We start from the raw sequence: 71,805 nt of genomic DNA, 5'->3' as shown, positions 1-71,805 counted from the left end.
CGAACATACTTAAAAAGAAAAGGTTTATAATATTCTATCACTTGATGGCAATACACTTTATTGGGTAATCTACACGAGAATAAAATTCTATTGAGTTGTGGTTGTAAGTTTTGGTAGATACTCTATGGCGGTTGAAGCCAACACGTTGGAAACTTTTTACGTAAAATATTGTGTTTTAATTTGCACTTCCACTAATTGGGACGACTCTGCGTGCTTCTATTGGTTTCATCTGCCCGACCTACCAAAGACACATTGAGACAAAAATGAACAAAACATAATGTCCAAATCAAAATAAACTTTTATCAGAATCTATACAAGTTTACATGCATGTTTCGTTTCACGATCAGACTAATACCATTCTTTTTCGCTAATAGCTGTTTTACCTTTTTGTTTGGTGGAGTAGACATCACTCCACATAGTCACTTTTACATTTTAATGTGCAAGATACCAGATAGATAGAAGGGTAGATAAAGTCTGACAACAAAAATAGTATGTCATGTGTATTCAATAATTCAATACAAAATAACATATTTTTAATAAAAATATATGATTTAGATTAATTTATCTACTTATTTCCATCATATTTAATGATTAAAAATTAATAATTTTACTCAACTTTAAATAAAAGGAGAACAAAATTCTTCATCTCTCCAAAATGTGTCTGTTTGTCAAACCTTACCTAGGGCCGTGCTATCATGTCTTTTGCGTTAAACCAAAACTTAAACAAACAAAGCTTAAGTCCCTGACAAGTAACAATTAGTTTTTTGTTTTTATTTCGGTTGGAGCAACTAGCATTTGTGTATAAAGTAAAAGAACCTGTTCTTCAATCACTAAAACAAAGATAAGATACTCTAGTTAAAAAAAAAAAACCACACTTAAGACCAATTAATGAAATTAATTGTGGGTGCAAGAGAAAAAAGTACTGACATGACTTTGTTTATTTTATTTTATTTACCCTCTTGCCAACACTACTTTGCTGTGTTGAGATACTACCTTTCTTTTGTGTTGCATTTGTAGGAAGCCATGTAAATGGTCCCCATAAACATAGTGGTTGGCACTTTTACTTTGGTTGATGTAAACTCTTCTCTTGGAACTACTCAAAGTCTTTGATGAATGGGTTGAGCATGATAATATTTCAAATTGTCTACTTTGGACCACGGCCACCTGTCCTATTCATGCTAACACCAATCATTATTTTATTATGTAAAGGACAATGATTAATTAATTTATTTCTTGTATCATTGGCTTTTGGGGTTCATAACTACCAATTGAAAACGAATTCACAAGGTTCTCTCATTCTTTGGAGTACTTTCACACTATTTATATCCTCATTGTCTTATAAACTTCTTATCTCAAATGAAGAGTTATCAAATTTTCTCCCTTCTTTTTCTTTCTTTCTTTTGGTTGCAAAATGTGAAAGAAAGATCGTGGATCAAAAACAGTTGAAGCTGCCAGCATGATCTATACTTTCCTCTAATTTAAATAAGAAAGGATTAGATCATGTGACAGCTTCACCTCTTTTTGAAATCATGAAAGGAAATTACTTTGCATGACATATACTAGCTTTTATTACTCCAGTTTATAGCCCCAGTTGAGGATTCCATGAAGATAAGCAAAATGAAGTACGTGATTCTGCATTCTGATTCAAAACTTAATTACATGAGTAAGATTAATTAGTGTCATTTTCCCTCCATATTGTTTGCAAAAGTGTACCAATTCACATCTTCTACTCGTACAATTTTTACAAGGAAACAGAAACGTATATTTTTTCAATTGGGTTTGAGAATTTTACTGATTTTACGTATTCAAAAATAAATATGAGTGCTCCTGGTCCTTTCACTACATTTAACACCATGTTATCTTCTCGATGTCCAAATTTTTCCTTCGTCTATTAGGACTTGGAGACCTTTGTTAGATGAGGAAACAAACTTGATCTTGATCATAATCCAACAATTATAATAATAATTACGTAAAGCATATTTGAATTTTCCATTTTGTGTGTCAAATTATGTTGTGGAATCTTGACTGCATAGTATAAGATATCACTGTTAGGATTTTGAGTGACAAGATCTCCCACGTCCAAATAATGTTGGTGCTTTTGAGATATATATACATGTCATCTTGCATCCACGTGAGAAGTCTCTCTTTATCACTACAATAATATTCTGGCGTTGGGTTAGCATCTTTGCATTACTATTTATCTAAAGAAAAATTAAATTTATATTATAAGTCTACTATGACAATCATAAAATGAAATACAATTTTAATAATATAAAAATTATATGTACTTACTTTCTCTATTACTTGACATTATTATATTATTAATATTAGAAAAAAATTATTTTACCTTTTATATATTTTTTAGACTTTAATTTTTAAAAGTATGTAAGGCAATGTTTTATATTTTTCTCAAAGTGTGCGAACAAACATTTTAGTTATTTTAACATCTAAGTTTTTCGGTTTTTTTGGATAAAAATACTTCAAAAATTTCTATCACCTTTGGAGACAGAAGATATTAGGAATTTAGAATATTTTTGTTAAAAAAAATGAAAAAATTAAACGCTTGAATTAAACGCTTCAAAAGTCAATCTTCTTTCTTAATATAACTAGTTAGTAACTTGTGTAATACAAAAATATTTTAGAAATATATTAATAATTAAAAATAAAATACTATATTTTTATATTTAAAGGGATTAAAAAGCTCAAACAATATAAACAAAATCAAGGTCCCAATCTAGAAAACCAAAAACTTAAAAAATCCATGCAAAAGAAAGGAAAAGGGAGAGGAGGGAGAGAGAGTGACCATATAAAAAGAAAACAAAAAACTTTTTAAGACTTAATTTAGCTAAGTGATTAGCACCTTGGTTGACTTTTTTATACACATGCTCAAATTTAACAAACTGGAAATGTTTAAACATATTCCTAATCTTAGTAATCAGATCAGAAAGTGAGTGAATAGGATTTTGCACATTAAGGACAGGAGATAAATTTTCTCTAAAGTCATTTCTAATCCAAATAATAGTTAGCCACTTCTGAATCGGAAGCTCTTACTCAAAGAAAATATTCCAAAACTCGGCAGATAAAGGAGAATAAGGAGTAATATATATATAAAGAAATTATTTTAAACAATAAAATTATTTTAAAAAATTTAACTTATTTATATTATTATAAATAATATGCATAAAATTTATTGATGTAAATCATAAAATTAAGATTGCATTGAAAAAATGGAATATTGAGGTATTTGAAAATGTTGATAAGGTGATCTCTGATTTGACAACTGAGTTGAGCTTGATTGATGATAAAAATTCTATGATAGAACTTTTCGATGTGGAGAAGAAGCGTCAACAAATGTTGGTGGGTGATATTTGGAAGGCTAGGAAGAATAGAGAGAGTCTCATAGCCCAAAAAGCTCGGGTGAGATGGGGGAAAGAGGGTGATTTAAATACAAAGTTCTTTCATTTATGTGTTAATGGGAGGCGGCAACGAAATAATATACATGCGCTCCAAATTGGAGAGAGATGTGTCGAAGAAGTTAATGAGATTAAAACAGGTGTGATGTCCTATTTTGCGGCTCATTTTAGTAGTAGAAGTTGGCTTCGACCTACTATTAATATTAATAATTTACCAAGAGTCTCTGTTCTACAGAATGAGGAGCTTGTTAATGCTTTTTCGGAGGAGGAAGTGGGAAAGATGATTTTGGAGTGTGAGGGTGATAAAAGTCCAGGGCCTGATAGTTTCAATTTTGTGTTCCTTAAGAGGTTTTAGGGAGTGATCAAGGAAGAAGTGATGGGTATGCTTACTGAATTTTGTAGAAATGGGAAGCTACCTAGGTCTTTATTATCTTATTTTGTAGCACTTGTGCCAAAAGTGTCTTGCCCACAACAGATATCTGATTTTCGGCCTATCTCATTATTAGGTTGTCTTTATAAGATTGTTTCCAAGCTTTTGGCAAATAGGTTGAAAGGAGTTTTGAATTCAATAATTTTATAAGAACAATCAGCCTTTATCCCGGGAAGGAACATGTTAGATAGTGTACTTGTGGCTAATGAAGCAGTTGATTATGTGCGGAGGTATAATAAGAGGTGTTTTGTGTTAAAGCTTGATTATGAGAAGGCGTATGATTCGATAAAGTGGGGATATCTTTTGTTTATGTTACGTAGCTTTAGATTTTCAGACAAATGGGTCAGTTGGATGGAAGCTTGTGTGTGTGGGGAAAGCCTATCAGCTTTGATTAATGGTTGTCCTACATTGGAGGTTCATATTGAGCGGGGCCTAAAACAGGAGAATCCTCTTGCCCCTTTTCTTTTTCTTGTGGCAGCGGAAGGGTTAGGAGTTCTTATGCGGAAGGCAGTGACTTGTGGGTTGTTCTCTGGTGTGACGATTGGGGAAGAGGGACCAGATATTTCTTTGCTGCAGTTTGCAGATAACACATTGATTATGGGAGAGGCTTCGGTGCAGAATTTGTGGACTTTGAAAGCAGTATTGCGTAGCTTTGAATTAATGTCAGGTATGAAAATTAACTTCCATAAATCTTTTGTATTAGGGATTAACACTGGTGATGACTTTGAAAACTTGGCTGCGGAGTTCCTACATTGTAAGATTGGTAGTTTCCAATTAAAGTATCTCGGGTTACAGTTAGGTGTTAACCCGAGAAAGTCTAGTGCATGGAAGGGTGTGTTAGAGGCTCTTAAAAAGCGGTTAGCGTCATGGAAGCATAGGTATTTATCAATTGGAGGTAGGGTGACTTTGATTAATGCCGTTCTTAATTCTATGTCATTGCACTCGTTATCCTTTTTTAAGGTGCCGAAGTCGGTAATAAAGGAAATTGTCACTATCCAATGGAATTTTTTATGGAAGGGTGTTAAGGATGGATCTAAAATTCCCTGGGTGAAATGGAAAACTGTATGTAGACCGCAGAAGAATGGTGGCTTGGGCATTAGGAATGTGCAGTGGTTTAATTGGGCGCTTCTTGGTAAATAGTTGTGGCGAGGTGTTAACTGTTCTAGTTCATTGTGGGTACGGGTGTTGGAATCTAGATATGGAAGATTAGCTTCTTCTCTTCAGTATTCATCAGTTCACAACAGATGTTCTTTGTGGTGGCGTGATTTGCTGGAGGTTATTCATCAAGGGAATTCATGGCTGGATGAGAAGTTTGATAGAAGTGTGGGTGCAGGTTTACACACCTTTTTTTGGAGAGATAAGTGGGTAGGAGAGGTGCGATTGTGTGAAGCATTTCTGCGATTATTTGCAGTGGCGAGAAATGCTGAATCACGTGTATTGGAGAATGATTTTCATGATGGCACTAGATGAGTTTGGAATGTTAGTTGGCGAAGAGGACTCTTTCAACATGAGATCTCGAGCTTTAATCTTTTGTTAGAGCTTGTGGATGGAGTTTCTATTAAGTTACTACAAGAAGATAAATGGGTATGTAGGGCAGATTCTTCAGGTTGTTATTCAGTGCAATCTGCGTATTCATGGCTATTTGAACTTTTTGATGGTCCTAATAGTGTAGATCAGTGTACGGCAGATGCCTTGTAAAGGCTATGGAGAGGGAAGGTCCCTTTTAAGTATCTGGTTTTTTCTTGGCAATTGTTATTGAATGCACTTCCTTGTAAAGGTTTATTGATTGACTGTGGTGTTCAAATTGATGATATAACTTGTTGTTTCTGTCATGGTTTGGAGGAACTTCCAACTCATTTATTTTTAACTTGCTCAGTTTCATCTCAAATCTGGTACTTTACTGCGCGTTGGCTTGGATTCTCACTGGTTTTACCTTCAGATTTATCGACTCACTTGCTTTCTTGGGTTGGTGTTGGCTGTAGTAAAAGAGAAGGAATATGCTTATTAATTATTTGGGTAAGTAAAATGTGGTCTTTGTGGTTGCATAGAAATAGAATTATATTTTTCAATGGTGTTTTGGATGAGAGGGAAGTCCTAGATTCTATTATTCTGAGATCCTGGAAATGGTTATCACTTGTTAGTAAGGGAGAAGCTATTATGTTAGCTGATTGATATTTAAACCCATGAAATTGCATCTGTCTTAATTTTGCATAAGTATATTTTTGCTTTTTATTTCTCTGAGTAAATAATTTTTTGTGTATATGAGTTTTGAGTTCTCCTTAAACTTTTTTTAATAAGATTTATTTTGCCTATAAAAAAATAATATAAATTTTGTTTTGTATATTTTGTTAAATATATTAATATATTTAAACTAAAACCTGAATTAGGTTGTAAATTATGATCAGATTCAATATTTCTGATTATCTTTTTATAATTAGTATATATTTGAGTTTTTATTTAAAAATATTGTCTTTTGAATAAAAAAATAGTTGTTAAAACAAATTATTTAATTAATGTTTCATTCATACTTTAATTAACAAAATTTTGTTTATTTATTAATGAAAATGTTTAAAAAAATTTTAAAATAAAAAACTAACCAACCAAATATATGGATCCACTATCATTCTATCTTAATATGTGGTATTAGCTTCCAGTTAATCTTAATTAAAAAAATATTCCCTCTAATAAATGATACATATAATCAAAATAAAAAAATAATAACAAAAATTAAAAAAATCCAAGCCAAATGTAAAATATTGATTTGACTCTGTTCGAATTTGATTTTATTCTTATATCAATCTATAACTTTTATCTATAATCAAATTAAATGATTTTTTAATCTCAAAATATTCCAAATCCAATTGTTTATTGAATACTCCTAATTTGAGTCACATGGATTGAGTTTAAACATCCCAAATTAATGAGGTGTTATTGAAAATAATTTTTTCAAATTTTTTATCCTATAAAATAATAATTACTTTCTTTTTTTAATAAAAATAATAATTTTAATTGTTTAAACTTAATTCTAATAAAATTTAAAATAGGGAATAGGGAATAAAAATAAATTTTAACTTTAATTTGTAAATTTGGCATTACCGGTGAATTTTGTTTCTAACATTAAAAGGAAATGATAAAAACATATTCGAAGTGAAAACGACGTGTTATAGCTTAGATAGTGATGTCATTTAATGAAAGTGTAAATCGATGAAACTTGTTTTCCTTTTAAGCATATTATTCCAACTATAAAACGCCATTTATCCATTTACACGTGTTTCATCAGCTTTGCATATTGGTAATATTCTTGTTTGCAACTTTAATATGAGTAAAATAATAATAAAATAACGAAGTGATTTGGAAAAAAATCACATCTAAAAAATAATATTTTTTATATATAAAACTTAAAAACATTGAATTAGTAAAAAAGGACCAGATCACACGCCCCAAATTCTGTATTTGTTTTTTTTTTTCAAAAGTATTCATTTCATTCCTTTTCAAGAACAAATGACTGTACGATAATGGACTATAATCCAATTAATCAAAATATAATAGGAATATTTTTTTATATATGAAATTTAAAAAATAGATATTAAAATATAGTATTTTTAAAAATATTTAAACCGACGCACCGCCATTCAAAATTCAAACAAATAAAAAAAAGCATATTTGTGCTAAATATTTATTAGTTAGAGCACAGCATGTTTTGAAGAGCGACGATTATCACATTATTATGAGCATAAATAAATATTTATTAATTAACGGTTGTGGTGCACAAAATAAAAAATTTGCGTTTACTCTGCTTCTCCATCATCGTTTCTGGGTGTTTGTGGTTCTCTATTTTGGTCATTTCCTGAATAACATCTTCGTATGATTCAGAGAGATCTTGAGATGCAAGTTGACGGTACTCCACAAGCTCTTGGAAATACTAAAGTAATAAATAAGAGAAAAAATAATTTGTAAATGAGATAAAATAAAATACATATTTTTGTTTAAGGTGCACCATTTTCTGATTAGGCTTCCTAATTAAATAATCATACTCTCCTCACTACTCTGGATTGCTTTATTATATTATTATAATAATAAACCACGAGAGCCAAGATGTTTTGCACGGGTCCAGTACGTCCTTATGCTATATTTTCTCAGAAAATTAGAGAGAAAAGAAAGATAAGCAAAACGAGTTTTCTGATAACTTCTGTCACGTTGACCTGCCAATTCATGCTAATAAGATTGTGTATTTGTGTATTTTATTCTGGAGAGAAAGAAAGCCATCGTCAGCGTTAGTTAGAGGGGTATAGAATACGTTGACATAAAAGGGTAAGAATAATTTTCCAAGTCATGTCTACTTGCATGGAGATCTAATATATAGTAATTGGATAACCAAGCAACACTTAGTGATTTCATACAGCTTATTTAGTAAGACAATGCTACATATAGATTTAATCACATGAAATTTGATCTTTAGCTCGGACCAGGTCTTCAATATCAACGAAGTGCCCATAAGAAACCTGTTTCTTCTTAGTTTGCCTTGACTCTGGAAGTTTGGGTAATGAGGTTCAGCATCCCATAGTGTAATTTCTTTCTAGTTCTAGCATATGTAACAAGCTAACAGACAAATTAAATGACAGTCTTCCTTCAGAGGCTTGTGAACACTGCTTGCAACTTTGCTGATATCAATTTTAAGGTCTCATAATCCAAACAGTTTTAATACTTTTTTGGGTATCCCAAGGAATCGTTAACATTAATTTATCACCTGTGTCCTAATACCCACCGGCCTCATTTTCACATGTTAGAGGAGGGGATGTTACTGTTATTATTATTCTTTGAAGAAATTTTTCAACTGCTGCTCCTACCATGATCCCTAACACTAAATAAAGGTGTTCGCTAAAATTCCAAACATCTTGGACACCTAAATATATGACATTTAAGTATAAGACATAAGGAAATTCAAGATCCCGTGTTTTAAACATAAAGGATCATGAATTTCCGTACATAGTATACACGAATATATATTTAAGTTTTCAAGATGCTTGGAATTCATGATACTTTGTATGTGTGAGTAGGTAAAATTAAAAAGCGTGCTTAATCTTTAAGGCCAATAATTTTACCCACTTAGTGTGGCTGAAAAACGGTCTATCTGAAACAGGTATGAGCTTTATAAACAATGCAATTGGCCATGACACAGCTGCAATTCCAACACAAATTCCCCATTGCTCCCATGTTAATCTCTCTGTATCAGCAAACTTCCTTAGGAGTTCCACCATCACAACTTGAAGAACAACAGTTATCCCCACAATTCCAAGAAACAAGTGGTTTTTGTGAATACCTTGGAATACATTAAGTTTCTCCATACTTCTTGAGTTGAACTCGTTGAAAACTTGGCAGAGAACAAAAATATTAAATATTAGAGTATCCTTTACCTTCTCATTTACATGGAAGATTGACTTGCCATTGAATTGTAAAACCAACAGAATAGCAATCTGATATAAAGCTTGAGCTAAAAGGTTTCTCCACATAATACTAGTAATAAGAGGTTCAGTTCTACCTACTGGCTGTTTCTGCATTAACTCCTTTGTAGGCCGTTCTGTAGCCAATGCAAGAGCTCCTAGAGTATCCATAATGAGATTTACCCATAATAGTTGAACTGTTGTAAGGGGAACATCTCCTGAAGAAACTGCTGCTATAAAGTTTATCACTAAAGCTGCAACATTCACGGTTAGTTGAAACTGGATAAATTTCTGGATGTTGTTATAAACACATCTTCCCCACCTCAAAACAGTGGCAACAGAACTGAAGTTGTCATCTAAGATAACAATGTCAGAGCTTTCCTTGGCAACTTCAGTTCCTTGGATCCCCATTGAAAGTCCAATATCAGCTTCTTTTAGGGCGGGTGCATCATTTGTGCCATCTCCTGTAACTGCAACTACATGGCCTTTCTTCTTCAAGCATTGCACCATCAAATGTTTGTCCAAAGGGGATGATCTGGCCATCACACGGATCTTGTCAACTTTCTCCATTCTATCTTCCTCTGTATAGTTTCTGAACTCCACACCTTCCACAACTTCTCCTGCATTTACATGGCCATCAAGATCTAATATTCCACATTCTGTTGCAATTGCTCTTGCAGTGAATATGTTATCTCCAGTGATCATCTTGATATGAACTCCCGCATGTTTGCAAGTTTCCACAGCCTTCTTGACATCAGGACGGCATGGATCCTTGAGGCCAACAATGCCTAGCAAGGTCAAGCCATCTTTTCTTAGGACCTGATGTGCATCCTTATCGTTGTAATCAATATCTTCTGAAATCTCAATGTGAGCAAAAGCAATACATCGTAGGCTACTAGCTGCCATACCTTGAATTATCTTCTCAAGTTTACTTCGCTCTTCATCAAGGGACTTCTCTATGCCGTTACAATCAATATAATTAGAACACATTGCAAGTATAATCTCTGCAGCGCCTTTCCAATGCACGTGAACTGTGTTGTTGGTCTGTTTCCTTATTGCAATTCCACTTCGTTTCTTCTCTGAGTTAAATGTTTCAACATGAAGAACTTTGTGTGTGCGCTTCAGTTCATCCATGTCCATTCCTAAATCTGATACAGCCCAAAGGAGTATAGCTTTCTCTGTTGGGCTACCAGAAATTTCAGGTTCAGACTCTGATGAAGGTTTATAGACACTGCCAGTTGTATTGAGGCCAACTCCTTGGTGGAATAACTCGAGAACATTAGGGGCCATTGCATTGGAAAAGTTTTCAATAACATTTTCTAGGCCTAGCCAAAACTTTGTCACTCTCATCTGGTTCAAAGTTAAGGTGCCGGTTTTATCGGTGCATATAACTGTTGCTGACCCCATGGTTTCACAAGCAGAGAGTTTCCTCACCATTGCTTGGTCTGCCATCATTCTTTTCATGGAGTAAGCTAGTGTGAGAGTGACAGCCAATGGCAGACCCTCAGGGATTGCCACAACCACAATAGTGACTGCAGCAGCAACAATACGCACAACCGCATTGAAAATGTCATTCACATCGGTTTTACCACCCTGGAACTCCTTATTACCATTATCATCTTCTGTATTTCCAGTGAAATAACGAATGAACAAGACTATGAGTACAAGAAAAGCGACCGTAAGGCCTACCTTTCCAATAGAAGAGGTTAACTTGTCAAGGCGAGCTTGTAATGGTGTTCTCTCCTTGGTGTCTCGGGATATAGAGCTCATCATTTGGCCCCACGCAGTGTTAGTTCCCACAGACGTGACAAGCATTTGAGCATAGCCCTCCACCACCTTTGCACCAGACAACAAGAAGGGGCTCTTCAAAAGCTCAATTTCTACATGATCGCTCTCACCTGTCATACTTGATTCATCCACTTGCAAAGAATGGCCAGTTAGGAACAGTCCATCAGCTGGAATTTGGTCACCAATCTTAAGGGAAACAATATCTCCCACAACAACTTCAAAGATGGATATCTGCTGTGGCCTTCCATTTCTCACAACTACAACTTTGATGTTGTTGCTTATCTTAGACAACTTGTAAAATTGTCTCTCTTGTCTAAAGTTGCTGAGTGCAGTGACAACCACTACCAGAAACACTGCTACAAATATACTCCCTCCTTCATACCAGCCTTGCCCAGGTCCATGTTCTTTTATGCCAAAACCAAGGGAAAGGCCAGCACAAACAAGAAGGATCAGGATAGTAGTGTCATTCAAAGCTTCCAGTACAAAGTGTACGAAGACTTTGGGTGGTGGCCTTTGGTAAGTGTTGGAACCAAACAATCCACTTCGTTTGGAAATATCATCATCACTGCCAAGGATTCCCTTAGCTGGAAGGGTTCCAAGAATATTTGCAACACCTTCAACTCCTCCAAACTCAGTAAGGGCTAACAAGTTTTTGTCTTTAACCATACTAACAAGTTTGGCTTTGTCAACATCAGGAACCAAACAATAATGATCGGCTCCACTGTTCACATGAAGGGGAACTAAGGGCTCAACTATATTAAGAGTGCTGCTGGAAGTGGAAGACTGTGTTTGGAAGATTTTTGTGTAGGGATGGGTGTTTCTGTTTCTTTTTGATATGACCTCCTTGGCAAGGGAAAGCATGACCCGTCTAGAATAAATTGCTGTATAAGCAAAACGCCACCTTTTCTTGGCTTTGTTAATGGTGTAATTGACAGTGAAATCGGTAAGGACACTGGTTATGTCAATGAGAAATGAGTTACCCTCATATTTCAGATTTTGGCTACTAGACATGGTGGACTTCAAGACAAAAATGAAAAGTGCTATAATTATTCTAAAGAAGAGATGAGTAGGAAAGAACTTCTTTCCAAACACTCAATGGTTGTTACCTATATAGGGATATTTCGTGCGGGAGGGTTCATAGGCATGATTTCCTGGTAACTTCCGAACAACTATGCACCCAAATGTCTTTAATATTTTAGTTCAATTTGGTCAAAGATTTTTAAAGACACGCTTTATACACTGTTCTTGCCGCACTATTCAAGTGAGTTATAAGACAAAAAAAAGTTACTTTTTTTTATACCAGTTCACGTTTAGATGGCAGTCTAGTACTCTAGTAAGATAAAATTCAGAATTTTTAAAATAAAAATTGCAAAGCTGGCGAATGCAATGGTTTTTTCTGTAATACTAGCAAAGATAATTCATGAAGCCGGCATAGAGATGAGTAGTGTCTGACCATAATCTATGTTGCCATTCAACAAATTCCAAAATAGATGGGAACATTTCTCCCAGTTACAAATGTGCACTTGGTTAAGGTACAAAAGTAGCTTTGCGTGTAAGTTAGATGACCTAATTAATCCTACCAACAGACTAAAGGAAAATTGTGATAAAATGAAACAAGGTTCAGTGTAATATCTTCTTGACTTTGTCTGGTGGATTTATGAAATAATTGTCATTTTTGCTGATCCGTTTATTTCTGTCTTTTTCCCGATTAATAGAAAGTTTCTCAAAATCTCCGGGCAACGGCATGCCGACTTAGCCGGACATCAATTTTGCGTGGAATTTGCATGCATACGAGTACAAACTTACAAAGACAATTTTAGCTACTCTAATAATTTTTTGTTCTCAAATTACAGAGAAAATTAGAGAAAAATGAACTGGGTTCAGTTTTTAGTTAATATTTCTAATTTAAATTTCCCTTTTCTACAAGACATCCCTTCAATTATAAAAGCATACAAAATCCATCAAATGAAAATCTCTATCATTATTCTGTCTTATGTAATAATTACATGGATAGATTTATTCATTTATTCTTTGTTTAAATAAAATGCTAAATAGTTGAGCACGAAAGCGATCAATATATCAGATGAATGAATTATTAAAATGCTAAACACAACACTTGATCACAAAACATACATGAACTAACAACTTAATTAACAAACATTTCTCTAAAGATATTTTAAATATTGTAGCTAACCACATTAAGAAGTTAAAAGTGAAAAAAAAATTCTTTAAAAAAACGTTTGACTTCATTAAAAAATTATAGGAAGATATTTATTAATTCAATTATTTTAACATTTTTTTTTTACTTTTCATTCTTTAACCAGTGTCTTGATTAGTATTTTCCTGTTTTAAAACTAATAATTTTTACAAATAGTCCAAAGAAATCAGAACACGATAAATATAAAAGACAAAGGGAAGGGAAGGATTTACTCATATTACCGTACTCCCTAACATTTTCCAACTTAGAAGCAGATTAACTAATCGTCTAATCCTAATAACTAGCGACAAGTATCCTTCAGAATTTTACTTAACGAATTTATTATTTAAATATTACAAAATAACACCATATAATCATTTTTATCTTTCACTTATTTCTTTATTTATTTTCTTTCTTATATTCATCTTAAAAATACACTTAAAAATTAAAAATGTTTTTCAAAAGTTATTCAATAAACATTTTTCTTTGCTTACGGCATCAAATATACGACTAGGGAAAGAGAAATTGTTGAATTCACGACGACGTAAACAATGGACATCAAAATTTGCGGCCTGTTTCACACCATCGACACCGAATGACAATGTTCTTACATCCAGACAGGCGTGTCCACTCCGCCCAGATGCTCCACGGCAGCAAATTTATTTATGAACTGCTACTTCCATCCTATTTAGTTAAAATTATATATTTTTTTAATTTTTTTCTTTTATCTATTAATTTTAAAAAAATTTAAAATCCTCTTTAAACGTGATTTAGATAAATAAATTCTTTTCTGTTAATTATGTTAACTCAATTTATTTTTGTGTCTTTTTGGCTTAAGCATTTCACTGTTTTCTTTATTTTACTTCCTTCCTTTTTAAGCCTCCTTCTCTTCTTACTATCATCCAATAATACAATGATGTGTGACATAGAATATTAAGTAAAAAGTCTTACAATGAGTAAAACATTATAATACAATTTCATGGGTTATTCTCTTTATAAACTCCTAATTTATTTATATCTCATTCCATGAAAAACTCAATTCACACTTAATTTCAACGAGATGATAATTTAAATTTGCTACGACCCTATTATATCAGTGATGACAGAGGTATGAGCGCTTATGACATTATGTGTAATGGTGGCGTGTAATTGGCTCTCAATCGGGCATGATTGACGACTGGCGAATGATAACAGTGCAAAGGGTGATAGTTTGAATTGTATGAAGTAATATTATCAGGTGTATGTGTGCTCACAGACTGCATAGTGAAGGTTAACATGTGATCTTTTGGCGATGGTGGATGAGATGTGAGTGAGGTGTGTGTGATATGTGTTTACAGAGGCATTTAAATAAGTGAGCATTATGTGCTTATTTTGCAAGTGAGGTGCAGAGTGTGGGATGGTCATTAATGTGTGAGTGACATATTAAGTGAACTTGGACCATGCAAGGAAGAGAAAGACGAAAAAGTGGAGGAGGCTTCAGAAGAAGAAAAATGAAAACCATAAACAATGTAATTAAAAAAAACGAACAAATTAAATGGAATTAATGTAATCAACGGATAAAGACCTATTTAAATTTTGTTTATCTCCTGAAACAAATACCTAATTTATTAAATTTAATAAAATTATATATATATATATATATATATATATATATATATATATAGACTAAATACCCAAGATTGGCATTTTGAGTACGATTTTTATATATATCAAATTTGAAATTTTGTTAAAGAAAATTAAATATTACTACATGAATTAACTATTCATAATAATGTTATATGACATCTTAATCATAAAATATAATAAACAAAATATATAACTTAGATCAAACATAAAAAAAATTAATCTGCTAGCCTAAAAGTCAAGTATTTACACTCAGGTGCTTACAATAATCAGCATTCGTAAAAAAAATCATATAACGACATATATTTAGTGATTTTTAAAGTAGAAATAACGCAAACAACTTATTATTATACGTATAGTGACTTGAGTAATAATTATAAATATTCTATACAATGATATAGATAATATTATTTAAAGCAAAACAATTAGTTATAAATAAGAATTTGTATAACACTACTTTTTTGTTTTAAAGTTAGTATATTCAATAACCTGTAGGTAAATAATTATCCTCGTCATGGATACTTTTTACGGATATCTATTGAATATAAGTCTATTTGTCATCTCTAATTAAAATATCTATGTACATGCTATATATATCTTCTATTTCATATCCTATTAGTCCAAATAAAGTTTCAAAGAAAAATTTATTCTCATTCTTATTGTAAAACGTTAACAAAATAGATCTCACTCGTATTCTAATAAACTTCACTCGTAATTTTTTTTAATAAATTTTAACCAATATCTTTAAAATTCCCTTCCAACATCTCCTATACAACTTAATTAAACGCTTAATTATTTGATAAACTTTTAAAATAATAACTTATGCTATGAATTTAATCGTAAATTAATTAAGATAACTTAAAAATAAATTAATTAAATAAATTATATCAAGAAAGTTCATCGTTTTCCACCTTTACTGATTTTCACCGTTCCTACGAACTTGGCCTATCTTCACACGAGCAGTGGTTTAATTGCAACTAGCACCACCCAACTTTATCAGCGACCACTCAGCCTTAGTCACCACAACCAAGTCGACGCTTTGTTCCAACAACACTCCACCATCCAATCCAACTCTTCAATTTTTTTGAACATATTGTCTATTTTATTTTTATTTTTATTATTTTAAAGCCTTTCCTTTAATTTTGATGAACTAACTTGTTTAACCTAGCACCTATGGTAATTATAGTTGAATTTAATAAATTTTGATGAATTTTCCTCCCCAACTTGTGGAGGTGAGACTACCATCTAAATTAAATTGACTCACTTTGACAAAGTCTAGTCATCAGCTGTTGCTCATTTCTGATTGATCAATAATAGTCATTAGATGACTGGGTTATTTCAGGCCGCAAAAAAAAAATATGACTAGGATATTATTGAATTTGATTATCATTTAGCTTTATGTGGTCCACCATAGCCTTAATTTTTATTTTAAAGAATAGTTATTAAATAAAATAAAATAATCCACAATGGAAGACCAAGAAATAACCTGACCAGGTACATATGTAACAGTCACAATAGTATTGTTAAAACTAGCTTGAACATGAATAACTCCAGTATTTTATGAGCATACTTACGTGAACCAATACATTCACCCATTTTTGGTATAAGTTTTGCCATATTTGATTATTTCATAAAAATAAGTCCGAGATATATGGATATATCCATTTCATTCAAAAATGGATCCTTTACTTTTTTCTAACTAATTTCTAACTAGAATTCATATTCAATTTATATATATCAATTGTATTTTTATATTAATCAACATCAAATATAAATTTTTGAAATAAAATTTTAAATTAGAAATACCAATAATAAAAAATTTCTTCTACTATTTTATAGAATATATATTCTAATATTTTTATATTCTATTTTTATAAAAAATCCTCTTTTGTAAAAATATTATCCTTGTCTTTGTTTATGTTTTGGATTGGAACAAATTACTATAATTCACCCTTGCCTGCGAATTAATCAACATTTTTCACAAATTTTACGGACGGAGGCTCCTATTTTCATATTTGTAATTCCTTAATAAGTTAATACCAAATCTATTTATTGGAAGAAAATAAGGTTTCCTTAAATTTTAAACTTGTACCTCAAAAAAAAAAAGATTGTTGAAATTAAAAAACAGTCTAATTAAATTGAATTTTGTATGCTTCCTTCTTTTTTTCTATGGGCGTATACATATAAACATATAAAAAGTATGTCAAATCTTTTGAAAAACATAACTTATAATTCAATTATGATTATATAAAGGAATCTGAAACATACCCCTCAGAATTTATTCATTCATTAATTAAATCCTCTTGAATCTTTTTTATTTTATTTTTTTTGTTTTCAATTCCAGTTTCAGTTAAACCCCCTTCACACATTCACTAGTACATGAGAGGTGGATGATATTTTAAATCTGTGTTTTCTCTCTCTCTTTTTGACAAAAATGATAAAAAAATTTCATCTAATTCGTATTTCAGAAATATTACCATATATAACATAAAATTTTTCTGCCTATTTTTTCTAATAAAGCCTCTCGATATGTCATTATACCTGTAGAAGTTAAAAAAATTACAATCCCCATGCCTCCTAAAATTTTAGGTCGGTAATTAAACTGAGTTACTCTTATAGTAATTTTAACTTTTTCCCCCTCTTTGATTAATATTATTTATTGGTCCTATTGGCAATATCCAATATCAACAATTAGCCATTTCAACTTCGAAAAATGGCCGATAAGGTAGTGGAGTATACTATATAGCAAGGTGTAAACTAAAACGACGAGAGTTCAACGAAGCAGAAAAGATGCCCTGCAGAAATAGGATTTCCTGCGACAAAGAAAGCAACAGTGACTAAACTCTGTCAATCTCTAAGCTTTGTTTTGGAGCCTGGGAGGTAAAGGACACGAGAAGAAGGGAAAGAAAAAAAATTTAAAAAAATGTTCCATTTCAAAAAACTTTTAAATATAAATTTATAAAAACTTTCCATTAATAATTACTATTAAGCAAATCTTTCCCATCCCTTACTTTCCCCTTATAAATAACTCCCAAACAGCAGGATTTAGAGAAGAGGAGAAACAACATTTTTTTTATTTTAAATTTAATAAATTAAAATTATTTATGATCACCTTAGTTTTTTTAGAACGAGTATTTTAACAAGTTACACTTAAAGTGTATTTCAAGAAAATAAAAGTTATAACTTGCATTAATATAAGTAAATGTATGTTAGCAATTATGAAGGCGTTAATATACCAACTTATTTTTCAATTAAAGTGTATTAGCAAGCTCCACCTTAAGTATATTTAAAAAAATCATACTTATAACTTACCAAAATACTCTTCAAAAATTTATGGATATATATCTTTAATTACAAAAAAAAAATCAAATTAAAAAATATAATAAATAATAATTGAAGAGCAAGGATCATATATTATTCCAGTATTCTTATTTTCTTTTCTTTTTTTAAAAATCACAGGTACCTTTCAAGATCATTTCAATATTATTTCAAAATTGACTAGCTTTTACGCTAATCTAGTGCCCCCAAAGTCAGGCTACATTTTCTACATCCCACTACCCAAAGTCGCCAAGGTGTTTACTCGTTAGGTATATTTTAAAAATGTGTATATAAAAAAGATTAAATAAAAATAAATTGCATACAATATTTTATATATGCCATTAACTTTCAGTAATTCAAATAGCTTAACTGAAAAAAAAAAAAAAAAAAAACTTAACTGAATGTAGGTACAGAAAACTTAAAAAATAAAAGAAAACAAAACCCACTTCTAAAACTTCAATAAATTGGTTTTCAGACTCTCATGTTTATTATCACTAAATACTAATGCACAAGTATAATAAAATGATTAATTAGAATAGTTACTATAGTAAAAAAATAATTTCACTAATCTCAAAGTTATTTTAATTGTTAATTGATAAAAATTTTCTTTGATGAATAAAAGTATTATTGAAAAAAGTAATAAATACTTTTTTAATATTTCATAATAATAAATATTTTAAAATAAATAAAAATTGTTTAACTGACAGGTAATATAAAGCGGAAAAAGTACACAGGAACGATGGAGGAAAAAACCTTGGCACAAAATTAATTATAGCAGAAGTTAGTCATATCACACGTTTTTTCCTTTCTCTCTCCCTTCTAGCCAACAGCAGTCTGGTTGGTAAAAAAGATTGGAGAGAAAGTGGAGCAAGGGAAAAAATGGTGTGATCCACCCAAACCAACATTCTCTAGAAGTGGAAGGTAATCGATTTTATATAAAAACTTATAGAAAAATATGAAAAAATATTTTTATATTAAATTATTATTATTATTATTATTATAATTATATTTCTTTTCAATTATTCAAATGAATGACAAATATTAAATTCCTTTTATTTTCTCCCCTTCAAACAACATATTTTGTTCACATTACTTCTGCTTTATTTTTTCAATTTTCTTTTTCTTTATTTCTTTTCTTATTATCTCCCATCCAAACAAAATAAGAGTGTGTTTGGAAAATATTTCAACTGAGTAATTTATTTTTTAAAAGAATTTACAATTACATGGGTTAAAATTTTGTTTAGATAAAAGATTTAAAAGAATTTAAAATTATTTTTTATTTATTGCATGTTTTATTCATATTTTTATTTAATTATGGTTAGTTTAATAATTTGAATTTAATATTTTTAATTAATCTTATCAAATATAATGATAATTTAATTATTCTATCCAAACATGAAAAAAATTCAATTATTTATCCAAACAAAATATTGTGAAAGAATAAAAATTTAAATTAAATTAAAATTATGTAATTTAAATTTCTAAAAATTTTAAAATACCTAAAAAGTAAATTAAAGAAAAAATATGACAACAAATTTAATTTTTTTTAAACTAACTTTTCTCTTATTTTGTTTTTCTTCAATCAAACAAAAAAACATCATTATTAAAAAATTATTATTTTGGTTATCTAAGTTTCTTTTTAAATTTTAATTTGGTTCCTTTATTTAGTTTCATTTTAAACTTATTTATCAGCTATAACAGTAAAAAAAAATAACACCTATTCAATTTGTAGCAATAACAGATATTCAAAATTGATAAACAAAATCACATTGAAATCAAAGAAAAAGATGAACGATAAAAAAAAATTTGAAAATTAAGCTGAAAATAAAAAAGTTAATTTTGGCCACCATTATCTTTTTTTTTTTTTTTTCATTCAAAGAAACCATGACAGTTGCTTCTTCCAAGAATAGGTCACTGTTGACTAATCGAAACTTCCTAGTAACTTCGGAACTCAAAAGTTGCTTACTTTTCCCAGGCTTAGCTCAATGCTAAATTGCTAATTAATAATTAATGCACCGACTGGCAAAGGGAAGCAACCAAGAAACTTCCTGAAAATGACAGATAAACAAATACTAGATCCTGACAAGCAATCACATATCCTTCGCTGGGTATCAGCATGACAACTACACAGTACCTAGCGATGTCGACAGCCGAAGAAATATAAAGGCCGTAGATCCCTTCTCTTGACCCATTCTTCGCTTCCTAATCGTAATTTTGATTTTAAAGCTATGCTTTGTTTGGGACAGAGTTGAAACAGTGAAGAAATAGAGTATAAATTATATATTATTTGGATAAACAAAAATTGAAAAAAAAAATAAAAGAGATAAAAATACTTTTGTATAATTATTTAAAAATATTTTTAACATAAAATATCTAAATTTTTTAATATGTATTTTTATCCTAATATAATAGTATTATTATTGTTTAGTAATAAAATCATTTTTTAAAATTTTTTAACAAACAAATAAATAAAACTGCAACAAGTTGCATTTCTCGCCTTAGAAGCGAGGAAATTTTCTGACGTAGGAACCACTAAATTGTAAATTCATACAATTTCAGTCTTGTATTTCACTCCAACCAAACCAAGGAAATGCACCATTGCATCCCTTACAAATTAAATCGTTCCTATTTCTTTAAAACAAACACACCGTTAAACAATATTAATATCTATTTAACATTATTTTTCTCTATCCTTTTCTTTCCATCAATCCTATCACACCACATCATTTATAACATTTATCAGCCTTTTTTCCCGATTACTCTGTTTTATCTCACACGATTCTTCTAGGAAGAAATTTTTTTTTCATAAATCCTTAAAGATTGATACATAGTACTAACGGTATCACATGGCTTCAGATTAATCCGTAATTTTCTAAGTGAGAGTACATATTTTTTAATTTTAAATTAAAAAATTATATACTATTAACAATGTTAAATATATTAAATTTATATAAATGTTTTAATTTATATTTTTATTCAAAAATATTAATTTTAAATATATTAATTTAAAATATAATTTGTTTTCTTTTTCTTCTCCAAAATTCTCCTCTCAAACAACCAGTAACTACTTAATATTTTCTTAATAACAATTATTATCAGACAAATCATCCTGATCATTGGGTTGTTATTTTTAGCAAGCAACTATTTTGATTAACAGAAGCAGGAAAAAGTAGTATAAGCAATACAGATTAATTAATTCCTTTAAAATGTGAAGACATATAACTTATCTACCATTTTTAAAATTTAAGTATTTTATGAAAATAAAAAATTTTAAATTAATAATAGATAAACTCTCACCTTTTTAATTTATACATTTTATCACTTCTAAAAAAAATCAACTTCCTGGGCATACATTCTAAAGAGATATAAGTCGTGTTCGAGATTAACTTCTCAACAAATACATATAAAAATAAAAATTAAATAATAAAATAAACCAAACTCCTCTTATAAGTTAAAATCAACTTATACTTCTTTATTCTTTAAAAAAAAGTTCTTAACTTGTATAAAAATTTAAAGAGTATAATTTATTTTAAACTTATAAAAAAATTATTCATCATTTATATTAATTTTCCATATTCTATAAAGACTTATTTAAAAAATATTTAACTTATCAATATCTCTTATTCTATCGAAATTGGGTCATAATTGTTTCCTTAAAAATAAGTTGAAGCCAACATTCACGGCATGCACACTCACTTAGTCCTCATCATGTGCTAGAATTTCGAAAATATTTAGACCACGTGCTACCCACTCAGCCCACTTAGGAAGGGCCCGGTTAGGACGGAAAGGGATGGGAATGGTCCCAGTGAACTATGAGCGTGAATGCTGGGTAAGAAAATTTGAGAACTGAAATGAAGAGATCAAGAACGACAAAAGGAAAATGTAACGACCATAATTTGCACTCTGCCCTTCATCTCTGTCAATTTATAATCCTCGCGTATATTTTTACTAGTCTGCACAGTCGTACAGTCGGAACAGGATGCATCAAAGTGAGAAGAAAATGCCAAGAAAAAAAAGGACTAAATACAAATAGCAAAACAATAAACTTTAGAAACTGGACTACGTTACTCACGAATTACGGAATTTTTTATCATTATTAACATAAACATGAGTTGTTACTAGCCAAAACACAGTTTATGGCTAGTGATTTTGTTGTTAGACTAATGGTTTCAATGTCATAAGATCAATTCCTAGTTTGATATTCATTGACGAGACAGGATCAAGTAACACCTTTATTAAATTTTTTATTAAATATGAAATTTACAAATCCATCCATTAAATTTAAATTTCTCATAAAAGTAAATCAAATTTATAAAATTTTACAAAGTCAAAATTTAATTAATACTTATTGTCTCACTTTATTTAACATATAGAATTTATTAAAATTATAAACAACTTAATACTATTAAATTATATATTTATAAACATTTAAATTTTATATACTTAATAATCGTGACAATATCTCATTAATCAATGGTTAAATTGATAAAATTCACCTTTAGTAAAAGTTTATTAAAAGTAACATTTATTAAGTTTGATATCTAGTATCATTTGTTCGTGTATTTTAAGCTATGTCTTTATTGTGTCTATAAATTTTATAATTTATTTTGATTTACTCTCTACGATTTTAAAACTTTTTTTTTGGGTCAAATTATGATTTTAAAACTAAGTCTCACGATTTATCAACCAAGCATACCCTAGGTGACCAAAACTCTACCAACTTTTCAAAGTTCTTCGCATAGTCCAATGTGAAGTAATAATATTATTAAAACCATATTTTTTTAACATGCTTTAAAGAAACAGATTTTTATCCATCCGATTAGGTAGTAAAGTCTACGGTAAAATGTTATTGTAAGAACAGATATCTTACCTAAAATCTGGAAGGGGGTGAAAGATATCTAATATATAAAGTTACACCTAAACACATACGTGTATGTATTAAAAGATAACATGGATGAAGAGAAATTAAATTGAAATGATATAGATCAGAACCAAGGCCCAAGCCTTAGTCCAAGGCCCAAGCCTTAGTCCAAGGCCCATAAAACTTCAAAAGTACTTGCACAATAAATAACGTAGATCGGTAGACCCAAAAAAAAAGACACACGAACGCTTGCAAAGATAAAGGCAGAGAAAGTACACAGAAGATGGAGGTAGAGACAGATGGAAGCTTCAAACCTAGAAGCTCTGAAGGCATTAGACAGGATGACGGCGCGAGAGATTAGGGTAGAGATAGGCCGCATAAGTGAGGGCTTTAGGTTTTGATTAACCTACAACAGGAATCAAGTGGTTTTTTGCTAATCGGGTCATGAAACCCAACCCAAAAGCTCGGTTGCAGCAACTGGGTTCAACTTGCAGAAGCTTGATACTGCAAGGAAGATTAGTGATTCCAGTCTGATCCTACTGTCTTTCACTCTTACATGTGGTCCAGTATGGAGGAGACCAACCCAAAAATCAAGTACTCGTGCAAACACACAATCTAGATGGCAATTTTAACAACAATGATCTATACCAAAGGTTTACCTTTAGCAACTCTTACCTAATTCCTTGATTCATCTTTTGGGTTAATCCTAGAGAGTAGAGAAAATCAGAAAACTGTTTGTTTAATGGACCCTTGTGAGTTACCAAGCAATTACTGCATATAATATCGACAACCAATGCAGCAATAAGCAATACATAACAAAATTTTAGTTTGATGCCTAACAAAAAATTTAATCAATACAACATAAAATGATGTTTCATGCCGAATCTATGTTTGGAAGTTTTTGAGTAAGTGCTACTTCCTTTTCTTTGGATGTTTGAGTGAACAAAGGAGGGGAACTTTTCCGTCCCCTTGTTCGAGAGCCAAAGGATAAGGTACAATGAAGGAATAAGATAATTAAGCTAAAGATGAAGTATCAAGAAGAAATAAGTTATAAAACTCAAAATCCCAATATACTCCCCTTTGTTGCAATCTTATTCGTAAGACTAATAGTACATAAGTAATTTAATAAATCATTATTTGGGATCACTTTTTACATGCAAATTTATTTTGGAATGATGTGGCAAACATGGGAATACGTCATTCCAATATAACAATTCCCAAAAATTATAAAACACTTCACAAACCAAATGACCCAAAAATATACATATATAAAAAAGAATACAAATACATAGAGGTCAGGCTCTTGTATAGCAAAGTAAGAAGTAGGCAAACAGAAAAATAATAAAGCATGGTAAAAAGGAATTACTTAGTGGATAATTTTGAGATTCAATTCAATTAGACTCCAGCACAACTTGTGTGTACTTTTTACCTTATGTAATGTTTAAATAGATGAGACTATAGTGCATTTTTTAAGTTATGATGCCCCTAAACAAACAGAGACCTTATGTAACTTACTAATAAAAAGATAGTCAGATCATAATTCAAAAATTAGAGTAAGTAAAACCTGGATACTTGATTCAGCAAGCTCAATGAGATGACAATTCTGATAACTTCTGCACCAACCAAAGAAGAAGTAAGTTACAGCAAAGCCATGGATTCTCAAAATAATCTGTTCGGACCAAAAACTTATAAGTAATGCTCAAACAACATTATGTCAGTACACTAGGTGAGACATCAAAAAACTCTACAGTCTCCACCATCACAATTGACATTTCAGGTATAACATAACATGCCAGGATTGATGAATAGTGTCAGTCAATAAAGTTGCCAAATATTATTTCTATTTTCTTGTAGTCAATTCAAGGCCCAATCATGAAAACAAACAATTGTCTATGACTAAGAAGGATAATACCACTCATTGTGTGACATAATTTATACAAATCTTAATGAAGGGTGATTGGTGCACAGGTACTTTCTAAGAGAATGACCCGATTGGACAGTAATTCCTGAGATTTCAAATACCAAGTTTAATTATACAATAAAAATGGTTCAACCATAACAGAATGCCAAGTGTAGAAATCTTAGATTCCTCTATTTCCAATTTTCCATGAGGTTAGCACCCGAAACTTAAGCATCCAAGATTCCAGCATATCTCATAGAATAGTGTGAAAATACCAGCATACAACTGATGCGCTTGGCTCATAGTCATAGGCAAAAGGGTTTTTCCTGATTTCTTTTAGAACAAGTCACAACTAGTTTCATCTTGCAGCCACTCCATTCAACACGCATGGCACAACAACTTGCTAAGACAATAAACATATAGACAAGTGTTGAGATTTTGAAATGCTACCTCCGGTAATAGGTGACAAAACTATGGTTGATTTTTTCTGCATTGTTGCCGTTCCCCTAAAATGCATTGCACACACTCATCAGAACCCAGCAATTCACTAGCCCGGCAATTGGTCCCTCCGAAATTCCAACCATTCAGACACATAGAACCCATTTGACTCATCAACCACAAGTTCCTCTCACTGTCAGGCACCAATGCCCAACCAATCAATCTCACAGCATCCTTGGAATTCAAATTCAAAACCCCTTTCCAAACCTTAATCCGCGCATCCCTAAAGGGAAGCAAACACTTATCCCTGGCGAAGCCAACACACTTCTCCTTCGCCGCGGCGAAACACTCCGCCATCTCACGCGCTTCACAAAGTTCTCTCTCCTTCAGATCGGAGAGTTTGGGACCCACCACAGCCTTCCACCAAGGAGGCTTACACTTTCTGGAAGCGCTAACAGCGCAACCGATCCTCGCACCATCCTCACACTGTGCAACGATTTTGCGCTCGCAGACTATGAATGAAGAAGCCCAAGCTCGCGAATCTCTGAAGGCCAGAACGTAGGGACCCGCCGATGGGTCGTCGGAAGGACCCGCCGGTAACGGTCCTCGGAGTAAGGAAATGGGGCGGTCGAATTTGATTACGGTGGAAGAAGGTGAGTAGTCGTCGAGATTGTTCGGTGCGGATGCATCCATCGCCATTGCTAGGGTTAGGGTTTTGGTTGATGTAAAAACTCGAAAATGAAATGAGTGCTGAGCAGAGAAGCATAATTGAAAAAGTGAAAATGAACCGGTAGAAAATTTAGCGATTGATCAGGAAGTTCAATGGGTTCAACCGTGATAACGCCTTCGCACGGTGGCCGCCGCTGCTGATAACTCTTGATTCTCGGAACCGTCGTGGCGTCAACAGAAAAAAAAAAAAAAGATAAAAGCGGCGCCAAGCAGAGAGTAAAAACTAAAATCGAAGTTTATCATAAAAATATGTAATTTAAAATATTGAATGAAATTAATATATTTTTAGCCTTAATTATATTTTTTTATTTCTATTGAAATAGCATATTTTAGAATTATTCATAAAAAATTTATTAGAATTTGACCAAAAATATTTTTAAAATATTTAAAATATGTTTTTCCGTTAAATTTTTGGTTAAATAATAAACGTATTCATTATTTTATCATATTATTTTTAATATTTTTAAAAAATTTGTTATTAATAATTAATAATTAATTTAAATATTTTTTAAGTCTCTATTTTTTTTATCTTTTCTTTTATATATAAAATAAAATAAAAAAGTTATCAAAAAATAATATTTTGAAAGGTGGAAATTTTTCAAAATTTGTTAGTAATAGTTTTTGGCCAAATTTTTTTTTATTTTTTAAAAACTGCTGATGGTGATTTTTTATTTTTATAATTTTTAAAAAAATTTGCTAATGACAATTTTTAAAATTAGATAATTTTTATTGTTAAAGAATTACTATCTTTTTAACCGGCTGTTCTTTTTTGTCAACGTTACTAAAGACCTATGAGTTAGTCTACCCTACTAATGTATTGTATAGTAGAGTATAGTATAGTAGACAGCGAGTTAGCTAAGACGCTTAGGCTAATAGATAAGAGAGCGTTAATGCATAGGTTACAAAGTCACTTAGCTCGATGTTAGGAGAGTCAAGGGGAAGGCCATACCTACATAGAAGAACCACTATTCACTTACTTTCTAAAGTCTAACCTTTAGCTTTCCTACTGAAAAACGGTGGGAAGCATTTTATTCTCCTCTTTTATACTTCTTCTCAAGAGTGTCTCTACCAACATAGATTGGGTTAGGTACATAAAAAAATTATCTACGTTAATTTTTAAATTTTATATTTTCATAATTTTTTCAAAAATATTATATATATATATATATTTCAAATTTTATATTTAAAAAATTAATCCATTTCTTTCTTTTTTTTCACTCTAAATAACAATTTCAATCCATTTGTTATTGAGGCCATTAGGGCCATATAAAAAATTCAGATAATTAATATAACTAAATATTTAATTTTAAAATTCAGGTAATTAATACAACTGAATATTTAATATCCATTTAACCTTTTATCAAGTTTGTATTATAATGCAAAAGTAATGGAATTTCAATTAAAGTTATGAGATTTCAGTTATGCATAACACAACAAATATTTCTACTTTCTTCTCCCTTTCTTTTAATTTCAAATTCTTACATTTGTTCTTCTTTAAAAAAAATGTCATATTTAAAATTAATTTTAACACAAACTAAATTTAAACCAAAAAATTTAAAACATTTAAAATTAAATCTATATAATTAATTTTAAAATAAATTTTGATTAATTTTATGACAAGACGGTTCACAAGGAAACTTAAGCTTTCCATTTTCAAATTTCTTCCTCGTTTACTCTCTTTTTTTTTTAAAAAAATATATCTATAATGTGAAGGGGCTTGACCTTTATGTCACTTTGGATGGTAGAAGGGCTTAATCTTCACTATTTCTCCTTTTCAAAACATTCATTCCTCTTTCTCTTTCTCTTACAAAGCCTTCATACGCTCTCCTCCACCATCCTCCCCCACCACAAGCAAGTAAGCATCTTTGCCACCAAGGGTTATGCTCGGTCCTCTAGCCTCTCTAGCATCTGCACCACCACTCCCAACTCCAATGCCACCACATCAGTGGCCTTGCTGATGCTATGCTTGATAGCGTTCCACTCGTGGCTATCACTAGCCAAGTCCCTTCATTCTCAATCTCATACCAATTCCAAATTCTTTTCTTCACCTCATTGCATAGCTTTTTCAAAAAAAAAAAAAAAAAAACTCACCTAAAGGTTTAGGTAGCTCATTTCCTTCTAAGAAGTCAGATATCCTTCCTATATTCTAATTAAATAGAGTTTTAAACATAGTCGACCAGTTTGAATTGGGTGGGTGGAGCCTCTCCTCTCAGCCTCTCCCTTCCCTCCTACTCTTCCTTTTTAGTCCCCCTCCTGCTTCCCACTCCCAGCTCCCCTCCCTCACCTCCCTCTCACTCTTCCCACAATCTCAGCCCCCTTCCTCCCACTATGAATCCTTCTACAAATGAAGAAAATTGCACGTAGAAATGCATGTGCATGTATTATCTTTTATAGCTTCCTTAGAAGTTGGGAAAGGAGATTGTGAGGCCAAAGGTGGGGGCAGGTGAGGGATGGGGCTAGGAGTGGGGCATGGGAGGGAAGGGATAGGCTGAGAAGGAGGGAGCTGGAGAGTTGGGAATGGGAGGGACGGCTTAAGAGAGAAGAGTTAGGAACTGAGTTGGAAAGAGACATTTGCTTAAGCAATTTTATCATTTGAACGAAAATGAAACTGGATGTCTATTTTTTTGCTACGAGGAGATTTGAATCCCTAACCTTTGATTGTTCCATCATACAGGATCGAGGCCACCAGCAGCAATACAAAAAAATAACCAAGCTAATAAAGTCCAAAAAATATTTTGGATTAATCATTAATTCTTTAAATTAATATAAATATTTGTTTAAGGACTTGAACATTAATTTTAGAAAAAAAAACATAAAAAATAATTACATGCTAATGATGAATTATACTTTTATTATTCAGCTCATCACTTATTAATGATAATTGATGATAGATGACAAAAACTAATTCTAAATATTTTGAAAATATGAAATATTAGATTCTAACATTTTTTAAGTTCTAAATTCAGAAGTGACTACTTTTATGGGATTAAAAATATAATTATATATTAAATATTTTTTGTCTCTGTAAATATTAAATATTTTGTAATAAGTTCTTATAATATTTTTTTAGGATTTAGTCACTGAAAACTTAAGAAGTTAGGATTTAATCCATACTATTAACTTTCTTTTGTTAAATATGCTGGTTGATGGAAAGTTAACTCACGAATCTCACATGACATGATATGTCATTTAATTTTATAATATTATATTATTTAAGATTAATATTTATAAATAAGTCTTTAAACATATTTTTAATATTTGAAAAAAAGTTCTTAAACTAAAATCCTTTTCCCTCCCCTTCTAGTGCCTCACTTTTTAAGCCCTTGACTCACTCACACCCCTCCCCTTCCCTTTCTCCTTCCTCTTTCTCACTCTACATTCTCACATATACTAAACTTTATAATACCAACTATTCTCAAATCACTTGTACAAACTTCTTTTACTATTTTTCGTCAATCAAAATCTAGAGACATATAAACATGCAGACATAACAATTAACAGAAAATTCATATCAAAGCTTAAGTGTGGGGTTGGGGGTAAGGGAGTGAGGTGGGGTTGGGAGAAAGAAATGGAGAATAGGGTGGGAGAGGGGGAAGGAATGTGATTAGGGGTGTGAGGCAAGGGAACAGGAAAGGTTATGATTAAGGGAGAGGAGTTACAAGAAGGAGTAAGGTAGAGGACTTTTTTTACAAATATAAAAGATGTAGTGGATCGAGGTATGTTCATTCTTACAAACATTTTCAAATAAAGAAGATTGACTTATTTATGTGGATAAGGTTAGAAATTTATTTTTATGATAATATAAATATATAATTTTCATTGTTTCAGATTCTTATATACATGAAAATTATTTTTAAATTATTTATTTTTCATTGACTTTAATTACATTGTTTTGATATTTGTATATTTAAAAAAGAAAATTATTTAAATAAAAAAAGAATGTTACACCTACTAACAATGTAATTAATTACTTGTAAATTTTGAACACTTAATACTAATTTATGTAAAATGTAATGTGTGTTTGACATTTAGGCCTATGGTTAGAGTTATTTATGGTTAATAAATACTCTAACTAAACCTTTTTTATTATTTTAAAAATATATTCTATTACTCTATAAGTTTGTACCATTAAAAACTTAAAATCAGAAGATTATAATTAAATATAAAGAAGACTTCTTTTCGTGGCTCATATTTAGCTTCTCATACACAAAATTTCACATTTCATAATGATTAAACTTGATACAATCCATTATATCTACAACAAACAAGTGAATATTACTGTTTATTTAAATATGATATATATTAATATTTTAAATTTATATATAATTTGTGTTTACAGTACATATTCATCGCATACTCTATGAATAAAAATTCGCCGGCACCTACCTCAGCATTTACATGGATATTTTGCATAACTGATATATGTTAGTTTAATAGATACTTGCGAGTTTTTATGCTTTTTTGTTAAAAACATAAAATTATAAAAAAAAAATATCTAAACTATTCACGTAACACTAAATTAGAAATTAAACGTAATACTATAAGTACAATTAAAATTACTAAGATTAGAGTTAAGTTAATTTTTATTTATATATAATGAATAATTTTATAATTTCATACATAAATAAATACTTATGAGCATAAGTATTTCACTACCCAAAATTTATCCGTTTAATTAATAAGTACTATAAAATTTGTTTACTATACATGTTAATGCCCCGTTTAAAAATTCAAACTCAATCTAATACATGTGTCATCTGCCGTTACCCTTAAGTGCAGATTTTTTCATCGTTTTAAAACATTGAGGGTTTAAATCTAATAAAGAAAAAGATAGAACATTAACCACGAGTGATTTATTCACTTAAAAAAAAATTAAAATTAACTAGTACATGGTTTTAGAGTGTGTGGATTAGATTACTTTAGTGCATTATATTAAAAAACTTAAAAATATTATTTATTTTTGTTTGATGAAATTTTAAAAATTACTTTATAACTTTGATTTTTTTATAAAAATAATTATTTAAGATAACTAAATTTTTAAAATTTGTGACTAAAAGTTATTAACTTGTTTTTTTAATTAATTTTTATTTTTTTATCTGTTGAAATTAATTATTCAAAATATAAAATTAACTATTGTATATAATTTTATGTATTTTTTAAATTTTATTATAAAAACATTATTTTATTAATTGAAACATAACAAATTATTTTATAATAATATTTTACCTAACATATTCAAACATAACATTTTTTATATAATTAATTATCAATCTAACAATCAATTGTCAAAGTAACATGCATTTTTCTGCTCAACTAATTACAATTGAATACAAAAAATCATAGGAATTAAAATATACTTTAATATTTTATCTTTTCTCTCCATGATAATAATGTGCAAGTACTTCATCAAGCAAATTTAATTTGCCAAATTTGAACCATTAAATCGTATTGAATAACATTTTAATAAGGCGAAAAACAAAACAAAAATGTGTCTGCGTAAAGCTCCACTTTAAGTTTAAAATAATGATTTTAATTTAATTAAAATGGCTAAATCATAGAGGGCCGTTGCCAAGTTTGTATAAGAAATTAACTTATTAACAACATTCGTTATACAAAGAAATACAAGTAATTACAGCAAATGTTAATGCCCCCATTTTGTCTGGTTTCAAATGATATAATTATTTTTATCAACAAATGATATCATTTCAAAATCATTATCCTTGTAAATTCTTCATAGCTAACTTGACCATCCCCATCCAAATCTGCTTCTCTGATCATTTGTTCAGCCTCTTCATCTGTTATCCTTTCCCCCAAATTCATCATCACTTGTCTTAGCTGTAAAACAACAAAAAGCAACTCTTTGTAATAAATGATTGAATGGAAGACTGAAATTAAGAATTAATTTATTTTTAATAAAAAAGTATTGAATAAATGTTTAAATAAATTGATTATCCAAACACATCTTTAGTCATTTAATATTTTTAAGTTAATTTATCAAATAATTCTAATTCAATCACTTGCTTATAAGATTACAAGTATTCAATCATAAATATAATCGTTCAACTAATGGGCCATGGAAAATTACAATGCTCTTCACACAGGCAATTGACTGAAACAAAACAAGGTTTTTCCTATGCAAGAATTCCAATACATGTAAACTGAAAAGTACAGAAATGACGATTAATCTAAACAACGTGTTTACCTCAACGGCTGATATGTATCCATTTTGATCTCTGTCAAATACTTTGAATGCTTCTTTCAGTTCCTCAGCTAGATTTTCCTATCAATTTTTACAATAATATTATTAATATCAAACAGCTAAAACCTTTAACTATCTGCTGTATGCTATGATCAGTTATGTATCTTACCTTCATTTTTAAAGCCATAATATTCAAGAACTCTTCAAAATCTATACTCCCATTCCCATCAATGTCGACTTCACTAATCATATTTTGGATTTCTTCTTTAGTTGGATTCCCATCTAATGATCGGATAATAGTTGCTATTTCGTCCACAGTAATGAATCCTAGACATCACCAACAAGTCAAAAACCAGTTTAAAAAACACTTTTTTACGTAAAATGAAAGTGAAAAAAATGAAGGAGCCAAAACACACTCACCATCAGAGTCCTTGTCGATGAGGCAAAAAGCTTCCTGAAATTCAGCAATTTGATATTCTGGGAATGTATTTGCCATTTGGTGTTATGCTCTGTCAAATGAAATGGGTAGCAGAAATTTTCTGAAAATTGCTTGTTGCCCAATGAAGCGGTGAAAGAGAAAAATTGATGAGGCAATGAGCAATGTGTTACAGTACAATATTCATTTTAGCTGGCTTCATTTCGCTTATATAGATGTGTCATGTGATATTTGCCCAATCTTTGTTCAAATAGTCAAAGACGATCGAGGGAGAAAAACCCAATTCAAAACAAGAACGGTTCCAAAATTGCGTCACATCTATTAATTACGAGAATTTTCAACTCAGACCTTACATTTGGTCCCAATCATTCATTCTCAAAGTCAATGAAAACGCGACTGGTTTTTTTCCAAGCAAATGTTAATGGACAACATAGAAAAAGTGGCCAAGGAAGGAACTGTGCACGCGGTAGCCTCGTAATGAAGTTAACAAATTCTAATTATTCTATATTGAAAATTCTGATTATTATTAGCTTTTAATGTAAACTGTACTAAGCGTGTTGAATGTCAAATGAATTTGTTAAGCTTGATTCGGCTCCCTAATTTCCATAACAACGCCTTGTAATTACTCTTAGTTGTTATTATATTAAATTAAACAAGCTTGTGGTCATTAACAATAATAAACGAAAAAGCTTTTCGTCCTTATAAAAATTTTATATTTAAAAACATTTTTTATAAAATATTTTCATTTTTTTTAAATTCCCGTCCTTATAAAAAAACATAAAAAAATTATTAAGATTTAGTTTGTAATAAATTAAGTGATTTATTATTATCTGTCTATTAAGTATAGGAGTAGTTAATAAAATTTTAATTCAATGCTACTTGTGTTAGATATGTTATGTAGATCTTTTATTCTGGTCAATACACACGTTTAAAATAATTTTAAATGAAAACTTTAATAAAAGTTATTGTGCTTGAAATTTCTCCCTAAAATTGTTATAGATTAGTCCATATCATTAACCTAAAAAAATTAGAATGTAGGTATTAGTTCCCTTTCTCTTTTAAAAAATTTAAATTACTTTTTTAATTTTAAAAAAATATTTCTTAAACTTAGTTTTATTTAACACAATAAGATTAATAATTAAAAATTTATTTATTTTAAATTGCTTAAATTTAAAAATATTTGTAGATGTATTTCAAATTTTATATGAATTTAATAATAACTGTACAATGAAGAAAAAATGCACTAGTTAATATGAAAGGTACATAGTTATTCTACTTTGCGATGAATAATGGGATAAAATTATAGAAAATGCTAGGATAAATAGTTAAATAATTAAAAATAAAAACATTCTATTCAAAATATTAAAAATTTCTATTTTTGTGTTTTTTAATGTATTTTAACATGATTTCTAATAAAAATTTATTATTTTTGATTTTGTTACTCAAGTTGAATTTAAACATCTATAAATAATTATGCTTTTATTAAAAGAATATATATATATATATATAATATTTATTAAATAGTTATTTTTAGTTGTTTATCTTGAATCTTAAAGGTTAAAATTACTATTTTATATAATTTATTAATTCATTAATCAATAACCAAATAAGACCAAAATTATACTATATTTCGTGTGAAATTTAATTTTGGCATTAGTTTCAGCCATTAATATTTGGATTGCATCTCCCTGAAGATGCACGAGAGCCACAGCCTTTTTATTGGCCCGAAGACAAACAGGATAAGAGAGAGAGAGAAAGATACAGAATAGAGAGCAGACAAATTGGGCCGGTGTGGACAGCCCAAACGTTGTTTGACTTAGCCCAAGAAGATTGTGCTTCCTCTAACTTTCTCCCAAGCGCTCGAAGTATACCATCCTTCGTTATTGTTAGTGTGGCAGAGCTGTCGCCTCCATTCATAACTGCATGGTGAGATTCTCTCTCTCTCTCTCTCTCACACATTCTCGGTCTCTATCTCTGTCTTTTTTATTTAGGTTTTTGTATATTGCATTGCCAGGAACTTGAGTTTAATTACACATTGAATGGATACTTAGGGTTTAGGGTTTTGTAGCATTGCATCTGCCAAAACTGATATTGGGAAGCTCTCTAGCTCCGTGTATCATAGTGGAGTGATTTTGCTGGATATGTAGTAATGATAGTAAACAATTGGTTATTGGGACAACAGTTTCTACTTTGTGTTTATACACTTGAAACTGTTCTGATAATTCCTTGCGTTTGATGCACGACAATGGCTCTCTGTTTTTATAGAGGAACACTGGTATGGAATGAGCTTCGTGACTCGCCTTGGAACGTTGCTGCTGATTCTTGATTGTTTTCTTACTCTAATTTACATCTGAACTTTCTTCTGAGCGAAGTGATGGGTCTGGAAAAGGATCCTCGTATATTTTTAGATGTCTCAATTGATGGGGACCCTGTGGAAAGGATTTTTATTCAGGTAAGAAGCAAAGAAGAAAAATTCTGATTTAGTTTTGAAATGATATTTGAAGTTTTCCTCAGCATCCTATGTTGGTATGAATGTGCTCTTTTGAAATGGTGCAGCTTTTTGCCAGTATAGTTCCTAAAACAGCAGAAAATTTTCGGGCACTTTGTACAGGTACTTTAGATTGTTCAAATAACTGTCTGCTACCATAATTCTCATTTTTTAATAGTTTGGTTGTTGCTTGGGGAGCATGCACTTACTATGTGTATTGGGTAATGTGAGACTGTGGAGCTTCGTGTTGACCAAGAATATTTAGTTCATCAGTAAGGTAGAGACTAGGTTTATTGAGGGTTAGGAGGTTGTCTGCCTCGTGGATCAATTACCCTGTCTTGCTCAACTTATGGATATGTGGGAAGTGGGAGAGAATACTCAAACTTAAATATTTATGTGAACATGAGATACGTTTTTTGGTTGAATTATTGTCCCTCGAATTCAATTTATAGTCCTTTTGTCATTTGACTGACGTGAAGCACACATTCCTAATTCATCTGAAATGGTTTATATTGTACAGGGTAATCCTTGATTGAGAATTAGAAAAGAAAATGAAATATAGGCTTTACACTGGTTTTGGTATTTTATATATTTCCCAAGTTCACTGTTCCACATTAATGTTGAAGAAATAATCCTGCTCATTTTAAGTTTAATCTGCGGAAAAGTTGGGGGTGAAAGAACCAATGCTGTGTCAAAATCTTTATACATAATACCTTCATAGATCTTGTTTTTGTTGTTTCTTTATCAAGTTAAATATAATATTTTAGACGGTTTGTGTAAATGAGATACTAGTCGTATGTAATTCACCTATGGCAATACAGTTTACATGCAGTTCATGTGAATATCTTCTACCCTAAAAGTGTTAAATGATGTATATTCTGTAAATAATGCTGATTTTTTTTGCTTAAAAACTATTAAATGTGACTCTTGAAGTGATGGTATGCTTTCCTAGTCATTGATTCTTTAAACTTCACACTGTGCTTTTACGGTAATTGTTTGTAGGTGAGAAGGGCATTGGAGAATCGACTAGGAAACCTTTGCATTATAAAGGAACATGCTTTCATCGTATAATTAAAGGTTTTATGGCTCAAGTAAGTTTCCCTTCATGGTTATTCTATTCATGATTGTCATAAAGGGTGACCCAGTGATCCCACCTTGTGGGGTTTGAGGAAGGGTAGATGTGTACAGCCTTACCCACAAATGTGCAAGATTTGAACTCATGACCTTCCAAGTCATAAGCTAATTAGTAATTATGTAGGAGGGAATTTTTTATCTTGCATGTGAGTACTATGTCTAGGTGGGCAATTACCCAGTTGCACACTTAAAATATTAATATCTGTTTGTAAAGTTTTGCAGTAGTGAGGGTATTGACAGAATTTTTGGAGTATGCCATTTCTTTTGCTCTATTTCTGTAAAACATATTCAGTGTTTTATATAATTCATTTGTTTCAATTTACAATAATTCACCAATTTTTGTTCGTGTCCCAACAGGGTGGTGATTTTTCAAGGGGCAATGGTATGTGTTTTTGTTTCTGTTGGTTCTCAATTTGATCTGTAGTTCCTTTTTTGACTTCTCTAAGGAACAATCTCTGACTGTTTTACAGGCACAGGCGGGGAAAGTATTTATGGAGGAAAGTTTGCAGGTAAGTTTACATTTTATGAGGGAAGGGGTTTTATATATTTTACATGTAAGAAAAAAGACACAAAGTTTACTTACACATAGTTGACTGCTTTCATGATTAATCATTTGACTTTATGTGCAACTACTCCTTATTTGCAGATGAAAATTTCAAACTAACACATGATGGACCTGGCGTTCTTTCAATGGCTAATAGTGGTCCTAACACAAATGGATCTCAGTTCTTTATTACATTCAAGCGCCAACCTCATCTTGATGGGTATACAAGCTTTGAATGTTTTAGTTCAACTAATTTGATGTGCTTCAATCATATTGCACACCATTGTGACCATGCAATCTGCATTTTCTTTGTTAAGGTGGTGGGTTTTTTATCATAGTGTTTCACCCAATGTTGCAGGAAACATGTTGTTTTTGGAAAAGTTATCAAGGGAATCGACATTCTGAAGAAAATTGAGCAGGTGGGAACTTCTGATGGGAAACCCACCCAGCCAGTTAAAATTATTGATTGTGGTGAAGTCTCTGAAACAAAAGTTCAGCATACTGTTGAGAAGGAGAAAGGTACTTATGATTCAGATAGATATTGATGAATATATTGTAATCTTCATGTTGCTAAATGTAATTGCTTGTAATGTATATGAACTGCTCTCATTTTAGGGAAAAAGAGAAAGTCAAGGAAATCCCTAACTTCTGATGATAGTTCTGACAAAAAATCAAGGGGGAAAAGAAAAAAATCTTCCAAAGACTCAAGGAAGAGAAGGAGGAGATACTCATCATCTGATAGTGATAATGGTAGTGATAGTTACTCCTCAGATTCTGAATCAGATTCAGATTCGGATTCTGAATCAGATTCATCATATTCTGATTCCAGTTCCTCTGGTTATGGGAAACACCAGAAGAGTAGGAGGAATAGGCACAAGCATGAGAAGAAGAGGAAAAATGGACGAAAGCTGAGAAGGAGAAGCCAGCACAGTAAAAGTAGAAGACCAAGACACAAGTCCAGACGGTCTGATTATACCCTACCTTTAACTTGGTTTTTTTTCCCCTGTAATTTTCTGTAATACTTCCTTCCTCTGTAAGAATTTGCTTGGTCCTGCTTTAATTGAGTTACTTTCCTTTTTTTCAGGAGTTCAGATGATTCAAGTGATACAGAAAGTGATAGTTATAGTGATAGTAGTTCTGGTGATGAAAAAATTGAACGCCGTGCCTCTGGTCGTAAAACACGTGTTGACTATAAAGCACAAAGAAATCTAGGTATGCTGTTAATATAATTCTTATGATATGTCCTGCACCCTCTCATCGCTCCCTCTTTGTCAACAAATACTCTTAATGTGGTATGTGGGGGAGTAGGAGTATATTTGTGAATATGGTTATATTGATATTGCTGTCCAAGTTAATACTTGCTGATGCTACAGATGCAGGAAAGCAATCTTCTAGCCTTCCTCAACGAAGTCCGGCTATTCCAGAACAAAAGTTGGAGGATCCCAAGGTTAGAAGAACTGTGGACAAGCAATCACATGAAGAAGGTGAATTATCTCCAGAAAATGGAGCATTTCTGAATAATGGGCATGATACTCGAGCTGAATTTAGTAAACCTGCTAAGCAACATGCTAATTCCGATGATTCAAATCACAATAGGTTTTCCCTCTTGCTTTCTTAGCATCCATTTATTATCTTATGATATAAATTTTGATTCCTAAGCAACATCCTGGGATTTGATTACATCTCAACTTGTGCTAAGTTTGTGTGGTATCTGATTTATCCAGAGGTGGAAGTCCTGGGAGAAGTCCTGCTAGGAGTCCAACTAGGGATTCTACGGGGCTAAACCATGGACGTGCTTTGTTGTTGGCTAGTCCTGGTCAAAAGGCATCTGAACCTGCTGCCCCCAAACATAGTCAGCGATTTTCAAAGAGTCCTTCACCAAATGGCATGCCTAAGCGTATTAAAAAGGGCCGTGGCTTTACTGAGCGCTATGCATTTGCACGCAGATATCGAACTCCATCTCCAGAGCGATCTCCTCATACATATCGCTATGGTGATAGAAATATAAGAAGAAACTTTGACAGGTATGCTAATTGTCTACATGATTTTGTTAAACTGGAATATCTAAAGAATTGTTGGATATTGTTTTGACTTGTTACACGTGTGTTTGAAGAAACACTAGCTATAGAAGTTATTCTGAACGCTCACCACCCAGACGTTACCGAAGCCCACCAGCGGGCAGGAACCGTCCAAGGTTTGTCCTCCCTCATTTGTTTGAATCTGTTATGTGGTTAGATCTTCCTAATAATTCCTTCCATGCATAAATTGAGCATTTCCTTAATTCTATATAACTTGATATTTGCTCAAGTCAGTCCACATGCTGTGGCATGATAAATATTTCGTGTAAATAAATTTCCTTTGAATTGAAACTGCATTTTTTTTGTGCGCTTTTAGTTACCTTTGCCATTGTCTCATTTTACTTTGTAATTTTCATTCTAATACAATTAAGGGGCCATTTGTCTAAGGTTTATGTTAAGTGATTCTGTAATATAGTACATTTCTTTTAATTGAGAAAACACCTTTTCTTCAAAAAAGAAATTTAAAATAAACTAAAGCAAATGAACCCTAATTAATACACATACCACATTGTGTTTGTTTCGCAGAAATTTTTTAGTACCAAAAATTGAAAAGAAAATACACATGCGAGCTTAATTTCTTATCCTTGTATGTTTAGATACCAAGGCAGAAGAAGTCGGAGTAGGAGCATCTCCCGCAGTCCAGTGCGTGGCCGTATTAGGGACCGTGGCCGTAGCCGGAGTCCAATACGCAGTCTTAGCCCAGAAGACAGGCGGCCTCCCATTAGTGACAGATTAAAATCCCGACTTGGTCCCCGAAGTGATCAACGATCGGCAGACAGGGGTAGGTCAAAGTCCCATTCTAGGAGCAATGGCTCTTCTCGCTCCAGATCCCCTGATGCCACCCCACCAAAGCGATATGATAAAAGGACTTCTGTATCTCGAAGCAGGTCTAGATCTAGCTCTTCATCTGGACAAAAGGGTTTAGTTTCTTATGGAGATGCTAGTCCTGATTCTGGGCCCAGGTAGGTATTACGATGACTGGAAGCAAGACTCAATTTTCAATTGAAGCTGAAATTGCTATGCCTTCTATGACGAGTCTCAACAGGAGTTATGGTGGGCATCCATATATCCTTTGTGGAGTTCCTATGTTGATCCCGAATTCGGAGCCAGTTAAATATTGTGCATTAGCTTAAAAACGAGCATTCTATCATGTTAGCTCAACAAAGAGGTTATTGGTGCCAAAACCTGAATGATGCGCCTTAAATTGGATCTGATGTGTTTTGTCTCTATTATTTTTCGTAATACATTTTTTTTTTGTTAACAGCATTTTTACATTGAAATTCATCATTCCTGCTCAAATTAAAGAAAAGCTAGAACATTCTCGGCTTCAAAGTACCACATACCAATCATCGTGTGAGCTATATTCTATACAAGAGTAACAGTATTGAAATTGTAGGTTTTTCAAGCTAAGGAGGGAAATCACTTATTATCAATCATTTTTATTTTATTCAAATCTATTGGATCAGGTAGAATGCCAATTATCCTTGCGTGACCACTTCTATCATTATTCTCCCACAAGTCCGAATCCCTTTGAATTTATTTTGTTCTAAAGTTAGATGGCCGGCGATACTAATCCCTTTGCTAATCAGTGCCCAATTAATTTCTCCTCACAATCATTAATTTTTTTCGTCTACTCAGATTAAATTTCTTGGTCTTGATATCTGAGTTATTACGGATGCCTCAAGCTGACGCAAATTATATCTACTTATCCTGTCTTCGGCAACCGCTTGGAATGAGCGATTCGGAGAAAAATGGGAAGGGAGAAATTCAGGTAGTCATAAAATAATTTTGAAAATGAATGGAAATGATTAAAAGTTTACCTGATTATATCTCATTTTATTTCATTTATTGTGAAAAATGTAAATGATAAAATATTTTTTTCAAACTAAAAAAATTACTTTCTTTTTTCTCTCTAAACATGGTGAATTATTGGGTGAACATTACAAGCCTGAATTTTTGTATAATGTACTGAAGAAAAATGGCCTTCCCTAACAGGTTAAGCTAGTTTCAAAAATTGCTTGACAGTCCTTATACCAATTTACATAAAGCTATAATATGATTCTTAGGGTAGGCCCCACTGTCGTTTTTGTCAAACCAATTGTCAATGTTTAACAAGTAGTCTACAAACTTTATAATATTTAACAGGTTCAAAAGTTGAAATGACGGAGATAATTAAAATTACATCAGGTACAAGCCCTTCCTTCAGGCTAATAGTGCCACAAGTTTATGGTTTGCATTTTTGCTAGAGAGTAAGATAACTGGAACCTGGTTTTTATTACTAGCAGCCTCTTGTCCCCCCTAATTAGAACCAAATTCATGATCTTCCTTATTGATTGAAAGTAAAGGAAACAATTTCCAGGCACAAAAATATCCTTGAGTTGCTTCGTAGTACAATTGATTTGCACAGATAACAACAAACAACAACAACTTACAGGTGATTTGCAAAGATAAATTACCAAAAGTTTCGTTAGACAATCGGCGAATTTGCATGGAATCTTAATTTTATTTTGATCGAATTATTCAACTTAGTTCATACTAGATTTTAATTTAAAAAAGAGAGCACTTTAACTTACATTATGCATAGGTTCTATTTCCTGGTAAACCCAAAAATAAATTACAAGTCTAAGTGGATGTCTGGATCAACCTAGAAAAAACTTTCAATAGAAAGTTTTATCATCTTAGAAAAAAACGGTTATTTGTTTACACACACCTAAAAAAGCTATACTCAAACATGCTCTTAAGTCTTAATTTTGTTAACTTGTGGCTGTTTGAGAGAGAAGCAAGAAATCGAAAGCACGAAAAGAACCTGCCCTGAACTATGAATTTCTTTCCTCTGTGATCATAGTTGCACGACCAGGGTGTCCTGCTAGATAGTAATTTGTCAAGATTAACCCTTTATGTACTCATTATGTCTGCTAGAACACAGCTTTCCTAAGTAGCTTTTTTGTACCTTAAATGCTCTCAAAACAAAGATATTTTGGACTTTACAGACTACAAATCTCAATTTTCAGGCATTTTTATTTAAATATTGTTAATTAAAAAACGATTTATCAAATTAGGGTATATTTGAAACAAATTACCTGTCTAGGGTGGAGGTGCCAACGTGACAAAAACGTTTCGCAAAAAGTGCTGGCAAAATTAAATTTTTTTAATAAATTTCACCAACAGAATAGCAAAATTAATTAAAAAGCGACACATGTCATGCTGTGGTAAATTTCGTAAAAGTAATGGCAAAATTATTTTATATTTTTGCCACAATTTTAACGAAACAGCGAGCCCTACCAGGTTTCATATCTGGGGTATAATTAGCAAAACCAATGTAGAAATTCTTTGTCATTTTCGCCACAAGATTAGCAAAACAGGGGGCACCACGTGTCAAAATCTAGAAATATTTTTGCAATAGTAATGGCAAAATTATTTGATAATTTCATCATAAAATTAGAAAAACAGAGGGGGGAATTTTGCACTTTTGGTGGCAAAATTTTTTTCTACTTACCAAATCCGCAAATGATTTGGCGAAACCTGATTTATATATACGGTTGTGTGCTTCACCGAGACTCATTTATCTTCGAAGAAGAGGAAGCCAAAAAAAATTCAAGTTAGTTTTATTTAATAAATTTGAAATTTTTATTTATATTTTTATTCTAAAATTTAATTATATATTTGTTGTTGTTAAATTTTCTAATTATGATATTTGTTATTGTTTAGTTAACAAATGGGAGTATCAAATTATTTATAATTTGTTTAAAATTAAATGTTAAATAAAGTTTATTTATAAAAATGCAGGATGAGTGGGATTATTATTATTATATATTAGAATGGTAGAATATATGAAAGAAATGAAGAAGTGAGCTTTGATGAAAGTAAGAAAGTGATTCAGATAAAGTAAGGAATAAGTTTTGAAGCGTTGAAAAGAAAAATTCGTTTGAAACTTAATCTTAATCATAATCAAGTAATATCTAGATTAATTTCTCGTTTTTTGATTGATGAAAATATTAGACAGTATACAGCTTTGGATATATGTGATGATGAAAATATTGATTGCATGATAAGTGCATTTCAACAGTAATCTGATAGAAATGTTATTGAGTTGTATGTATATATTGTTGTTGGTGAAAGTTCATCAATGCCATTGCAGATGATGAATTTAAATTTATCAATTTCACAATAAAATGATAATACTTTTGTGAGTCGTGATCCTAATGAAGGTAAAATTTATTATGTTGTAATATTTTATTATTAATATATGTAATTGTTTGTATTAAAAGTTATATTTTTTTGCTATAAAAGAGTTAGAAATGATGTTGATAAAGATAATGAAGAATCAGATTATGATAGTTACACTGATGGATATGATGTAGCACAAATTTCTTTAAACAGTTCTTCTTCTACTGATGTTGAAGGGGGGTTTCATTCTAACTTAAATATACAAATAAACGAGAATTTAGGAGGTAATGTGAAATATTGTAAAAAAAATTATTTTTAGTGTTATTGGTAAATATTAATGGTAAAGAATTTTGCAAAAAATAATGTAGGAGATACTGTAATTCTTAGTTACTCCATAATATAAGTATATTAATTGGGAATATCCTGATGAAGAAATGAATGAACAACAATGTGAAGAAGTCAATTCATGGGTTGAAGGAGATCCATTATTCGTTGGGTTATTATTTGAAAGTAAAGAAGAAGTGAAAAATGCATTAAAACATTACGCAATGAAGATTCATCAAAGTTATTTTGTGGCTAAGTCAAAACTGACATGTTTGTATGTTAAATGCTTAAACCATACATCTAGTTGTCCATAGAGAGTGAGGGCATCATTGGTGAAGAATTTGTCCAAGTGAAAAATAACGAGGTGGGGTGGTTCACATACATGTGTTAATCTTAGCATTTCTCAAGATCATCAAAAGCTAGATTCTGATTTAATTTGTTCATGCATCCTTGGTAAGACAAATTTTTGTATATGTTTTTTAATTTTTTTACAATTACATTGTTATTAACTAGACCAATTGAATTTTATGTAGGAATGGTGAATGAAGAACTGTTGATACAAATTTCATTGATTCAAGAGCAAATTTGTTCTCAATTTAGATACAAAATTTCATATAAAAAAGCTTGGAAGGCGAAGCAAAAAGCCATTGTAAAAGTATTTGATGACTGGGATGAATCATATGCTGCCTTGCCAAATTGGTTAAAATACATGCAATTACATGCTCCTGGATCTGTTTATAAAATTGAAACGAAAGAGTATGTGACTAGTCATCAAGTAGATAACAGATTTAGAGTATTTGAACGGGTATTCTAGTCATTTAAACAATGTCAAGAAGTTTTTAAATTCTGCAAACCTATATTACAAGTGGATAGGACGTTCTTATATGGTAAGTATCATCATACATTGCTCATTGCAATAACTCAAGATGGAAACAATTGTGTACTTCCAATAACTTTTGCAATTGTTGAAGGAGAAACCTTGTTAGCATGGGAATGGTTTTTGGCATTGATTTATTTGCATGTTACTGATAAGTCAGAGATTTGTTTGATATCAAATAGGCATCAAAGTATAAAAGGAGCTGTCCCAAGTCCACACATTGGGTGGCAACTTTCAAATGCATATCATGTATATTGCATTCGTCATATTGCCAGCAACTTTAATCACCGATTTAAAAATATAGCATTGAATAAAGACCTCATCAAATTAGGTATATAATGGTTTTTTTCCATAATAATATTTATGTTACACTTAATTGAATGCTTAGCCACATTGATGTAAGGTTTTGTAATGTCAATTTAAACAACTATTTTAGCAAATAAGTAAGCTTTATTACCTCATCACGTGCTCGACGATCAAAGATATATCTATAGAACTGTACATCTTTCTTTTCCTTCTTGTTCCTTCTGATACTCATCTGCAAGTTATGTTTAACAAAAATATTAGGGTTTCGATAAATAACATTTTATATAATATATGCATAGACAGACAATAACAATAATAATAAAAACTTACCTGACACCATATGGAAGATAGAGACGTGTATGGGGGGATTGCTAGGTGCTATTTGAGGAAATCTATTCCAAGCCCACATCACAATCAACGTAGCAAGTCCTCCAATAGCAACACGGTCAATGTTGGTAGCCATGCATAACTCTCAGTACAAATAACCTAGAACTGCAGAACTCCAACTATATTGACCGGTCACCTCAAAATCTTCAAGTAAAGGCAAATACCTCCCAGATACCCTACTGCTAGAGTGATCAGGAAGCATGAACCCTCCAATGAGCCTCAATATTTATGCCCTAACTAATCGAGTTATCTGTAGCTGACTGTGATTATGCATAGCAATATGACTGAAGTGCTCGTCCAACCAGCTCATTTTCAAAAAACTTCCTACAAAATGCTTAGGTCCTAGTCTAATACCTAGGCTGTCTTCCACAATCTGCGCCCAATCACCTCCAGTGGGTGCTATAACTGGTCTCCCATCTATGCGTCATCCTAAGAGGATAGTAACATCCCGAAGAATAATAATACACTCTCCAGGGGGCATGTGAAATGTATGTGTCTAAGGCCTCCACCTCTCCACTAATGCAGTAATCAACCCCACGTCTATGGAAAACTGGGACAAGTTAGTCACTTCAATAAACCCTGCTAATTTCATATGCGAAACAATTTCTTCAGGAACACCCTCTAGTCCACAAGAATATTTTGACTCTTCCTGACCCTCAACATCGGGTGATCACGTCCATCCCAAATATGTTCAGAAACATAAATACTTTGAAATCGAAGAAATGATGGATCTTCTGGGCCAGGATTAATAACCCTACTCTGTCATAAAGATGATGTCATATATACAAAAAAAAACATATTAGTACTACTAATTTTTTATTTCAATAATACTAATTCATTATTTTCTAACATAATTTAGAATACATACTTTATATTACATTTACATTAAAAAATATTTTAATATCACTAATGTTATATTACATTCAATAATACTAAAATTTATATAAATAATGTTACCTTTTTTTAATTAAAAAAAACTTTACTATTTACATATAATTCATTTTTAAAATTTCTTTAATTAATTTTTTAAATTTTTTTTTATCATATATTCATTCTAAATCTACAATAATTGTATCATAACAAAATCTAAATATCTAAATTATACTCAAATTAATAAATGGGTGTAAAACTTAATTATTACAATTAAACTAAATAAAAAAATGTTTACACTAAAATTTACATAAATAATGTTACGTTTTTTAAGGAAATAAATCTTTTTATTTACATACAAATTATTTTCTATTTTAAATAATTACAATTTATACATGAGCTTTATACAATTTTTACATTATACTTAAATTAATAAGTAAGTTTAAATTTTTTTATTACAATGAAACTAAATAAAAAAATTATATAATTATAGAATTATATTATTTTATTTAACTTTTTTTGTAATTTTCCTATTCTTATAAATATATAACTAATATAATATGATTAATAATATTATACAAATATATTATATATAATTAAATTTAAATAATGTATATTACAGATATATTTATAATATTACATTTTAAAAACTTGTAACAAAATAATAAAAAATTATTTTAAAATACAAAATTTTATTACTAACCTTAATAAACATTCAGCCTAATTTTTTTATCACACTTCACCCACATGCATAAAATTAAAAAAAATTAAAGATTTAATTTTTTCAAACTATCAGATTTTCAATAAATATATAAAACAAAAAATAATAATATAAAAATAAAATTAATGATTATTACCTCTAATAAACGTGTAAAATTTGAGACGTTTTAGCACAAAAAATGCAAAAAGCAAATGAGAAATGCAATGAGAATTTTAAGAGAGAGGAGGATGCTAACGACAAAGAAGAAGAAATGAGAAACATATTTGGGGGAGAAGAGGAAGAAGGACGGGGACGGTCTCTAAACAGCCGTACACATGTCTATCACTAATTAGTCACGAAATGGGTATGATATACTCACGTGTCCAAAATGCTCCTCAACCGTTCATTTTAAATTTTTTTATTTAATTTATGACTTTCATGTTTTCTTTGGCAAAACACAGCATCGTGACCGTCACATGTCTCTTTCCTATTGGTTTCGTTCTAGTGGTGGTGAAACTTAAAGTCAATTTCGCATTTTAACTAGCGAAACTATTCATTTTCTGACACGTGATTTGATCCTATTTGTTTCACGTTTTATATAGCGAAATTAATTAATAAATATTTTAAATTAATTTCTATTTCGTCAGTCGCTGTGGCAAAAATTATGTACACATGACAAATTCACTCCAAACAAGAAAATTATTTCAGATATACCCTAACTTGATAAATTATTTTTTAATTAACAATATTTAAATAAAAATGCCCAATTTTCTATTACTCATTTGTGTCATCGTTTAGAATTTTTTTGGGATTACCGAAGACATTTTATGATTTATGCACGCGGGGTCCAACTTGAAAAGCACTTAACATACATGATGTTCAGGGAACCGAAAGGCACAAACAGACGGACAAAAAAGGCACTTTTCCTAAAAATTTTTTAATCTTATTTTTTCTATAGAAAAAAAAAAACCGCTTATTCATTATCATGAAGCACTTTTCGTAAAGGGTTTTGAAAAATGCTTACCACTCACAAATCACAACCTATCAACAAGTCCGTCTTGAATCTTAACCGTGGAAGCAAACGCTTCCCGTCTTTATAGAGCTTCCTAGTTTAATGGTGTCAAGTTTAAAGGATTTAATTATAAAAATTTAATTAAAAGTTTTTAATCTATAAGGGCTTGATTAAAAATCTAATAAAAGTACAGGAACTAACTGATTAATTTTATTTGAATCAAATTTTATTATGAAAATTAATTTAATCACTATTAATTTAAATATGAAAATAAAAAACAACAATCATCAAAATAAGCATTAATTTTAATTAAAAAATAATACTAATTATATTTATAGTCCTTTATTTAAAATTTATCCTAATTATTATTTTTAGCTGTACTCGTACTAACATGTCGGCCACTTTTTTTCTTACGATGAAACAAACTTAATGCAGAAGAGATTTTCCTTTCTTTTTTTTTGGTAAAGATGCAGAAGGGATTTTAACAAAGAGAAGACAAATCAGTATGAAATATAAACACTGTTATTGATATTTAATACCCGCCTTTATTATATTAAAATTGTTTATTATTTATAAAAAAATATTTTTTTCCTTAGAAAAAGAAAAGACAAAACAATTGCATTTTTTTAGGGTCGTGATTTCATTGTTTTATTTGAAACATCTAAATTTAGATTTAAAAAAATGATAAGAAAGTAAAAAAGAATGCTTTAGCACGAGAATCACATGAAATTCTCTCTTTTAACTAATATTCTTTTTTTTTTTAACCAAATAAATATATGTTACGGTTATTGTTTATATATTTATTTATTATAAAATACAGGCATCTTAAAAATATACTATAAAACATAAAAGATATCTAAAAATATCTATCCTAACCAGCCCAAAACATTTTCCATATACCATATAGGCCAGTTGCTTATACACTTTTTTTAAGCGTAACGCGCATTGATACAACATTATTTATGTGTTCATTTAATTTAATGCTGAGTAGAATTATTTTTAATAAAATACATTTTAAAGCATAAAATATAATTAAAATATACTTGTATGTTAAAATTAATTTTGCAAAACAAACAAGGCCTACAAACTCGGATCTGGATTCAGTGCAATTTCATCAAATTGTTTTACGTGTTTTTATATTTTCGCTTAAGTTCATGTATTTTTACTTAAGTAAAAATACAAATTTTTATCTAAATGCACGCCGAAACTGCACTGGATCCAGCTTCTACAAACTCAATCAAAAGGCAACAACAACTTATTTATTACCCGAGTAAACAGAAAAAGAAAAGTATGCAATCCTAAAAGGAAGGGGAACAAGAAAAACAAATTTTGAATAATACAAAACAGAAACCGAGGAAAGGATAGAGGAGTGGAGCTGAGAGTGAAGAAGACCTTTTGTTTCTGAGGAAGTGGGAGATTTTTAAGGTTGTACGGAATAAGTGTGTTTTGAATGGTTACTTTACTATTGTCGTGTTTTGCTGTTGTTGCTGTGTTTAATTTAGATCTCTCATCTTCAAAGAGGAGTGGGAATTTTGCTGCATGATTCCCTCTCACTAATAATGGCTTCTGTTCAACCATTGCCAACTGATAAAAGAGGTAAGCATCGGATTGTGGCAGAATTGAAGCGTCTCCACCAAGATTCCAAATTTCTTGAGGTTCACTTTCTTTTCTTTCTTCTATCGTATACATAAATTCCCTTTGTTCCCATTCTTACTGTATTTGTGTAAAGATGTTAAATTTATGCTGAGTCTTTGTTTAACGTGGTATTTGGGAGCTCCCCATTTTTTATCTGGTTACTGGGTTGGCAAATTCTTCCCCCCAGTTGAGAAAAAAGAATAAATAATAATTTTGATGCATAATGCAATTATCATTCCGTTATACATGGAAAATTGAGGTCATTCCAAAATACTTGTTTTAAGTTGAAGTATGTTGTGAACCGTGTCCATCTTTTTTTAGAAAATATTAATTTCAATTGAGTTTAATCAATTAATATAATAGATACATTTTTTCCCAATAAAATTTTGTTATATTTCATAGTTGAACTCACGAAATTGAGAGAAGAAGGAAGAAAGCCTAAAAGAGAGGAAAGTTTTGAAAACTGACCATATATTGCTTTGCTTTTCTAATCGCCTAAATCAACTACTGTTAAACTTCACTTGTCTTTCTATCTTACCCCTGTCACTGTATTTGCTCATTCCTGATCCATTCTCTTTCTGTGAACACTATGCAGGAAGAGCTGGAGGAGCTCGAGAAAACAGAAAATGTGTCAACCATCTGCATGGAGTCAGTATTGAACTTTTTTTTATTTATTGTTTTTTCTCTTCTATGGGTACCAAGAATTAAGAAAATTCTGATAAAATTATTGTGGGGGGATTTTAAATGGCCACATATCCGATATCTGAAATAGATGAATTATTCTAGGCCCATTTACAAATATAAATCGTTTGTAAGAATTTCTCATTTATGTATATGATATATCCATTGTTGACTTGTGGGTTGTAAAGCATGGTTTTATTAGCATGTGCTACAATATAATTTATATGGCTTAATTTGATTCTAAGTAGCTTTCTCTTACAAGAGATGAGATTATATGGCTTAAGCAAATTTGCTTGACACATCGCAGTTTGTTGCAAAACATGGAAAGTAGACCTGATCCGCTGCTCCCTGAGTAAGCTGTGTTACCTACATGTTTCTTCTGTATCTTGTTATTTATTGAAAATAACAACTTATCACATACTTTATTACATTAATAAAATTAAATGTTGCAATTTTTAATAAAATTTTATTGTTTTTTAATATGTGTCATTGGACACTGGACATACCTTAGAAAAAATTATTTAAAATTATAACATTATTTAAATTATTATTTATAATTCATAATCATTATTTTCCAACAACAGAATACATGGACCTGTAAACCTGTTATGGGATAGATGGTTTGAAGGGCCTCAGGATCCACACGCTTGTAGATGTTGGATACTCTGATCTGAAGCACTTAAGTTGTCTTGAGGCACAATAGTATGGAACTCGAAGAAATGTTTGATGACATTCTATACCATGTATACTATTCTTTAATGGATCATTGGTTTATTACAGGTGAGATAAGATGTTACTTTGAGTACCGTCTTTGTAAAATCACATTCATTTATTGCATCCAATTAAGGATTGTTATTTTGTGCTTTTATATAAATCAGAAGCTAACAGAGAATGCCCTCGAAGATAAATGGTATGGAGATTCGAGTCAATATATAGATATTAATTAAAAAAAAGGACCAATGTTTTAAATTTTAAAAAAAAATATTATTAATTTTCTACTATATTTATATCTACAATAGTAATTATCTCACATTTATTATTTTTATCAAACAAACATTAATTAGTAAGAATAAAATTAAAAAAGAGTATTATTTGCTTATTGATTTTATAAAATGATAATGAAAAGTGAATAAAAAAGAAGAAGAAGAAGAAGAGAAGTAATTATTATTTTTTCTTAATATTTTTTAGTCAAAATAAACAAGTGTTTTCTCTCTAAAAAAAATCTCTGGCTGCTGAAACTTTTCTCAACTAAATATATTATTGTGGACTTTGTGATCCCCTCCTTAAGCTTTAGTGGGTCATTTATCAAACCTTTCTATCTCTGCCACCCGTCCCCCCAAAATTGTTTTCAAATGATATCATATTCGGAGTTTTGCTTTGCTTTTAAAGTTCCTTTAGTCTTTGACAGATTCTACCAATCCTAATCATGTTATGTTAACATCACTTTAATTTGGAATGATGCCTGCCTCAACATGTTCTAAAGACACTCACCATTAGGAAAGGAAAATCAAACGCACAAGTAGGATAGGCATGGATTGACTTGCCATAAAAACAATCTAAATCTATTTTTTAAAAAATTGGTTTAAAATTAATTTTAAATAAAAATAGTTTCAAATCTGATTTATTTTTAAATTAATTTTAAATCTGACTTTTTTTAAGAGAAAGGGAGAAGAAAGTAGAAGCATTTATCGTGTTATGCGTAATTGAAATTTCATTGCTTTTGTGTTGCAAGTTTTTATGTTACTATTTGCAATGATATTTGCCTCAAAATAAGACATCTAAGGTGTTTTAATATTGTCACATTAGCATGGAAGGAGATGGAGAGTGTTTCAACATGCAGCAATAAAGATAATAAGAATAATAAACTCAAGGAATAAAGAGAACAAATTTAGCTTTGGATAAGAAGAAGAAAATTTCGATTTTAATGAATAAACTGTAAAATAAGTCTGGTAAAAGGTTAAATGGATATTAAATATCGAGTTGTATTAATTATCTGAATTTTAAAAATAGTTTAGATTTGGTTATGGATTCAGCTCATGTATCACGATTTTTTGCACAACCTTACCCATAAGTTAGAGTAAGAAAATTATATGGGCCACTAATATTCCGGCCCTTTAATTAGAGGAGAATGGCCCTTTCTCAATTGTGGCGGCCACACTAAGCATTCTTATTATCGGCCGAAGCCCAGATTTTGAAGGGTAGTGAGTGGTGATTGGAGATTCTGCATCATTTATTGCATCATATTAATTTATAAAATTATTATACTTTTATTTTTTTTTAGTTTTTTAAGATGTTAAATTTATGAAAAAAGATAAAGTTATGATAAGTAATATGGATTTTCTTTATCCTAACATTTTTAAAAAAATTGACATGTGGCACAAATTAATCTGATAATATTCAAATTAATCGTGTCATCATTTAATAATAATTTTGAATTAAAAATAATATTTTTTAAAACTATTAATACTATAAAAAATAATTCTATAAAAGTTAAAATTTAAATTTAATATATTTCAAAAGACTAATAACTGTCATAGAAATCGTTTTAGTATTATCTTAGCATTTTGTATGCAGTGTTATCATCGGTGGAAACGTGTGTATACAAAAGAGTCACGTACGTCGTTCTACTTTAACTACGACTCAAACTATTCTTTTTAATTATGAATGTATTGATCCATTGCCATGAAAAACCCAAAAAATCAGTAAGAAAATGTTTTGTAACGTTTGTTTGGCTTTTATTGACTGCATGGATTACTCCATGATTGCTGATTTCAGTGTAATGAATAGCAAATTGGAGGCAATATAGTATTATTGTATTGTTAGATAGTCTTCTCCTTGCACTGTAAGCAGATAAACGCACTTCCCAAGCTCTGTCCACATGTCTAGTAGACCATAGATATGCCAATTACATCACCATGATGCAACGCATTGCTGTTCACTGTTCAAGTAGTGTCGACATCTTCATGCTGTTACTAGTCAATTATGTAGAGAAATTTTTGTACTCTCCACGTCGTTCTCTCATACATCACCTAAAAACTTCTCCAATTATATATATTTTACTGCGTTTTATTCTATTAGTTCCTCTCATTTATCTCGGGCTGCCACTGGATGTATAGATGAGGTTTCTCAGTCCAAGAAGATCTCCTTTGCTAAACTGTTGAATTTTCAATTATATTTGACATCATGCATGTGTTGTAATTTAACATTTATTATTAAAAGGCACAATTTTCGATCTAATGTTTAATATTTTTTACTTAAAGCATCTAATGTTGCATTATTTTAAAATATTATTATTTAATTTAGTCAATTTAAATCTATCTTGTTGTTAGGTCTGAAAATTTTCCATGCTTTTAAACTTGAGTTAATAAATTTAAAGTTTACATTATATTAAATTAATAATTAATTATTTTCACAATTTATTTTCATCGTATATTTCTTAATTTTAAAATTTTTATCTCTTTAATTTGTTGTTATATAATAAAATAAAATAAAATATTTATTTTTAATAATATGTTGCATTGTTTTTATTCATTCTTAAAATATATAATTTTATTTTTTAATAATAAGAATATTTAGTTTAAACTCATTTATTCTTCTCTCATAATATTAGATAGAACTGACATCCTAAATTTTTAATATGATATCCGATATCATATTAAAAAATTGAAAGAAAAAAGACCAGTCCAATAAAAGAAATAAGGATAAAAGAAGCACAAGTTGAAGCAATATTAGGCCTACATGTTAAAATTCTAATATTCTTTATAAATTTTTCTTTCAAGTTATATTTTATTTAAATTTAAAAATATTCTAGAATACAGGAAAAGCTTGTCGGTAATATTACAAAATAAGAAAAGGACAGAAAATTAAACAGTGGAGAGGCTATCACACAAATAAACGTTTGGCCGCTGTTGGCCACTTATGCATAAATTTACATATTTAAAATCGTAGAAGAAAGAAGTTTCAAACAACTATAATGATGGAAATCCACTTGCAAATGATTGGTTCCAAGTGCGTTAGAGCACTTAGTTGTTTTCTTAATGAAAGAAACTATGGCTGATTGCTGTGAGCTTTGGCACCATACAAAACGTGGGAGACATTCTTGTTCTATCCTTGCTCATCTCAAAGCCTACAACAAATCTTGAGTCAAACCACTTCTTCCCCAAAAAGGAAGCTGTTTCATGAAATAAAGGACACTGATGAGGTCATTCCCAATCCAATTCTCATTATATAGTCAATAAATTTCTAAGGATCACTATCAATTTGAATAAATTGCTCAACCCCTAGTCAGAGAGGGAAATTTTGCGTTCAGTACTACCAAGGAGATTTAGGAAGTTGCCGCTAATAATTCATATTCAACTCAAATTTTGGATAGTGAACACAAGTTTTCCTAATTTTCTGTAGAAAATTGCATAAAGTTAATATCCCCTAAGAAGAAAAAAATATTATATTCATGTATTTCCGTCCATACCCTGTACATTAATTGAGGCAGTTCGGTCCATGTTTCTTATATGTCTTGCCTGCATGATATATGAACATATATATAATGTTAGTGTATTCTACTTTCTGAAATAAGTTGCAATTTTTAACCAATGCAGTTTTGCCATTTATGAAGTTTCCTAAATCATTATGTAACTTGGGAAACCAAAAAATAAAGGCCGGTAATGTCGGTCTCCATAATAATATGCTTGTAAATAAATGTGAATAATCTTGCATTGAAGTAATTACATAGTTTATAGCATGGTTGCTTAAGTGCTGGATCATCAGTTGATGCTGGAGGATCTTGTCCAAATATCATTTCACAACTCATATCGTCAAAATCTGCATGTTAAAAGATAATTAAAATAATTAATCAGATTGGTTACGTCCATTATTAGGATATATTAGTGGGAATATTTTTTTAGTCTTTCAATTATTGGAATTTCCCTTATTATACAGTCCAATATGGTGTCCTGTTGATTTCACCTACTAATTCACATACACAGAAATGAGTATCATTCAATGTTGACACTGTCATCATGATACAATTTCAATTACTTGGTGGGTTCATGAGAATCTAAATATTATTCATGGAAAAATAATACTATCTATGAAATATGAAGTCTGACTTAGGGTGATTATTTCGGTGTAACTTCTTTATAAAAAATCATGCAATTTATATTTCATTTCTCTGTGTTCTGTTTGTCTCAAGCCTCAACTGAGCTTGGATGGGTAAATTTTGCAACTTTGCACCTGAGTGGTATATGCATGGGGTCCTCCATTGAAATGATGAGGCATAACCCAACAATCTAGTGGAGGCAAGTAGAGGCCATGATACTCTTTCAAGTATGAAATTTATTTCTTTTGTTCATAATTTTTGGTGGGCTTACCAAAAAGAGATAATCTTATATATTTTTTCTTCAGCATTGACCTTTTCCATTAGGTTTGCCAACATCAGAAACACACACATCACCCCCCCCCCCCACCACCACCATCACCTTTTTCTTTTTTGTAGTTCATGTCATAAAAATTAAACAAATAATATCAAAATGGCTTTCCATAATAATATCAAATAAAATTTAGTTCTTCAGCAGCAAAATGGTTGAAAATTGAAATAATTTGGTGCCTCAAAAGTAAAAAGTGTGGTCATGCAAGTGGTTGTTGATGAAATATACTTACTCGGGACCATATTGACTGGCATCCCCAGAGAGCCCTTTATAAACGATTGAGATGGCATTTTGCAAAGATTAATACACATCCCTACACAATTTGTCTCCTCTAAAAACCTGCACATATTGTTATTTGAAAACATTTAAAAGAGGAGATAGAAAAGTGATGTTAGGTTGCTTAAGTGAAATGATGAAAATTATAATTATAATAAGATTACTACTAACAAGTGTCCTGTAAACATTAAATAAAGAATTGATAAATAAAAAAATATTAATAATGTTAAAAATTATGCTTTTAGCACTTTTTTCATCCTTCAACCAAGCGTTGGTTAACATTCTTCATACAATGATCATGATTTTGATATTGACAACAAATTTGATGGAGATGTAGATAACCATGATGGGAATAGAGAATAAGATGTGGGAGAAGCACAATCATAGTAGCAGATTGTGCGTCGCTAGAATGTGTCTTAGGTGGGTGAATTGGGGACCATTTTCTGTTAAATATGTATAACATATAAATGAAAATAAACTAAACTAAACTAAACTAACCTGCATTTTCTGATGAAGACTACATTTTTTTCCCTTCGCCCGTTGACCTCCGATTCTCTCACCTTTCCATGGTAAAATAAATGGGGTTAATCCTTTCAAATTTATTTTTAAATCATAGGTCGGAAAGTAAAAGGATGCCACCAAACTTAGTCAACTAGGTTATTTTATTAATTGGTAGCTTTGTTTTACATTCAAAGCTCACCAGTACGAGATTATCATATTCAATATTCTATTAATAATTCGGATCAAGTAATGATATACAATTGGTTTTTTAAAGTTTTTGTAATATATTAAGAATCCGAACGTAAGCCTTACTTAAGATAAAATAGCCCTTCATTGGTTGGTTTATTATGTCTTTAGTGGTTTTTTATTTTGTAGTTAAATTAAAGTTCACCTCTACGTACGTTGTTCTTTTTTTAAATAAGGCATTTAATTTAAAATTATATATATAGATCTGAATACTTTGAAAAAAAATTCTATATTTAGAAACCACGTTATGTTTTTTTAACTTTATAAATTTATTTAAAAATTTTAAAACAACATATTTATTAATTCAGTGTAACTTTTAATTTTCGTTCATGTATTCTAAAATTTAGAAGTGATAGTTTTATGGTACAATCCACCGAATTTAGAACAAGAAACAATGGCAAGACAAATTTATGCGATAACTTGTGTTAATTTATTTTAAGCTAAATATATACTTTCTATATATATTACTTATTTTTTTTATTTTTAATTTGATTTCTCTACATATAATTATTTTCATTTTTCAATTTTATTTACTTTGTGTATTGTTGTCAAACATGTTATCAAAAAGTAAAGGTATGTTTGGAAAAGGAATTTTGAAAAAGAAAGGAGAGAATATATTTTTTAATTTTAAATTAAAATAATTATATATCATTTATAATAATAACTATATGATTAATACATTAAATTTATGTTAATATATCAATTTATATTTTTTATTTTGAACAAATATTAATTTTAAATATATTTATATAAATATAAAATCTATCTTCTCTTCTAAAACTATTTTTCCAAACAACCTAAGTAAAAAATAATAATCATGATGTGAGACTAAACATAGGTTTTAAAATCCGTACATGTGAAACTAGTTTTTAATTTAATCCTTATATATTCGGATGTGTTGTAACTCTTAAAAAAACAACTTGACATGACAAGTTAATTAAAACAAATATATTTTTAAAGATTAAATTTAAAACCACTGTCACTTTACAACGCTGAAAATATAAATTACCATTGTTATTACGAGTAAAAATATAGAAAAATCTTTATCGATAAATTACAAGCAAATTATTAAATAAATTAGATATCACATTAATTTAAAATTTAAAACCTGAATGTTATGAGTTCTTTTTACTTATATCTTGTTTAATTTATTCATTTATATTTTATGTAAAAAAATTTCAGTTACACTTATTATTTTCTCTTTGATAGAAGGCTGCACAGTCATCATTATATTAGTTGATTCTAATAAAAGAAATGTTTCTTTTACCACTCCTTTATATATATATATATAAGTGTATATATGTGACACGATGTAAAATTGTAATTATTTAAATAATGAAACTGTTTCTAATAAGTTGTAGTTAATATCCATTTGAATGATCTCAAAGAAGATTGAACATGATGAACAACAATTGAACATGGCTGCTAATGATACTGAATAGGGCACGATGTGCGGATGACATTATGAGCTAATTGTGGACGCCACTGTTTCAAACTATAAAAGGGATCATTTCCAAATTCCTAGCCACTTCACTTCAAGTAAATCCAACTTCTTCCTGTTTTAACTACTACTCTTTCTAGTCACTTTTATGTTAAATGGGGTCAACAATCTCTTCCATTCTTTTTTCAAATTCTGTGTCTTATGTTGCATAAAGTAGGGACTGCTCGAAGTTTTCTGGCTATATTCTCTCATTTGTCAATTACCAATATACCATAACTATTACCTACTTTCAGTATTCTAAACATTTTCAATAATCATTTGATTACATATGAGACTTTAGTGCACTCCATTTGGTTACTAGACTCCTCAATTACCACCTTCAAGGTTACCCTAAATTTCAGTCTTCTCCCTGGTGAAAGGCATGGTTTACACGTTTTGTTTTCACTTTTCAAAAATATTATAAAATTAAATTATTCCCATGTAAAATTTCCAAAAGCTTTGTCTCTGAAATAGTTCTTCAAAAGTTAAATTTATTCTTTACAGATAAAAAGATAAAGAACCAAAATAGTTATAAAAGAAATTTAAAAACAATTTGATGACTAAAATATTAAAAGACTAATAATAATAATAATACATGTAACTTTAAAAGGAATAAATTAAAGATTTAGTCAAAAATTTATTATCCTAATCCTACACCCACCTTTTCTACTAGGAAGAGTGAGTTGAATTATTTCCCATCTGTTTTTATCATAAAAGTGAAAGTGTAGAGATAATACAAATAAAATTTGTGTAGAAAACAGTTTTTGTTTTATTTTAGAATTATGATTTTCCCACTCATTTTCTATACTTCCCTCTCCTCTCTTTCAATCAAATGGGTCATAGTAAACTTTTTATTTAATCACTTTTCCGGTTGAGAAATAAGTGTGAAAAAATCATGGTCCCTTTACTTTGAACTCCCTCTTAAAGAGTCCACGAACGTTAATTTTTTTAGTTTACAACGCAAAACAAGATCCAATACAAACTATACAAGTACAAATTAGTCTCAATCATTGACCAAAAAATTAAAATAAAATAAAAACTACAAACTCAATTGTTTACCTCGGAGGGCCCGACTAACCATGCAAAGAATAAAGGCGTGAAAGCGGCAAAATATTCCCGTGCGAGTTTAGATGGTGGTAGCAGTGTTTTTATCTGCCATTGATCATAATAACATATTCATTGCTGAAAATTTCAATGCTCAACAATTCAAAAAATAAAAGTAAAGTGGAAAATAAAAGAGATCAATATAAAATAAAAGGCAAAGAGTAACTTCCAAAACTTCCTTTCCATTAAACATCCTTAAATTACTGAATTAAATCCTACATTACATTTCATTTTTATATTATTTCATAATGCCAAATAAAAGGATAAGGGAAGTAGTGGCGAAAACAGAAGCACAATAAGAAGAAGAAGAAGAAATGATTCAGATCAAAATTGTAGTATATATGACTAACGAGTAATGAACTCACCAATGAGAGTATTGGCTTCGGGAAGGCTCTATCAAGAGCTTGAATCACAACCTCTTGCTGGTGAATAGGATCAAATTTCAATTTAGCGGCAGTAGCTGCCTCAACCAAGCTCTCATACCCACTCTTATTATTACCAAGTCCTGCAAATTAAAGGATTCCATGTATAGATTTTCTCCTTCAAACAAAAAAGTGACAAAAGGGTATGTATATGTGTGTGTGTGTGTATGAACCTGTAGCTGCTTGAACGCTTTTTGATAGATGATTTATTGCTAAGCGATCAAATAAGTTATCTTTGTAGGCATTGGTTTTTCCTGTTTCTCCTCTAATGTCATCTGAAGGCCTTCTAAGCATTGCAACCACAGAAGGGTTGTGAATTGTGATAATCTTCCTGCAGTGATATGAACATAGTGTTGAAGAACTAATGTTCAACCTAAAACAATTTGCTTCCATTTGTGAATATTGGGAGTTTCAAGTGAGAGACAAATAGGGAATGGTGGTTGCTTTAAAATGCTAAAGGGGAAGGAATGAGAGAGGCACACACAAAAGAACAAAGAGTGCATGCATAGAATAGCATGTGCATTTTTAACACTAGGTTCATGATCTAGATTCCGGTCTTGGTGGTTCCTTAGGATATATAAGATGCTTTCTTGTCTCGGTCTTGGGTTATATATATATACATCCCCTTATAATAATATTTGTATGAAACTCTGTATTTATCCCTTTTTTATTAACACCAGAAATTTTGATAGAATCACCCCTTTTCAATGTTTCAAATTTACTTGACGAAACCTGAGAAAAGTCATTTTCATAAAACTAGGAAGTATTTGTATATTATATGAGTGTTTTCAAAATTAATCAAATATTTCATCTAAAAATTAGGTACATTTTAAAATTAATTTAGTATTTTAAAATTTTATTATTAATTCTAGTGAAATATAAGAAATATGCTAAAAGAAAAATATGTATGATTAGTTTAACAATTTAATATTAAAATTAAAAATTAAATTGAGAATGAGACATATTTAATAAAATAAAAAAACAAGTCATCTAATTAAACATACTCTGTTTTTACATATAAAAGGAAATTCAGAAAATCTTTTAATTAAGCTGTATATACAATGATAGCTAATATAATGTTACAAGTGAAATTAGATCTAACTTGCAATTCGAAAATGATAAGATACTCAGTTGTACGACATAATAATACAGTATTACAAGTCTCGTATCTAAGTCACTAGTCGAGTTTCCTTTTTAATTTAAATGAAACAATGCAGAATACATAAAAGATGAGTCATAACTGATTGGCTAAAAAAATATTATAATACGGCTAACTGAATGCTTCACAATAAATTATATATGAACTGTGAAGTAAATTAAACTGAAAGTTAATATAAAATTTTGTTTCAATATTTAATGAAAAAAAATAACTGATAAAAATAAATATACACTTTAGTCACCTAAAATGACAACTGTGTTTATTAAATTTCTAAAATTTGCGTATAAATTTAGTTTTTAAATTAATCAATTTTACAATAAGAATTAAATTATCGTAAAGTTGTTAGATTTAAAAAGCCTTAATTATTCTTTTAGTTCTTCAAATTTGATATGTATAATTTTAATTATTTAACTTTTTTAAAAATTATACCTGTTTAGTTTCCTTGTTAATTTTTTAAATTTTTAAATTATTATCTCGTATTTTTTTTTAGGAGTGTATGATAGAATATAAAATAATTTAAAAGTTTAAAAGTAAGATATTTACTGAAAATTTAATAAAATTACAAAAAAATTATAAACTAAAATATTATAATTTATTTTTAAAAAGAGAAAATTAATTTTGAGAAATAAATCAAACAAACTCTTAGATTTTAAGATTTTTTTATTTTTTATTTTATTTTATTTTGAGTGGTGAGCTTTCAGTAAAAGATAATTTATTAAAACAAAATAAGAGTTCAAGAGTTTTAAATGAAAAGAAATTGTTAAGAGACTGAATTTATTAAAATTTAATAGTTAGTAAAGTTAATTGACTCAAATTAAATTAAAAAAACTTAAATTACCCATTATTTAAACTAAAAAAATACAATTTAAGCCATTCAAGAACTAAGTTGTCAAATTTGATTAAATCATGAAATTTACCGATTTAAAAACTAAATTGTATACATACAAACATTTATTAAAGTAATAAAATATATTTTAAAAAATAAAATGCGCTTATAATTGTTGAGTAAATCAATCATTAAAAATTGTAATAAAATATATAATAAATTTTAAAGTTAATTTAATCTTAACTGCTTTTTTTTAATTAATAATTATCAGTATATTTAATCAATTAAAATATATTTTATTCATTCTATAAAAATAATAATTTTGTTATACTCACAGTATATAAATTTTTTAAATTGCCCTTCAATTACATATTGATATATCAATAAAAAATTATTTGTTTTTGTAATAATTAATAAAAAATTATGTTCTTAATCTTATAAGTTTTAATATGTTTTTATTTAAAATCATATTGAGATATTAAAAATAATAGGAATACGTATATTTTAATTTTTAATTGTTATTTAATATCTAACATCTGCCCCCATTGCTACGAAACACGTGGCATGTAATGGTTCTATATGTTCAGTGAATTTTGATATGCAAAATGTGACAATTCATTCACGCTTGCTACTTTATTGTAGAAAAATATGTTCTTAATAACAACTTTGTAAGAATCTTCATTAAAGTTTCAGTTTTATTACAGGATTAAGGAGTCGAAATAAATCTTAAAATATTAAACAGATAAATTTAAAAAGACTAACCAAAACGAAAAATTTATTCAAGTATTGAAATTTGTGATGATAATTAAATAATCACTATCCTTATACCTAAAGTTTGACCAAAATCCTAAATTTTATAGAAATAATGAAGTAGTCCTTATCCTTATTACAACATTATAACATCTTGACAGTTTTCATTCACTTTAAGCTTAGATTGTTTCTACTTTTCTTTAGAAGTTTGGTTTAGAAATTGTCATAAATACCATAAGAGTAGTCCCTAATTTCAAGGTTCCCTCTTATTGCAAAGAAATTTTGGTTTCTTTCTCTTAAAACTCTATTTCCCTTATAGATCTAATTGCAGGTTTGTTCAGTGTTTTGAACTGGAATCTTAAGGCTATGAATTTAAAATATTACTTTGTATTCACATAAATATTATTAATTAAATTACATAAAAAAATTTCATAAAAATCAAATGAAGTTTTCAAGTGATATTTTTTTTTAATAACTCAACTGATATGTTAATAGAAAATAAAATTGTATCTTATATTTAAATTTAAATTATTATTTTATATTATATATTATTAAATTATATTTATAATAAAAAATAAATAAATTATAATATAAATAAAAAAATTTATTATAATAAAAATTATTTAAAAGTTTTTTCTATCATCTTACTTTATTTTTGTATTTTACAATCATATAAATGTTAAGAGTTATTTATCTAATTAAATATATATACGGTTAATATTGATATTTTTTATTTTTTTATTAAATTATATTTATATATATATATATATTTAAAGTCACATATAATTCTGCTCACACTGATTATCAAAATAGATGTTGGTGTATATTAAAAACAAAAATAACAAATTAACTATAAATTATATTCAATAAAAAATTATTGAAATTAATTACAACATTTCATATATCTTAAGAATTTAAATTATAATTAATTTATAATTATTATATTTGAATTGTGTTTAAGAAAAATTTATTTACATTAATAGTTATACAATTCTAATAATGGAAATAACAAAATAACGATAAATTATATAAAAAAGTGAAAAAAAAAACTCACCATAAATTTTAAAAATGAAAAAAATTACAGAAAATCATACAAAAATAACTTCAAAAAAATTTAACGAACCTTTTGAATTATTATTTTATTAAAAATAAAATCATATAAATTATTTTAGATATTATTTAAATTTAAATATTATTGACTTAAATAATTTTATTAATTAATTTAACATATTTAACATTTAAAATTGTGTATTAAAAAGTAAAATATATTTGAAATAAAAAAATTACACACTCACAAAATTATAGTTTTGTATTGTATATTATTAAATTATTGTTATGATAACAATATAAATAAATTATAATATTGATAAAAATATAACATTTATTAAATTAATTTTTAATCTTGTGATATATCACTAAATATATCTTTATCTTTATCTTTATCTATATAATAAGTAATTCTTACATAAATCTTAAAAACTTGCCAATAATTCTTTATATCATATTACTTTATATTTACGTATTGCAATAATATAAATTTTTAAGAGTCATTTGTTCAAATATATATATATATATATATATATATATATATATATATATATTGTTGCAGTAAATTATATAAAAGTATTTTTTTATTTATTGAGCAAACATAAAGTTATATTATTTTAAAGTGATATCATATATTATATTTTATTTTTATTTAATTGAATTTATGCCAAATATGTATTATAGGTGATATTTTTATTTTTACATCTATATCAACGAAAATTTATGTCAATATTAACATATCAAACGTTACTTATTTTATAGATTAATTATGTTAATTTTTTTATTATGTTAACTATTGATAATACTTTTTATTTTTCTTTTTTTAATTAAATTTTTAAATATTCATTATCATTTTAACATTGAGATTTAAATTATGTACATACTATTAAAAATATGAAAATATTAATATTATAATATTTATGATTTTTCTAAGTATTAATAATTTCAAAAAATTTGTATGAAATTTTGATTATGACAAAATTAAATAATGATATCGTAATTTAAATTTTCTTGTCATTTTTTTATTCATTCTTTAACTAAAATTATTTATTAGTTAAATTTTAAGAGTAGTGTTGTTTGCTCTTAAATATTACATTAATAGTTATAATTTTAAATTTTAGATTAAAAGTAATTAATTATAATAATTAAAATAAATTAAATATCATTATAATGAAAATGTAATATATAAATTTATTATTAAAATCTTATTATAATTATTGGATTTGTATATTTAATATTTTTTACTATAATAAATAATTAAATTATAATAAATGAATAAATAATTAAATTATAATATTCTAACTATAAATTAAGTTTGAATATTATATCTACAATTAAATAAAGTCATGAATTAAATTTTAAAATATTATAAAAATATTTTTTAATATTTTTAATATTAACATTTCAAACTATATTTATTTATAAATATTTATATTATAATATGTGATTATTGAAATAATTTTTTATATTAAAATTAAATTTTAAATATTTTTATTTGTTTTTCAGTATTCAATTGTGTAATAAACTTTCAATTCATTTTTCAGTTACAAACTAATTATACGTAAAATATAAAGTAAGATAAATATATATATTTTTTATTGATATAATTATTTATAATATCATATTCTTAAAATTAATATTAATTTAACAGTTAGTTTTTTTTTCAAATTAGAATCATTAATTAATAGTATACATTTATTTATTATAAGTCAAATTTAAATATGTTATTTTAAAATTAATAATTTTATACATAATTTATTAAATATATTTATGTTAATATTTATTTCAATTCCTTAGAAATGAAAATTAAACTTCATTCAGATGGATCTTACTTAAGTATAATACTAAACTTCATTGTTTATTGAAAAATATTTTTTATTATATTTCTACTCATTGGTATATACTTTTTTATGTATTTTTATTTTCATTTAAAATATTTAATAACAACGATAATATAATAGATTTATATTATTTATATTTAAAAATAATTAAAAATTTCACTATTTATTTTTACTTTCATGTTCTTTTTAATTTATAAAATTTATTTTTTATGTTTACATCAACTAAAAGAATAAGAAATTTTATTATTGAAGAGGATGAAAAATATATAAAATGTAAAAAAACTTATATATAAAAATGTATTTATCATATTTTTCAATGTAATTATATTTGATATTATTAAATATAATAAAATTTTATTATTATATATCTTTACATTTAAATTATATTTTTTTGTTTATTTTAAAATTAAATAATTTAATAAAAATATAAACAAATTTATATAATATACAAATATATTTACTAATTTATAACTAAATTATTATTATTATTAAATTTTAAAATTTTTAAAATCACATATAAATTAAATTTAATTGTTATATTTATTTTTTACATATAATTTATTTTAAAAAATAATCAAAATTTTAATTTTTTATTTTTCTGTCAGATTAAAAATAATTATTATTTAAATTATAATTAATTTTAAACTAAATTAACTAAAAAACAATATAAATATATCTGTACAAACCTGTGCAACCATATATATATTTACTAGTTTTGAGTAAAAAGAGCACTTTCAATTTAATGCGCCATTTTTAACTTCTCATGCTTCTTCCAATTTGCTAGGACTTCCTTGGTAAAATGTGTTTGCTTAAGCATATTAGTCAAGGCTTCAACAAAATAAATTACAACTCCAAAAATTTATAATAAAACTTGCTAGCACATAACTTGTTGGGAGCGAGAACGAGTAAAAGAGAAGAGAGGTTTTGTTTTTATAATTTGAATTGAATATATCATAATAATTATTGTCTTCATTTTACTAGTTGTCTACTATATCACTTTTGTGCATATGTCAGTAGAAGAGCATGTTAAACTATGATATTCCTAGTCCACTATTAGTTATCGTTAATTTATAATGCAAAGATGAATTAAAATTGAAACAAGCCAATATCGAAGACAAAAGTTGCTACTAAAAACAAGTAAGTCACATAATAATGAAGCTAAAACAAAGAACTGTTAAGGATCTAACAGCATTACAATCCTAGGAGCCTAACAAACAAGTTAAAACAGCCGAGAGAATGACCATTTTTACACACTAAATCACTAACTTTAAAATATGTTCTAAAGAAACAGTAAAAGAAAGCCTACACTACACCAGCGCTACATGATTACAGGCACATAACAAAAGAGATCATTCTTTGGAGGTTTTGTTGATCAAGGACTTGTGAATGTGAGGGATGACACCACCGCCTGCAATGGTCCCTTTGATGAGGGTGTCAAGCTCTTCATCTCCCCTAATAGCCAGCTGCAAGTGCCTTGGTGTGATCCTCTTAACCTTGAGATCCTTGCTGGCATTTCCAGCCAGTTCAAGAACCTCAGCAGTCAGATATTCCAGAATTGAAGCCAAGTAAACTGCGGCTGTGGCCCCAACACGCCCATTTGCTTGCACCCTTTGCTTCAGCTGCCTGTGAATACGACCCACTGGAAACTACAACACACCAACAAAACAAAAACAATCAAAAGAGCAAAAAACATGCATGCAACAAAATACTCGCAACACAAAATAACATATCTTATTTCTATCTGTCAAACTTTGTGTTTGAAACCTGCAAATATAAATTCAAACATAAGCTACTTTGGAGTAAACCCTAAACCCAAAGTCATAACCACATAAACATGAAACCAAACTGTCTGAAATTTTGAAAAAAAAAAAAAACAATTGTTTTCAAAATAAACTAAAAATACAACAAGCGCATCACCTGCTACAATTCCAGACAATTACAATTCCTAACAGAAAAATGGAACTAAAAAGAAGAAAAGGCCGTAGCTTTTAGTTAAATAATAGAACTTGGCATAAAAAACCAACTTCTAGAACCATAACAACACTTTATATTGAATAAACATAAAACAAACCCGCGGGGCATGTCAGATTAGATTCATGACACATTCAGTGGAACAGCATGGGAATTGAGGAAGAAGAACAAAATCTGAGAGGAAAGGGAAGATGGGTTACCTGGATCCCAGCACGGGATGAACGAGAGACAGGCCTTTTCTTATCCTTGTCCTTGTCCTTGTTGGCTGTCGTGGTTTTTGCAGCCACAAGCCCCTTCCCTCCTTTTCCCGCCATTGACACACAAACACACACAGAGAGAAAGAGAAAGGCAAGAAAGCAAAAGAGAAAGAGGCCAAAAGAAGAGGATATGCAATTGCGGATAACAATGAAAGCATAAAACGTGCAACCCCTTTTGAATTCCCATTCTCAAACATTGGGCGCTATCCCTTGCGTGGGAATTTCCATTTCAAATATTTCACCCTACTTTTCCCAATATCTCACTGGGCCTTTAACTTACATGTGGCCCATTATAAATAAAAGACAAACCCAGGCCCATAGTAAACCCATGTGGCCCAAAACATAGGATAAGATTTCACTGGCTGAAGCATAAGCTGAAATTCAGATTTGTTAGAAAAAAAAAAACCCAACCCCATGGCAACCAGTGGTAGCATCTTCTCATCATTATCAAGCACAAGTGCAATACAATCTCAACATGCATTTCTGGGAGTTCCTCACTACCCCCAGAGCGTGCTTTTTGGGAAGAGAAAATTGCCACATGGGTTTGTGGTGGTTGCAGTGACACAAGGCTCTGCAGAGTCAAGCAAGTCGGAGGAAAAAATCCCTTCTTGGGCTAAGCCAGACTCCGATGAACCACCGCCTTGGGCTCGAGACGAAGCAAAGAACAACGGTGTTTCTTCTTCGCAACAAGGATTTGAGATCCCATTCTACGCTTATTTACTTGCCTCTGCTGTCACCGCAATTGCTGCGGTAACTATCATTTGTTATTTTTGAGGTGACACAGTTATTCCACTTGTTACTCATATAAAAGTCTATATTTTTTGTTGCACAGATAGGTTCCATTTTTGAATATGCGAACCAAAAGCCTGTGTTTGGAGTACTAACCTCGGATAGCGTGTTTTATGCTCCCTTGCTTGGTTTTTTCGTCTTCACCGGCATTCCCTTTTCGGTAACTACATGCTTCCATAACCACTCACGTTTAATCGTTATCATCTATAGAGTCAATCTTGTTCAAATTCAGAAATCAAGAGCAAAATTAATGCAATTAGTCCGTGGTTCTTTACCAATCACTTGCAATTTGGAGTAGTTTAATTTTTATTTTTTAAAATTTATGCATATAATTTTTTAAATATATATATATTGTTTACTGATTTTATTTTATTTTTTGTACATCTTATGACACACGTTAAAAAAATCATGATTTTATTTGCTATAAGATTGTGTCGGTGATAGTAATGCACGGTAATTCCTCGAATAGGATTGAGTCTGAATTGTAGAGCACAAATAAGTAATGGTAATAGTAACTTGTTGGTTCATCACAATTGATGGCTTTTTAATGTTGAATTCAGGCCTTCCTGTGGTTCAAGTCAGTGCAAGCTGCCAACAAGGAAGCTGAGGAACAAGACAAGAAGGATGGATATTTATAGGGTCCAAGTCCACACCCCATATTAACAATCTACGCCCTTTTTTTTCTCAGCCACAACTTAGGGTTCTAAATTAATTAAACACGCTTTATTTTTATGTTACTGTAAGTTACATAAGGAAATTGCACATAATGTCATATTGTGAGTCAGAATTCAGTGTGAATACTCATGTAATGGTTTATGCTATCATAGTAACCTGTCTGAAAATGCTTCACTTCCCCCTCCATAAAAAATTCATATGTAGAAATTATCTGTAAATGTTAATATTAAACCAAATTACCCTTGAAGGAAGAACCAAGCCCCAAACTTTATAAATGTAACTCATTAATTTATTTCACATAAATTACTCTTACGAATGATGTGATATTTTTTAGACGTTAATTTTAACAGGTCATTTAAAATATATAGTATGTATAATTTTTTAATTATTTATAAATATAAATAAATTATTACTGACATGGAACTTTATATTAGAATGATGATGCACATTTCAGTTAGATTTTACTTTTTTGTTAACTTTTCTTTAATAATGTTTATTCTCTCTATTTTTATGCTTTTGTATATATTAAAAAGAAACATATATCAACAGATGCTCCATTTTTCTTTCAATCAAGAAAATGTATATACAAACAGAAAATCAAGTCCAACCTCTCTTTTATGGTATTACTGTTTTTTTTCTCATATTGTTGCTCCGTATCTACCTAACAGTTTTCATAGAAAATCCCATCGTGCTTTCTATCAATTTCCAACCTCAATACTAAATCCCTGATTGTGATGGTTAAAGTTTAGTCACAATGGAGTTTGGGAAAGAGTACCGGCGTATATTTTGTTTAAGTTTTACGTTAAGCTATTAAATACGTACATTTTCCACTCAATAAAGGAGCTTTCGGAGTTGCTGTTGTTTGGTTGCCGTGATCTTGGAGGAAAAGAAGTAAAGAACAAAGGGGTGTGTTGAAAAAGAAAAGGACATTCAGTAATTTGAAACAACAGTAAGAGAGAAGATGAAAAAAAAAAAAAAAACTCAACAAACCAAGAAATCGCTTTAATTTATAAATTAAATTATAATTTTAACGGATATAATTGACTCATTGCTGTCAAACTCAACTAGAAGGTAACTGACATTTGTAGTTCATTAAGGATTAGGATAAACTAATGTTCTATTTCATGTTCAGTATATTTATAAACAGAACAAAACAATTCATCGTATTAAAATAATACAGTCGATTTCACTAGAAAAAGTGAAACTAAAAGTAGCTTAGCAAAAAATTTCAATGTGTTAAATCTGTCTTAATTATACTTTTTTGTCTTTTTCTAAACAAGCAAGGCTCACTCCTCGAAAATAAATATGGGCCAAAGTTTTCGTGTAACTTCTGTCAAGTTTAATTGCATTATTAACTTTTTAAGGTGAGATATTGAATTCTTGATAATTTTTTAATTTTCTAATTAAAAATTAATCATCTGAATTAGTCAACAGCCCAGTCAATAATGGAAAAATATTAACACGGCTATAAATATAATAATCTATTTATATGCATGACATGACAATTTAATTTCATAAGCACGCCAGGGCCTTTAACCTATTTAAAGTTTAAAGCTCTCACTTCACTGTAGGCAAATTAAACAGTATAAAAGTAAGACATTGATTGATTGAAAAAACCAGATAAGGAATATTAACATCCATACCGGGAATTTACTAGAGAAAGCTTTAAAAAATGGTATGGAGAACACGGTTTTGACTGTAGTGTTGAGATTCTTTGGGAGTGTTAAAAATGAAAGGTTGTGTAGGAGTAGGATGAGGACTAGTCTACGTCTATGAGAGGATTTTGTTGTCTTCCTAAATGCACTACAGAACAAGCTATGCTATAATATAATCGAGGGTAGAATATGTGGGAAGATGACGGATAGTGCACTTGACTAACAGCACCACCAAGTAAACTTCCCTAAAAGTCATTACAAAAGCGAGAAATTGATGCTCTTTTCAATGCTTTATGCTTTTCCGTTTCAGTGAATCAAATTACACCACCAATTATCCCTATACTTAGTGTTGCCCACTTCCCCGCTCCTCAAAAATCAAAACTTTGCACTAGTCTGCCAGATATCCAATCCAATGCATTCCTTCAAAATGTCACAGTATCAATGAATTAACCAGAAAGCTGTAACCCAACCATGCCAGAATCTACGCCAGTTTTTCACAAGGGTTTATTTTATTTCGGGTCCAAAAAATATCTAGCTTTTCTGTGGTATTTAATATACATCACTAAGCTCACAATTAAAATAAACCAGTCTTTATTTTAAAAGTCAGCATAACACGGTGAACGGGAGAATAAGTCTTTTATGAAAAAATACATACATACATATATATAATAAAATTTATTTTATAAATTGTTTCAGTTTAACTTGTTATTTTAAGTTTGATTCACAGTGATATTTTGTTCTTTTTATTTTTAAATATTAAAAATGATATTTTTTATTTTTTCAGGTTAAACAAGTTTAAAATTCGTGAGCTTAACTCGTTTAATCCACATGGAAGTCAGCCCACGTGGATGACATAATTTCTAAGTCCAAAAATACAAATTTGCAGATTTGTATGGACCAACTTGTGGGACAAAGTTCATATACTTACGAAGATCATGTGACATGCAGTCTATGTTTATGAATTTTTTTGCGACAAAATAGAACATTTTAATGACTGAGTTTTTGTATATATTTTATTTAATTAAAGATATGGGTAAATTTTATGTGTGTGTTAAACTTATTCGATATAAAATGAAATAAAATAAAATACTGATTTTTTAAAATCACAGTTACAAATTTTTTTCCATTTTATAACTTCTCACTAATTTTACTCAGTAAGAAGCGCAGAATTTTTTACTGTCATAGTAAATTGCTTTTGCTTATATTACATCCTCATTAATTATCCCATTACACTAGAATCCTAACATCTATCATTTCAAAATCAAAATATATTGACCCTATATTTGATAAAGCGGAAAAAACAGGGTCCAAAGTTTTGCTTTTCGATGCTCTCGATGGGGAAAACCGCTCTGTATTTGACAAAGGCTACGATTAAAGCACGATCGCACCAAGAAAAATTAGTACAAA

The 71,805-nt window shown here is 29.6% G+C and overlaps 8 protein-coding genes across 11 annotated transcripts; 3 read left to right on the top strand and 5 right to left on the bottom strand.

The window, feature by feature from the left end:
• Positions 1-8,066: 8,066 nt before the first annotated feature.
• LOC113862920 (calcium-transporting ATPase 12, plasma membrane-type) lies at positions 8,067-12,150 on the bottom strand. Its single transcript, XM_027496216.1, has one exon. The coding sequence runs from the start codon at positions 12,081-12,083 to the stop codon at positions 8,907-8,909; it is 3,177 nt and encodes a 1,058-aa protein (XP_027352017.1). The 5' UTR covers positions 12,084-12,150; the 3' UTR covers positions 8,067-8,906.
• A 12,171-nt stretch (positions 12,151-24,321) lies between these two features.
• LOC113863619 lies at positions 24,322-26,345 on the bottom strand. Its single transcript, XM_027497263.1, has 2 exons — positions 25,422-26,345; positions 24,322-24,684 (listed from the first exon to the last, which is right to left on the bottom strand). Exon 1 carries the CDS (start codon positions 26,106-26,108, stop codon positions 25,443-25,445), a length of 666 nt encoding a protein of 221 aa, XP_027353064.1. The 5' UTR covers positions 26,109-26,345; the 3' UTR covers positions 24,322-24,684; positions 25,422-25,442.
• Positions 26,346-31,838: 5,493 nt separating this feature from the next.
• Positions 31,839-32,894, bottom strand: LOC113860978 (calmodulin-like protein 11). The gene is made up of 4 exons (XM_027493568.1): positions 32,758-32,894; positions 32,507-32,664; positions 32,341-32,418; positions 31,839-31,973 (listed from the first exon to the last, which is right to left on the bottom strand). Exons 1-4 carry the CDS (start codon positions 32,831-32,833, stop codon positions 31,839-31,841), a joined length of 447 nt encoding a protein of 148 aa, XP_027349369.1. The 5' UTR covers positions 32,834-32,894.
• Positions 32,895-34,583: 1,689 nt separating this feature from the next.
• LOC113863671 (peptidyl-prolyl cis-trans isomerase CYP63) lies at positions 34,584-40,358 on the top strand. Of its 4 annotated transcripts, none has more exons than XR_003504556.1 (14): positions 34,584-34,699; positions 35,039-35,225; positions 35,330-35,384; positions 36,264-36,352; positions 36,753-36,777; positions 36,866-36,904; positions 37,042-37,159; positions 37,298-37,458; positions 37,555-37,903; positions 38,024-38,151; positions 38,313-38,423; positions 38,664-38,963; positions 39,053-39,133; positions 39,614-40,300. XR_003504556.1 is itself a non-coding variant. In XM_027497321.1 (14 exons), exons 2-14 carry the CDS (start codon positions 35,148-35,150, stop codon positions 39,981-39,983), a joined length of 2,016 nt encoding a protein of 671 aa, XP_027353122.1. In that variant the 5' UTR covers positions 34,584-34,699; positions 35,039-35,147; the 3' UTR covers positions 39,984-40,345. The 4 variants fall into 4 exon arrangements, 3 of the variants coding, with proteins under 3 accessions (XP_027353122.1, XP_027353124.1, XP_027353123.1); XM_027497321.1 differs by having other exon boundaries at positions 38,313-38,535; positions 39,614-40,345; XM_027497323.1 differs by having other exon boundaries at positions 34,645-34,699; positions 35,341-35,384; positions 36,753-36,904; positions 38,313-38,535; positions 39,614-40,311.
• An 8,843-nt stretch (positions 40,359-49,201) lies between these two features.
• Positions 49,202-50,683, top strand: LOC113863731 (guanine nucleotide-binding protein subunit gamma 2-like). Its single transcript, XM_027497409.1, has 4 exons — positions 49,202-49,315; positions 49,891-49,943; positions 50,284-50,328; positions 50,561-50,683. Exons 1-4 carry the CDS (start codon positions 49,220-49,222, stop codon positions 50,643-50,645), a joined length of 279 nt encoding a protein of 92 aa, XP_027353210.1. The 5' UTR covers positions 49,202-49,219; the 3' UTR covers positions 50,646-50,683.
• A 3,354-nt stretch (positions 50,684-54,037) lies between these two features.
• LOC113863820 (beta-carotene isomerase D27, chloroplastic-like) lies at positions 54,038-59,872 on the bottom strand. The gene is made up of 8 exons (XM_027497544.1): positions 59,602-59,872; positions 59,372-59,511; positions 58,962-59,054; positions 56,174-56,235; positions 55,632-55,738; positions 54,702-54,794; positions 54,445-54,493; positions 54,038-54,102 (listed from the first exon to the last, which is right to left on the bottom strand). Exons 1-7 carry the CDS (start codon positions 59,819-59,821, stop codon positions 54,453-54,455), a joined length of 756 nt encoding a protein of 251 aa, XP_027353345.1. The 5' UTR covers positions 59,822-59,872; the 3' UTR covers positions 54,038-54,102; positions 54,445-54,452.
• A 6,290-nt stretch (positions 59,873-66,162) lies between these two features.
• LOC113860884 (histone H2A variant 1) lies at positions 66,163-68,634 on the bottom strand. The gene is made up of 2 exons (XM_027493431.1): positions 67,223-68,634; positions 66,163-66,697 (listed from the first exon to the last, which is right to left on the bottom strand). Exons 1-2 carry the CDS (start codon positions 67,334-67,336, stop codon positions 66,401-66,403), a joined length of 411 nt encoding a protein of 136 aa, XP_027349232.1. The 5' UTR covers positions 67,337-68,634; the 3' UTR covers positions 66,163-66,400.
• Positions 67,663-69,364, top strand: LOC113860883. Its single transcript, XM_027493430.1, has 3 exons — positions 67,663-68,029; positions 68,112-68,228; positions 68,629-69,364. The coding sequence occupies exons 1-3, from the start codon at positions 67,694-67,696 to the stop codon at positions 68,704-68,706; spliced, it is 531 nt and encodes a 176-aa protein (XP_027349231.1). The 5' UTR covers positions 67,663-67,693; the 3' UTR covers positions 68,707-69,364.
• The last annotated feature ends 2,441 nt before the right edge of the window (positions 69,365-71,805 follow it).

Source organism: Abrus precatorius, unplaced genomic scaffold, assembly GCF_003935025.1.
Source record: "Abrus precatorius isolate BTA unplaced genomic scaffold, Abrus_2018 Scaffold3, whole genome shotgun sequence".
Taxonomy (NCBI): domain Eukaryota; kingdom Viridiplantae; phylum Streptophyta; class Magnoliopsida; order Fabales; family Fabaceae; genus Abrus; species Abrus precatorius.
Note: the sequence above shows the minus strand (reverse complement) of the source record. Positions and strands in the feature narration are given on the sequence as shown.

Coding starts and splice junctions, on each gene's coding strand:
- LOC113862920 (XM_027496216.1), bottom strand. CDS start 12,083: ATGTCTAGTAGCCAAAATCTGAAATATGAGGGTAACTCATTTCTCATT.
- LOC113863619 (XM_027497263.1), bottom strand. CDS start 26,108: ATGGCGATGGATGCATCCGCACCGAACAATCTCGACGACTACTCACCT.
- LOC113860978 (XM_027493568.1), bottom strand. CDS start 32,833: ATGGCAAATACATTCCCAGAATATCAAATTGCTGAATTTCAGGAAGCT. Junction 32,665..32,757: donor CATCGACAAGGACTCTGATG/GTGAGTGTGTTT, acceptor GGTGATGTCTAG/GATTCATTACTGTGGACGAA. Junction 32,419..32,506: donor TTATGGCTTTAAAAATGAAG/GTAAGATACATA, acceptor AAAAATTGATAG/GAAAATCTAGCTGAGGAACT.
- LOC113863671 (XM_027497322.1), top strand. CDS start 35,148: ATGGGTCTGGAAAAGGATCCTCGTATATTTTTAGATGTCTCAATTGAT. Junction 35,226..35,329: donor TGGAAAGGATTTTTATTCAG/GTAAGAAGCAAA, acceptor GAAATGGTGCAG/CTTTTTGCCAGTATAGTTCC. Junction 36,353..36,752: donor TTAAAGGTTTTATGGCTCAA/GTAAGTTTCCCT, acceptor GTGTCCCAACAG/GGTGGTGATTTTTCAAGGGG.
- LOC113863731 (XM_027497409.1), top strand. CDS start 49,220: ATGGCTTCTGTTCAACCATTGCCAACTGATAAAAGAGGTAAGCATCGG. Junction 49,316..49,890: donor AAGATTCCAAATTTCTTGAG/GTTCACTTTCTT, acceptor AACACTATGCAG/GAAGAGCTGGAGGAGCTCGA. Junction 50,329..50,560: donor CCTGATCCGCTGCTCCCTGA/GTAAGCTGTGTT, acceptor TTCCAACAACAG/AATACATGGACCTGTAAACC.
- LOC113863820 (XM_027497544.1), bottom strand. CDS start 59,821: ATGGAAGCAAATTGTTTTAGGTTGAACATTAGTTCTTCAACACTATGT. Junction 54,795..55,631: donor GCCAGTCAATATGGTCCCGA/GTAAGTATATTT, acceptor TTTAACATGCAG/ATTTTGACGATATGAGTTGT. Junction 54,494..54,701: donor GCAACCATGCTATAAACTAT/GTAATTACTTCA, acceptor TATATCATGCAG/GCAAGACATATAAGAAACAT.
- LOC113860884 (XM_027493431.1), bottom strand. CDS start 67,336: ATGGCGGGAAAAGGAGGGAAGGGGCTTGTGGCTGCAAAAACCACGACA. Junction 66,698..67,222: donor CATCCCGTGCTGGGATCCAG/GTAACCCATCTT, acceptor GGTGTGTTGTAG/TTTCCAGTGGGTCGTATTCA.
- LOC113860883 (XM_027493430.1), top strand. CDS start 67,694: ATGGCAACCAGTGGTAGCATCTTCTCATCATTATCAAGCACAAGTGCA. Junction 68,030..68,111: donor CTGTCACCGCAATTGCTGCG/GTAACTATCATT, acceptor TTTGTTGCACAG/ATAGGTTCCATTTTTGAATA. Junction 68,229..68,628: donor TCACCGGCATTCCCTTTTCG/GTAACTACATGC, acceptor TGTTGAATTCAG/GCCTTCCTGTGGTTCAAGTC.